The sequence below is a fragment of the Dendrobates tinctorius genome, unplaced genomic scaffold, assembly GCF_039654945.1.
Source record: "Dendrobates tinctorius isolate UK_male_01 unplaced genomic scaffold, ASM3965494v1 ptg000157l, whole genome shotgun sequence".
Lineage (NCBI taxonomy): Eukaryota > Metazoa > Chordata > Amphibia > Anura > Dendrobatidae > Dendrobates > Dendrobates tinctorius.
Genome location: NW_027361824.1, coordinates 9,696,096 through 9,768,184, shown reverse-complemented (window position 1 = coordinate 9,768,184; position 72,089 = coordinate 9,696,096). Strand labels below are relative to the sequence as shown.

General features: G+C 46.5%; 1 protein-coding gene across 1 annotated transcript; it reads right to left on the bottom strand.

The window, feature by feature from the left end:
* Window positions 1-33,635: 33,635 nt before the first annotated feature.
* Window positions 33,636-50,048, bottom strand: LOC141051468 (odorant receptor 131-2-like). The gene is made up of 3 exons (XM_073548392.1): window positions 49,956-50,048; window positions 40,300-41,168; window positions 33,636-33,714 (listed from the first exon to the last, which is right to left on the bottom strand). Exons 1-3 carry the CDS (start codon window positions 50,046-50,048, stop codon window positions 33,636-33,638), a joined length of 1,041 nt encoding a protein of 346 aa, XP_073404493.1.
* Window positions 50,049-72,089: the final 22,041 nt, after the last annotated feature.

Genomic DNA, 72,089 nt, shown 5'->3' with positions numbered 1-72,089 from the left:
TACCCGAACAGTATTAACTACAGAGCTTTTCATACACAAGGTAGGAGTGGCAGGAGAGGTACACCGGGTATTTATGTTTGCTGTTAGTCTGCACATACGCCAGTCTGGTATGTGGGTACACCCCATTGCGAGGTCAGTCTACTGCGTGGCTACACCCCATTGCGTGGTTCGTAATCCACGCGTAATCACTCGTTGTGATGTACAATGTCTGTGAGGTATGGGGTTTTGTCCACAAAATATGATGTTTTCTGTTGGAATGTGGTAGAAATCTCCCCTTCCCTTCTGAGTTACATGGCACACTGAAGCTATAGCAGTGCCTACCCTCCCCCAAGTGTTATCACCTCTCCAGCTAGCAATAGGATACTTCCTGCTATCACCATTTGGCTCCTCTTCAGAGTGGGAAAAACTTCTTTGTTTGAAACGAATAAAACTATGAGAGACTATACCATAAGAACCAAATACCCTAGAGATATGAAAATCACATTTTTGTAATCCGGGCGGTCACAGCGTCGCTGCCGTGGTTCTTGCGAAGCCTAATCCTTTCAGAACCTGAGATATGTGTTCCAGCTAAACGGTGTATCAGAACTACTGCATATTTGGTCTTGAATTATTGTACTCAACAAATCACAACCAATGATGCCCTATATATGTCTGTGCGGGCTGCCCCCACGGAGTTATGATAAGTATAAGTTTTCTAGTGTAATTCTAAATCCAAAAGGGAGAGGTGGGATTAACCCAGCATGCATCTCTCCGTGATGTCACATAGCAAGTCTATAAAGCATTTCCTGGACAAAACCAGGGCAGAACAGCTCAAGTCGTCGTGCTAGAAAGACCCAGATGAGCGGAGAAGTGCAGCTCCGCCTCCACCCACCTTAGCCGCATGGTCTGCCTAAGGAACAGTATGGAACTGTGAGTGTAATCTTTGTTTTCTCCACTTTTATTTTATACCTGTACTGTACATATTTTATGTCTCAATTTTATAGCAACTTTGATCTGTAAGCACTGTCCTCTTTCGGAAAATAAATGATATAATTATTTAGATCTGTCTCTATGCTCTAAGAATCGAACTGTACGCCTTTGTTAGATAATCGCTACTAATTCAAGGGGTTTGCCACGGACCCTCTTAATTTAACACTGTGAATTAAGTAACCGTGACTGGTGGCAGCGCGTTGTGTACGGCTATTGCGGCTTGCTGGCAGTCTAGAAGGGTCTTATATAGCTGAATAAGGGTCTGCGGCACCAGCATTCATAATTCCCTTACTGCAGAAGCCTAATTGCCGGTTCACAACAGGCAGCCCGTCCGGCGACCAATTATCCTAGGTGCAGTTCCCTGACTAACCTGAGGGTAAGGGGGCGCCGGAGAGCTGCAAGTTCCAAAGTGGAACTGAGAAAGTGGGATATACATAAATCCCCGCAGTACTTGGAAGATTGATAGCAGTGGTGGGGCATCCAAATTAAACTCCCCCTGTGGCAAATTGTAGAGCGAGATTAGCTTGCTGGATATTTTTGGTCACATGGTGCCAGTGTTGGGATAACTAAGATAAGCCCCACTGCGCCTGTGATAGCCGTGTGCCGGCATTGTGTCTCGTCCCTCCGTCCGCTGATACACCCGTGTCAGTGGTGGGACTGTGACATAGTGGTGACACAGGGTCCGCTGTCCATCACGTTTTGGTGGCAGCGGGACCCCCGTTAGTCGCCCCCGTTTTTGGACGAACGGCCGTGGGCTGTTCATCACATATTGGTGGCAGAGCGGTGGGATAATCCTAGAGCATTAGTGATTTGGTTTGAGCAATCATTCCTCTCACTAAAAACCTGCACGGTTCCTGCGGGAATCCTGCATCATAGGTTTTGGAGAACAGACTCAGTGGTTACTAGTCCTGAGACATTTGTGTGTACTTGCAAGTATCCCCCTCCCGTTTCTTCATTTTTCTTTTTCTATCTTTTATTTGGCAACCATGGCGGCAAAAGGAGAACCTTGGTGCAACCGGCAGACAAAGGAAGTTCTTGCTGGGTTATGCACGTACCAAGGCATTGACGCCACGAACAAAAACAGAGCTCAAATGATCGCGGCTCTAGTGCAGCTGGACAACGACCAGAATCCAGCGAGCGCAGAAGTTGGCCCAAGTGGCAATGGGGCTGCAGCAGAGGCTCCACTCCTGAGCGCTGGCCCCACATTCAACCAGAACGGGGTGGACCCCTATCTGCAAATGGCCTTGGACGCACTCCCCGCCGAAGACAGTGATGGGCGGGTGAGGCTGATCCAGCAATATCGGCAGGAGGCCCAAGCCGAGCGTCAAGCCCAGGCTGAGAGAGCTGAGCGCCGAGCAGAGGCTGAGAGAGCCGAGCGCCAGGCGCAGAGGGCCCATGAACTGGAGGTACTCCAGCGGGGTGGGAATGCCCCCACAGCCCGAAGTGGTGAGCCCAGCAGCCTCCAGACTCCTAAACCCCGGCCAGAGCATTTTCCCGTGATGGAAAAGGACGGGGACTTGGACACGTTCCTGCGAGCCTTTGAGAAAGCCTGCAGACAGTACCAGCTGCCTAGAGACCAATGGGCAAGGTACTTGACCCCAGGGCTAAAAGGCAAAGCCCTGGAGGCATTTGCTTCTCTTCCGCCAGAAGCCGATGACGACTATGTCGCCATAAAGCAGGCGCTGATCGCCAAATACCGGCTGACACCTGAGGTATACCGAAAGAAGTTCCGGCACCTCCAACGTGGCCCACATGATAGCTACAGTGATGTGGTGCAAGGACTCAGGACCCACTTTGACCAGTGGATCCATGGACTGTCCGTTGAAACCTTTGAGCAGCTACGGGACCTGATGATCAAAGACCAGTTCCTGCATCTCTGCCCAGCTGAGGTCCGACAGTTCATCCTGGACCGCGAACCAACGAACGCGGACAAAGCGGCGCAGATCGCCGACAACCACGAGGCCAACCGGAAGCCCGAGACGCGGAGGCCAGTCGCCACCAGCTGGAAAGGGGGTAAGCCAGCAACCAACCCCAATGCCCCAGCTAGCCGTCCCTCCGGAGGCCCAGTCCCTGTTGCCAACAACAGGCCGGCTACTGACAGTCGCCTGTGTCACCACTGCCAGCGGCCTGGTCACTTCTTTTACGCCTGTCCGAACAGGCCGAAGAACCCCCCAGCCAAGGCCCCCGGGCCCAACGCCTCTGTTCTTTTGGTGGGAGGTGTGGTTGGGAGGGCTGACAACAACGTTCAACCTGTTCAGGTGGGGGCCCGTCTTGCTACAGGCCTCAAGGACACCGGGGCTGAACGAACCCTCATCCGTCCTGGACTGGCGGCCCCTGAAGAGTTTGTTGAGGGGAAAACCCTGACTGTCACCGGGATTGGAGGCACCCGTTGTCCCTTGCCAGTGGCACGAGTTTATCTCGATTGGGGTGCTGGGATCGGGTTGAGGGAGGTGGGAGTGTCTGAAAACCTGCCCACTGATGTTTTATTGGGGACTGACTTGGGGCGGATGGTTGCATACTACGTCCCTGACACCCTTCACCAAACTGATAATAAGGGTAACGTTAACCTGATGATGATGATGATGACGGGAAACTGAATGTGTTACCTGTTAATGCCTTGATGAGTAATGATGCAACTAACAACCATTCTTTCCCCAGGTATGATGCTGATGCTGATGTATCTGTGCCGACTGAACCCGTTAACCCTTTCTTTGAAGCGGTAGATGTGTCCACAGGTACCGAAGTGCTCAGCCCCGTCACTCTGCGGAGTGAGACGGCTGAGGAACCCCTGGCAGGAGTAAGCAACGATGCTCAAGGAAATGGGGAGGTGCATGGGGACCATGCAGCTGACCAGTGCCACCGAGGAAGGTAACTGGCCCATAAGTAGCCCTGCTCCTGAAGTGTTGGGGGTGGATGGGGAGGTAGAGCCCAAGCCAGCACCGGCTGGTGGGTCTGTAGAAATCCCCAGGGTGACAGCATACATAGCAGCTGTCACACGCAGTCAGAGTGCCCAGATCGCAGGTAACGCACTGGACCCTCTGCTGCTACAGGAGAGACTGAACCAGAGGTGAACCCAGAGCCGGTTCCAGAGGGTCCCAGTAAAGAGGGGACCCTGACGTCACTTCTGGCAGCCTCCAGCATGGAGTTCCAGGCTGCTCTGCACTCAGATGCCAGCCTGGAGAAATTGAGAGGTCTCGCCGAGACGCCCACCTCCAAGTCTGATAAGGAGAGGGTGTTCTGGGAACGAGGAAGGTTGTAACGGGAGACAGTACCCGGAGATCCTAAAAAGGAGTGGTTGAGGGAAAGACAGCTGGTCGTCCCCTATCAGTTCAGAACCGAGTTGTTGCAGATTGCCCATGAGATTCCACTCGCTGGACACTTGGGGATCAGCAAAACAAAGGCACGGCTGTCTCAACACTTCTATTGGCCCAAGATGGGGACAGAGGTAACACACTACTGCCGCTCCTGTGCCACCTGTCAAAAAGTGGGTAAGGCGGGGCCTGCTCTTAAGGCTCCCCTTATTCCTTTGCCGGTGATAGAGGAGCCTTTCCAGAGAATCGCGGTGGACATTGTAGGACCGCTGTCCGTCCCCAGCAGCTCCGGAAAGCGATACATTCTCACCGTGGTAGACTACGCTACCCGGTACCCAGAGGCAGTAGCTCTGTCTTCAACCAGGGCAGATAAGGTGGCTGACGCACTGGTGACCATCTTTTCAAGGGTAGGATTTCCCAGGGAGATGCTTACCGATCAAGGGCCCCAATTCATGTCTCGCCTAATGGAGGCTCTCTGTGAGAAAATGCAGGTGACGCACCTGGTATCGAGTCCGTATCACCCACAGACTAATGGTTTGTGTGAACGCTTCAACGGTACCCTCAAACAGATGCTCCGCATACTGGTTGAGACCCAAGGGCGCGACTGGGAGCGGTACCTCCCACACCTGCTGTTCGCTTACAGAGAAGTTCCGCAGGCCTCGACCGGGTTCTCCCCCTTCGAGCTCCTGTATGGCAGGCGAGTCCGGGGACCCCTTGGGTTGATAAGAGAATCCTGGGAAGATGAGCCAAACCCCACAGAAGTGTCCATCGTGGATTATGTCATGCGCTTCCGTGACAAGATGCAGACCTTGACGCAGTTGGTGCATGACAACATGACGCAGGCTCAGGCTGACCAGAAGCGCTGGTACGACCAGAACGCCCGGGAGCGGACCTACCAGGTGGGTCAAAAGGTCTGGGTGCTGGTCCCCGTACCAACGGATAAGCTTCAGGCAGCCTGGGAAGGCCCATACGTCGTCCACCAACAGCTCAACCCGGTCACCTACGTGGTCACGCTTGACCATGCTCGGGCTAGGCGCAAGGCCTTTCACGTCAACATGCTTAAGGCGCACTACGAACGTGAAGCTTGCGTCCTACCGGTCTGCAATCTGCCAGAGGATGGGGAGGAAGATTCCCTCCTGGACATGCTGGCCCAGGCCAAGGCCAATGGGTCCATTGAGGACATGGAGATAAGTGGTTCGCTCACCGTGTCCCAGCGGTTGCAGTTGATGGCCACCCTGGAACTCTTCCGGCCCGTGTTCACCAACCAACCGGGGAGGACGGAGTTAGCGGTTCATGAGGTGGACACCGGGAATCACGCCCCATTACGGCGAACACCCTATCGGATCTCTGAGACGGTGCAACAAGTCATGCGCCAAGAGATCGATGAGATGTTAAGGCTGGGGGTGATTCGACGGTCAAAAAGCGCGTGGGCTTCACCTGTAGTCCTCGTGCCTAAAAAGGATCGAACCACCAGGTTCTGCGTGGACTACAGGGGGCTCAACGCCATCACAACCTCTGATGCCCACCCGATGCCGCGCATCGAGGATCTGCTCGAGCGGTTGACAAACGCCAACTACATATCCATCATGGATTTGAGTCGGGGATACTGGCAGATTCCCCTGAGCCCAGAGGCACAGGAGAAATCCATCTTTATCACCCCCTTTGGACTGTACGAGTCCACGGTCATGCCCTTCGGCATGAAGAATGCCCCTGCCACTTTCCAGCGGATGGTCAACCACCTGATTCGGGGACTGGAGGAGTACGCGGTGGCGTACTTAGACGATATTGCCGTCTTCAGTTCCACCTGGGAGGAACACCTTCAGCACCTCCAGGAGGTGCTCAAGCGTCTTCACCAGGCAGGCCTGACCATCAAGCCGGGGAAGTGCCAGATAGGCATGCGCGAGGTCCACTACCTGGGGCACCGGGTAGGCGGGGGTTCCATGAGTCCGGAGCCAGAAAAAGTGGACGCAATCGTGTCCTGGCCCACCCCCAGGACCAAGAAACAGGTGAAGTCCTTCTTGGGCACTGCAGGGTACTATAGGCGGTTCGTACAGGACTATAGCGCCCTTGCCAAACCCTTGACTGACCTCACCAAGCAGAGGCTACCCCAAACAGTCAACTGGACAGATGACTGTGAAACGGCTTTCCAAGCTTTGAAAACAGCCCTGTGCAACTCTCCAGTGTTGAGAGCAGTCGACAGCAGTCGCCCGTTTCTGGTACAGACCGACGCCAGCGAGTTCGGCCTTGGTGCTGTGCTTAGCCAGGTCGACTCGGGGGACCAAGAACACCCCGTGTTGTACCTGAGCCGGAAACTTTTGCCGAGGGAAGTGGCATACTCGACCATCAAGAAGGAGTGTCTGGCCATGGTGTGGGCACTGCAACGTTTGCAGCCCTACCTGTACGGGCGCGCCTTCACGGTGGTAACTGACCACAACCCTCTGAGCTGGTTGCACACAGTGTCCGGAACCAATGGAAGGTTGCTCCGCTGGAGCCTTGCCCTTCAACAGTACGACTTCACTGTAAAACACAGGAAGGGCAGTGAAAACGGCAATGCCGATGGGTTGTCCCGCCGGGGCGAACCCGCTGAGGTGCGCATGGCTGATTACCAAGAGGTAATGCCTCCTTAGCGCCCTCTTAAGGGGGGAGGTGTGATGTACAATGTCTGTGAGGTATGGGGTTTTGTCCACAAAATATGATGTTTTCTGTTGGAATGTGGTAGAAATCTCCCCTTCCCTTCTGAGTTACATGGCACACTGAAGCTATAGCAGTGCCTACCCTCCCCCAAGTGTTATCACCTCTCCAGCTAGCAATAGGATACTTCCTGCTATCACCATTTGGCTACTCTTCAGAGCGGGAAAAACTTCTTTGTTTGAAACGAATAAAACTATGAGAGACTATACCATAAGAACCAAATACCCTAGAGATATGAAAATCACATTTTTGTAATCCGGGCGGTCACAGCGTCGCTGCCGTGGTTCTTGCGAAGCCTAATCCTTTCAGAACCTGAGATATGTGTTCCAGCTAAACGGTGTATCAGAACTACTGCATATTTGGTCTTGAATTATTGTACTCAACAAATCACAACCAATGATGCCCTATATATGTCTGTGCGGGCTGCCCCCACGGAGTTATGATTAGTATAAGTTTTCTAGTGTAATTCTAAATCCAAAAGGGAGAGGTGGGATTAACCCAGCATGCATCTCTCCGTGATGTCACATAGCAAGTCTATAAAGCATTTCCTGGACAAAACCAGGGCAGAACAGCTCAAGTCGTCATGCTAGAAAGACCCAGATGAGCGGAGAAGTGCAGCTCCGCCTCCACCCACCTTAGCCGTATGGTCTGCCTAAGGAACAATATGGAACTGTGAGTGTAATCTCTTTGTTTTCTCCACTTTTATTTTATACCTGTACTGTACATATTTTATGTCTCAATTTTATAGCAACTTTGATCTGTAAGCACTGTCCTCTTTCGGAAAATAAATGATATAATTATTTAGATCTGTCTCTATGCTCTAAGAATCGAACTGTACGCCTTTGTTAGATAATCGCTACTAATTCAAGGGGTTTGCCACGGACCCTCTTAATTTAACACTGTGAATTAAGTAACCGTGACTGGTGGCAGCGCGTTGTGTACGGCTATTGCGGCTTGCTGGCAGTCTAGAAGGGTCTTATATAGCTGAATAAGGGTCTGCGGCACCAGCATTCATAATTCCCTTACTGCAGAAGCCTAATTGCCGGTTCACAACAGGCAGCCCGTCCGGCAACCAATTATCCTAGGTGCAGTTCCCTGACTAACCTGAGGGTAAGGGGGGCGCCGGAGAGCTGCAAGTTCCAAAGTGGAACTGAGAAAGTGGGATATACATAAATCCCCGCAGTACTTGGAAGATTGATAGCAGTGGTGGGGCATCCAAATTAAACTCCCCCTGCGGCAAATTGTAGAGCGAGATTAGCTTGCTGGATATTTTTGGTCACATGGTGCCAGTGTTGGGATAACTAAGATAAGCCCCACTGCGCCTGTGATAGCCGTGTGCCGGCATTGTGTCTCGTCCCTCCGTCCGCTGATACACCCGTGTCAGTGGTGGGACTGTGACATAGTGGTGACACAGGGTCCGCTGTCCGTCACGTTTTGGTGGCAGCGGGACCCCCGTTAGTCGCCCCCGTTTTTGGATGAACGGCCGTGGGCTGTTCATCACACTCGTGTCCACTAATAATACAAATCCCTGCACACAACTGTGGTCACATCATGACTGCCTGCAGCCACCACTAGGGGAAGCTCAGACAGCAAAGGATTCAGAGTGGTGTATCAGGAGAACTTACCTCCAGCTCCTATAAATATGTACTAAGAGATTAATCAGAATAGGATTATAAGGTGTTGTGTTATTGTATATAAAAAGGTATGAACCAGAACAAGAAAGACCCCCCCAAGATGCAGATATATGAAATGTCGCTGTTTCTGCTATCACCATGGACCAAATATAATCCAGGAAAGAGGAGTGTAATGAGCGGCAGGGATTGGGAGTAAATCTTCTGCACTTCTATGATATGTAATATTTGGTTGTTTATAATGAGTTCTGTTTCCTCTTTCTACAGATCACTGTTCCGGAGCATGGATCTCTATGCACCCCTTTATTGAATATGGGTTACGGGTGGAAGTGACCGCTATGACAAGCCAATGATGTGGCGGTCTCCATGGAAGTAGAATATGAGCTGCACTTCAGTACGAGGCAGATTCCGGGCTCGGTCTCTGTTCTCATTACTTTCTGCAATCAGATGTAATCACAGAATAAGTGAATGTTCTGCTGTATCAACCCCAATCAACGGCACATGCTGCCATGATCCAGCATTGCCCAGGGGAAGGGCAGACTGTCAGCCATGGTTCCTTAGAGGTTTCCTCCACTGGGGGTTTTTCTCTCCTGAGCGCTGATGTACGACTCTCCATGAGTCCATGGCCCATCATCATCAGGGCTGCATGACTATTGTCCCACATGACTGGCAGGAACTTCTACATGTGACGCCTTGTATAAAAGTAATAAAGAATTCAATTAATATCTAGCAGCCGTGTATCCGAGCTTGTATCTGAGACTTATTGCACATCATCACAGTATATTCAGTACTGAAGGTGGTGAACCCCAGGAGGGACATACAGGGGTACAGTATTGTAATAGTGTTCTAATACTGTCATTCATCTACAGTATTTAACCTCAGCTTGTCCCCAGCTGTAATATACCGGTCTGTTCTGTATGTACAGGATATGACCAGAGGCATAACTACTGTAGAGTCCGATTTCAACTGATGCAATATTTGGGCCTGCCTTCCCTCACCCCACTCTAGCACATTGATCAGTTGTATGGGCCCTTGTAGCATTCTAAATCCTATGAGGACATACGAGTTGCCCTGCCCCCGTTGTATAGTAATGTATTAATAACCACCATCCTTGTATATCTGTTCCCCTTCCTGGTATAATGTCCCTCATCCTGGCCCCCTTCATGGTATAATGTGCCACATCCTGGGTCTCTTGAAATAATAATGTTCCTATCATGGTCTGTTCTGAATCCGAAGCCCAAATTCCTTAGACCCATTGAGAACTGATCTCCAAGGAAGTGAAGCCTATGCCGAACCTTGGAGTCATTGAAGATCTAAGAGCAGGTAATCTAACCCGATTGTTCTTGTTCTACAACCCAATGGAGACTCATTAGTGATTATCAGAAGCTGAATGAAGTCTCCAAGTTTGAGGCATATCCGATGCCGCATGTCAATGAGCTGATCGAGAGACTTGGGCTGGCAAGGTATATAAACACCTTGGGTCTAACTAGGAAATATTAAATTCCCATGTCACAAGAAGCCAAGGAGAAGACAGCTTTCTCTGCACCCTACAGTTAGTTCCAATATGTTTGGATGCCGTTTGGACTGCAGGGGGTCCTGTCACTTCCAGAGGGTCATGGATTGGATCATGCGGAAGGTGGCTGGATCATTATACACTTCCGCATCTGCGCACGCGGTGGAACACAGAGGCAATGCAAGATACCTCACCGGCTGTGCGCAATGAACTTCCGGCATTTGGGACGCAATGGATCCAATTGCTTCTCTCCCCCAGGAAAAACGCCATCCTTTGACCATAGGATAAGTCTGGTATTGCTGTGGAGCGCCATTGAATCACCAAACACAACCTGTAGATAAGGGTGGTGCTGTTTCGGAAATAAGCTTCCACTTTCTTCTAATCCCAAAGGAGCCTTTCATATGATTGTGTAGCCAAAGACTATAGATGTATATATGTATCATTTCTGAGGGACATGAACATTTTAGGTCTCTAACCTTTAAGCAAGTCCTTGGCTGCGGGTTCAGTGTTGACACTGGGTTGACACGAAGACCCATCCTCTGTAGTAGGTATGACAGCCATCTTGTCCTTAGAGGGGACGTAGTGTGACGTGTGCACTTTCCTAGAAGTATAGATGGTCTCTGCCCCTAAAGAGCCATAAATATATTTACAGCAGGTGAGTACAGAATTAAATAATATCAAGTCGTAAAGGGATATTCCCTAAATGAGCACTGAGGACTACTAGTATAGGGATTCCTGTAATTCGGCAGGTCGCATGCTCAACGTCCTGAATGCTAGTGACCATGGGGGTCCCAATGAGCCCAAATCACCTGGGGGTGGAAACCCTGCTGCTCCCAGACTCCCTGTGATCTGCAGACAGTTTGAGGCTCTTTACCGACTCTACTTTTGGTTAGTGTCCTACATCCTGGCTGATATTGGGGTGTAGGATGGAGCTGCTGTCTTTGTGAAGAGGTTCCAGAGAGACAATCACTTGGAAAAAAAATGAAAAAAGATACCGCTGCAGCATTAATGTACGGCTAACAGAGTCCAACGTTATTTACGGCAAGTATATTGCATTTACCTGTAGTTTTCCCAGTTTTTCCACACTGTCAGTTCACGTCAGATCAGCCAGAGACTCCACACAGCCTCACTGACATCAGCGGTAGACACTGAGGCTGCGCACACTCCCCGCCTAATCGGCGGTGAACTGACAGCGTGGGAAAAAGTTCATAAACTTTCCCACGCTTATTAGTTCATCCCCGGTCAGCCAGGGCACCTGGCAGAGATGAATTCATTCATTCTGCAGTGGTTTACAGCGGGGCTGGTAGCATTAGCACCGGTCCCTGTTGTAAACTAGTTAACCCCTTGTGATGGATTGCAGTGGGGGACCTGACTGAACGGCGTAGAGGTATGCATATGGTTGTTTTTTTTGTTTTTATGACAACACAAGGGCTTTTTTTTGGATTAGAAGAATAATAAGTTTGGTCAAAAACGTGTATTTATTTCATTAAAAGAATTTTTAATTAATGTGTGTGTGTGTCTTTCTTTTAACTCTTTACTATTCTAGGGTTGACAATGGATAGGTGTCTTCTTGACACCTCTCCATTATTAGCCCAGCTTAATGTCACCTTTCAATAGCAAGGTGACATTAATCCCTTTATTACCCCATATGCCACCACTACATGGCAGTGGGAAGAGAGGGGCTAAGTGCAAGAAATGGCGCATCTTGTTGATGCGCCATTTCTGGGGTGGCCGCAGGCTGGTATTTGTAGCCATTGTGGTCAATATCCATGGTCCCTTCCTAGGCTATACCCCTTCCTATGATAATTGCCAGTCAGGCTACCTCTGGCGAGCACATGCAGAGCTGTGCTGCCCTCTAAAGAAATGCCACCCCACACCATTACTTTGTCACTACCAAACTGGTCATGCTTAAGGATGCTGCAGGCAGCAGATCGCTCTCCACAGCGTCTCCAGACTCTGTCATGTCTGTCACATGTGCTCAGTGTAAACCTGCTTTCATCTGTGAAGAGCACAGGGCTCCAGTGGCAAATTTGCCCATCCTGGTGTTCTGTGGCAAATGCTAAGCGTCCTGCACGGTGTTGGGCTGTGAGCACATCCCCCATCTGTGGATGTCGGGCACTCAGACCATCCTCATGGAGTCGGTTTCTAACCGTTTGAGCAAACACATGAACATTTGTGGCCTGCTGGAGGTTATTTTGCAGGGCTCTGGCAGTGCTCCTCCTGTTCCTCCTTGCACAAAGGCGGAGGTAGCGGTCCCGCTGCTGGGTTGTTGCCCTCCTACATACCCCTCCACATCTCCTGGTGTACTGGCCTGTCTCCTGGTAGCGCCTCTCGACACTGTGCTGACAGACACAGCAAACCTTCTTGCCACAGCTCGCATTGATGTGCCATCCTGGATGAGCTGCACTACCTGAGCCACTTATGTGGGTTGTAGAGTCCGTCTCATGCTACCACGAGTGTGAAAGCACAACCAACATTCAAAAGTGACCAATACATCAGCCAGAAAGCATTGGTACTGAGATGTGCCACTCCTTTATTGAGGGTGTCTTGATAATTGCTAATAATTTCCATCTGTTGTGCATTCCATTTGCACAACAGCATGTGACATTGATTGTCAGTCAGTGTTGCTTCCTAAGTGGACAGTTTGATTTCACAGAAGTTTGATTTACTTGGAGTTATATTCTGTTGTTTAAGTGTTCCCTTCATTTTTTTTGAGCAGTGTATATAAAACATTTAACAGGTAGACGGGGAAGAAAAGGAATGGGAAAGGCAGGGAAAGAAAAGGGAAAGGAAGGACACCTGTATAACAGGTGGAGAGAGAAGCGTAGAGATAAATACTAACTTTTAAATTATGTAAAATCTTTTTAGTTGAGTTCTAATAGCGGGCGCAGTTTTCATGAAATCACATCCACTTTGCTTGGACAGTTAAACGCAGCAGAATTTATATAAAAAAGAAAGCAGCACAAAATCTACAGCATTTATGACCCATGTGAACACGGTCTTCATTTCAAAAAGCAAAGTGGATGTGATTCCATGAAATCTCCACTCTCTGTGGTCTGAAGACGCTGCTGAACTCTGCAGTTTTGTAGCATTTTTTCTCTATAGGCTTCGTTGGAAAAAAAAAGGTATGAAGAAAATCCCGCCATTGCATATTTATGTGCAGTATCAAAAACTTTTCTGTACTAGTAATAAAGCAATAAAAACGCAGCTTCATATCTGCCCAAAAGCTGCATCAAATAAAGAGGAAAACGCATAAGAGAAATACAGCAAACACGTAATGATCAGAGAGGATTGGTGCAGAAATCAGCAGAAAGAACGCAGCATTTACTCTACATGTGAACAGGGTCTCAGGATTACTTTTTATTACATTTTTTTATAGGTTTAAAGGCTCAGAACAATCACAGTTTAAAAAAAACGGTCCGATTTCAGTCCAAAAAAGTGGATCAAGCGATTTTCATGCCAGTAATAAGTGATTTTTAACATCTAGCATCTGATTTACATCCAATTTGCATATGAATACTATTCGATTGCAATGGGATTTTAACATGAGCTTTCACATGGAGCAATGCTCTATGTAATTTACCCAGCAATTTTTTTTTTTCAAAAGGAATTTATTTGCTAAAAAACATGTAACTAAATTACACACACAAAGCACTCATTATATATCTCACCCACATATTTATAGCGATTTTTTATATAAAGGGATTGAAGCTTGAGGAAGATCATTTGCTTATTCCAGGTGCATTCTGGGAAAATCGAAGAGTCTCCCTCAGTAAGAAGATCGTTGAGTACAGCCGGGACCAGCTGCTTGGAAAGCATCGCCGAATTTTTGCCTCTAGGACATTATTGCAAGAAAGCTTGGCAGATTGAGTAGATTACAGAAGAAGGAAAAACACAGTAGATTACACAAGAAGGAAGACACACAGCAAGTCAGCAGGATCTAGGAGCAACATGGCAGATGTGACAACCTACTGTACATGGTGAGCTGCAACATGTGCTACATGTTCACGGACCGACCAGAAGAAGAATCCAACTTCACCTGTCAGAAGTGTAGACTATTGGCCCTTTTAGAAGAAAAGGTGCGGGATTTGGAAGAAAGAATTGCTACTTTGAAACTCAAAGAAAATGAAGACTTCCTAGACAGAACAGAAGCATCTCTACTGGTCACTGAAGGTGAAGAAAGTGTCAGAGAACCTCCAAAAGCAGACGAGTGGAAGCATGTGACCAAAAGAAGCAAGAAGACCATGGAGATATCACCAACCACACAACTGAAAAACCGATACCAAGGCCTTGTGGAGGACGAAGATGGCACACCTAAGGATGAGGCACTACCCACAAGTAAAGAAGAAAAGGGCACACAGCAACAGCCAGAAGTGACAACAAAAAGTACAGCGAAGAAGCGTGGTAGTGGTGGGAGACTCACTACTGAGAGGCACAGAAGCAGCCATCTGCAGACCGGATATAACCGCAAGATAAGTATGCTGCCTCCGAGGTGCGAAGATCAAGGATGTGACCGATAGGATACCACAGCTTATCCGTTCCAAGGACGTCCACCCATTTCTTCTGATACATGTTGGCACCAATGACATGGCAAGGAACAACCTACAGACAATCTGCAAGGACTTGGAAGAGTTGGGAAAGAAAGTAAAGGAACTGGAAGCACAGGTCATTTTTTCTTCTATCCTTCCAGTAGTCGGGCATGGGAACAGGATCCTTGATGCGAACAACTGGCTTAGACAATGGTGCAGACAAGGATTCAGATTCCTGGACCACGGTAAGATGGACTACACCTCAACAAACCTGGGAAACACACATTCGCCAGAAGACTCGCGACACTCATCAGGAGAGCGTTAAATTAGAAGAAGAGGGGATGGGAAGAAAAGCATTAGACACGAACATGAAGCCACAAAATATACTGATGAAGGATATGAGGTGCGCAAAGAAGACCCAAGACAACATACTCTGAAGGAAGGTAAGAACATTTCTAAAACAATCCACAAGGAGGAGATTGGAACAAAACAAAATTCTCTAACCTGCATGCTCGCAAATGCCAGAAGCCTGACAAACAAGATGGAAGAACTAGAAGCAGAAATATCTACAGGTAGCTATGACATAGTGGGAATAATCGAGACATGGTTAGATGAAAGCTATGACTGGGCAGTTACCTTACAGGGTTACAGTCTGTTTAGAAAGAATCGTAAAAAGCGGAGAGGAGGAGGGGTTTGTCTTTATGTAAAGTCTTGTATAAAGTCCACTATAAGGGAGGATATTAGCGAAGGGAATGAGGATGTCGAGTCCATATGGTCGAAATACATGGAGGGAAAAATAGTAACAAAATTCTCATTGGGGTCTGTTACACCGCCCCCAAATACTACAGAAATCATGGAAAGTCTACTACTAAGGCAGATAGATGAAGCTGCAACCCATAATGAGGTCCTTGTTATGGGGGACTTTAACTAACCGGATATTAACTGGGAAACAGAGACCTGCGAAACCTATAAAGGCCACAGGTTTCTGCTAATAACCAAGAAAAATTATCTTTCACAATTGGTGCAGAATCCAACCAGAGGAGCAGCACTTTTAGACCTAATACTATCTAACAGACCTGACAGAATAACAAATCTGCAGGTTGTTGGACATCTAGGAAATAGCAACCACAATATTGTACAGTGTCACTTGTCTTTCGCTAGGGGGACTTGTCAGGGAGTCACAAAAACACTGAACTTTAGGAAGGCAAAGTCTGACCAGCTGAGAGATGCCCTTAATCTGGTGACTGGGACAATGTCCTCAGACATAAGAATACAGATAATAAATGGGAAATGTTTAAGAACATCCTAAATAGGCGCTGTAAGCGGTTTATACCTTGTGGGAATAACTCAATAAGAATAAGTGTGTAACGCCATATCAGCATGGGTTTATGAGGAATCGCTCCTGTCACACCAATCTAATCAGTTTTATGAAGAGGTAAGCTATAGACTGGACCAAGGTGAGTCATTGGACGCGGTATATCTTGATTTTTCCAAAGCATTTGATACCGTGCCACACAAGAGGATGGTACACAAAATGAGAATGCTGGTGTCAGGAACACCGCACTGCACTTGCTCACTGAGCCAGTGCGGGTGTCCTGAGTACAAAGACAGTACTCAAAGATACCTGTGGAGCAGGGCAGCAGCGGTGACGATGCGTGCTTCAGAGTATCAGGACCTGAAGCACATGACTGCTGGGGGCGTGGCCTAAGCTCCACAGATCTAGGAGCTGCAGGGAAACTCCTAGAAAGGTAACTACGGGACAATGTTACCAAGGGGCATAGACAGAGACAGAAACCAGACGAAGCCAGGGTCAAAGAACAAGATAGAAATACAGTACCACAGGGTTTAGACAGACAGGATAGTCAGGACGTAGCAATAGGTCAGAAAACCAGAACGGGCAATAGACGGTACAATAGGGACAAACTATATCGGAGTAACGATAGCCATGCCAGGAGGTCAGAACCGGAGAAGACAATAGTACCAAAGCGAGAGACGGAGTACAGAGTGAGGCAACAGGCCGGGTCATTCACGGGAAGCAAACAAGCAATGCAGAATACACGCACACCAGGGGTCAGACAGACCAGAACAACAGTATAGCTGACAGAGAACCTTGGTAAAGAGTGAGTATAAATACCCCTCCCAGATCCAGAAAGAGGCCACGAACACTTATCCCTGTGAGTGCAGGGCAAGAACCCTGTTCAAACCATGACAGTACCCCCCTCTTAATGGGGGGCCACTGGACCCCCAGGCTTGTCTGGGTATCTGGCGTGGAAAGCCCGCACCAGACGATCGGCATGCACCGAACTGGCCGGAACCCATGACCGATCCTCCAGAGAGTACCCCTTCCAGGGTATCAGATACTGGAGTCTCCGGCGCACCCACCGGGAGTCAACAATGCGCCCTACTTCATACTCCAGCTGCCCCTCTACCAGCACTGGCGGAGCATTTGATGAGGGATCCTCTCTCACTGTCCCCACAGGCTTTAACAGGGACCTGTGGAAGACATTAGAAATTTTAAAGGAGGTGGGCAGCTGCAGTCGGTAGGCTACTGGGTTAACAACCTCCACAACTTTGTATGGGCCAATAAACTTGGGGCCCAGCTTTATAGAAGGTATCTTAAGCTTGATATTGCGGGTGGATAGCCACACCTTCTCCCCTACTGCAAATGCTGGACCTGGCCCCCTCCTCCTGTCAGCAAACCGCTTATAGTTTTCCTGGGCCTTGGAAATATTCCTCTGAACCTCCCTCCAAAGAATTCTAAGACGTTGTGTCACATCCTCAGCACCAGGACAACCTGAATCCATACAGGAAAACTCTCCAAAATGTGGGTTAAACCCATAGTTGACCTGAAAAGGAGACTTCCCAGTAGACTGACTCACACGACTGTTGAATGCAAACTCTGCCATGGGCAATACCTCACACCAGTCCTCCTGCCTGGAAGAGGCCAAGCATCTCAGAATCTGCTCCAACGATTGGTTCGTGCGCTCCGTCTGTCCTTTAGACTCTGGGTGGTAGGCAGAGGAGAAGGACAACGAAATCCCCAGCTTTTTGCAAAAAGCTCTCCAGAACCTGGCAACAAACTGTACCCCTCTGTCTGACACCACATTCATAGGCACTCCATGTAACCTAATTATATGCTGCATAAATAAGCGGGCCAGGGTTTCAGCAGATGGTAACGCGGGGAGAGGTACAAAGTGAGCTTGTTTTGAAAACCTATCCACCACCACCCATATCACCGAGTTGCCCCTGGAAGGAGGAAGATTTGTGATAAAATCCATGGACAAATGTGTCCATGGTCTATCCAGAATTGGCAAAGGCACCAATTCCCCGGCCGGCCGGACCTGAGAACTTTTGGAACGAGCGCACACCCCACATGCAGTCACAAACTTTTTAATATCTGTTACCATAGAGGGCCACCAGAAATCCCTCGCAATTGCCCCCCGGGTAGCTGCAATCCCAGGATGAGCACTCAACACCGAATTGTGAAATTCCTGCATAAGTCCGAGACGGAAACGTTCCGGTACAAACAATTTACCTGGGGGTTTACCACCTGGAGCCCGAGCCTGGGCCTCCAAAATCCCTCTCTGTAACTCAGATGAGATTTCGGCCACCACTACTCCTGGCTGAAGAATGGAGGAGGGAGGTTCTGAAGGGGACACCGAATCAAAGCTTCGGGATAAGGCATCAGCCTTGATGTTTTTAGATCCCGGGCGGAATGTGATGGTAAACTGAAATCGAGAAAAAAAAAGTGCCCACCGAGCCTGTCTGGGGGTCAATCTCTTGGCAGACTCGATATAGGCCAAATTTTTGTGATCAGTGATGACTGTAATGGGATGAACAGACCCCTCCAAGAAATGCCTCCATTCTTCAAAAGCCAACTTTACCGCCAACAACTCTCTATTGCCGACATCGTAATTTCTCTCGGCAGAGGAAAATTTTTTAGAGAAGAAGGCGCAAGGCCTCAGGTTAGTAAGGGTAGGAGGGCCCTGAGACAAAACTGCCCCCACCCCCACTTCCGAGGCGTCAACCTCCACGACAAAAGGTCTTGACGGGTCGGGTTGTACCAATACAGGGGCTGAAGAAAAGCACTTTTTTAATGTCATGAAAGAGTTTTTTGCAGCTACAGACCAATTTTTTACATCAGCTCACTTGAGAGTGATGTCTGTTAGTGGCTTTACCACCTGCGAGAAGCCCTTAATAAATTTCCTATAAAAGTTCGCAAAGCCCAAAAATCGTTGCAACCCTTTCAAGTCATGAGGTTGCACCCACTCCGTAACAGCCTGGACTTTCTTAGGATCCATGCGGAACCCCTCCCCTGACACAATCAACCCCAGAAAGGATACTTCTTGCATGAAAAATGAGCATTTTTCCAGCTTGGCATACAAATGATTCTCCCTCAGTCTCATGAGAACCATCCGCAAATGGTGCAAGTGAGATTGACTGTCCACCGAGTACACCAGAATGTCATCCAAATAGATAACCACAAAACGACCGATTAAATCAGAGAAAATTACATTAATAAAATTCTGAAAAACAGCAGGAGCATTGGTGAGACCAAAGGGCATAACCAAGTTTTCGAACAGCCCTTCAGTCGTCAGGAATGCTGTTTTCCATTCGTCCCCTTCACGGACTCTTATAAGGTTATATGCCCCACGTAAATCCAGTTTAGAGAACCACTTGGCCCCGGTGAGTTGGTTACATAGATCAGGAATTAGGGGGAGAGGGTATGTATTTTTCACAGTAATTTTCTTTAATTCCCGAAAGTCGAGGCATGGCCGCAAACCACCATCTTTTTTCTTAACAAAAAAGAAGCCCGCTGCCACAGGTGAAACAGAAGGCCTAATATGCCCTTTGCGGAGACTCTCAGTAATGTACTCCTTCATGGCTAGACGTTCGGGCCCGGATAAATTGAACAGGCGAGCCTTGGGTAACTTGGCTCCAGGGACTAGATTAATGGCACAATCAAAGGGTCTATGTGGTGGTAGCGCCTCAGCCTCACTTTCAGAAAATACGTCTTCAAAATCTTTCAGGCACTCCGGAATACCTTCCAGATCGACAGACGACACTGACACAGATTTTACTGGGGTGACAAGGGTTGTCAAGTTACAACATAGACCGTTAGCCATACAACCCCACTGAATGATCTCCCCTGTGACCCAGTCAATAGTAGGATTGTGACGTTGAAGCCAAGGCATACCCAGTATCAGTCCAGCCGGCAGATTATTTATGACAAAACATCTTAATTTTTCCACGTGAGTGGAACCCACTTTCAGAGAAAAGGTATCAGTCATGAAACAAATTACCTCCTGGGTGATAGGAGAAGAATCAATTGCCACGATTTTAACAGGATTTTTTAACCTGACTGTCCCTATCTTATGAAAAGTCACAACTTTGGCATCGATCAGATTAATAGAAGAACCACAGTCAACAAAGGCGGTAGTCCCAACCGGACCGCCTGTAAGTTCCAGTTCCACCGGAAGCAGAATTTTAGTAAGTGAGTAAAAGGGTACCTGGGAGTCTGGGCAACCTCCTCGATTGTTACCCAGACTCAGTCGTTTTCCTGACGGCTTCACTGAAGAAGGGCAAGAAGGACAGTTCCTTCTCCAATGTCCAGCGGATCCACAGTAAAAGCACAATTGGTTGTTTCTTCGGTGTCTCCTCTCTTTTTCCTCCAATGACGTGGCACCAACCTCCATGGGCTCAGGACTAGATGCAGAGTCTCTCAGATAGGAGAATAAAGGGGTCTCCTGCAGCATGACCCCTCTTGCCCGCAGCCTACGGTCCATGCGGACAGCCTGGATCATAAGATTGTAAACTTGGGCCGAAAGGTGGCAGATGGGGTATAACCATGATAAATGTAAGGTGATACACATGGGAAGAAGGAATCAATATCACCATTACACACTGAACGGGAAACCACGGGGTAAATCTGACATGGAGAAGGACTTGGGGATCCTAGTTAATGATAAACTTACCTGGAGCAGCCAGTACCAGGCAGCTGCTGCCAAGGCAAACAGGATCATGGGGTGCATTAAAAGAGGTCTGGATACACATGATGAGAGCATTATACTGCCTCTGTACAAATCTCTGGTTAGACCGCACATGGAGTACTGTGTACAGTTTTGGGCACCGGTGCTCAGGAAGGAAATAATGGAACTTGAGCGGGTACAAAGGAGGGCAACAAAATTAATAAAGGGGATGGGGGAACTACAATACCCAGAGAGATTAGCAAAATTAGGATTATTTAGTCTAGAAAAAAGACGACTGAGGGGCGATCCAATAACCATGTATAAGTATATAAGACAATACAAATATCTCTCCGAGGATCTGTTTATACCAAGGAAGGTGACGGTCACAAGGGGGCATTCTCTGCGCCTGGAGGAGAAAAGGTTTTTAAACCAACATAGAAGAGGATTCTTTACTGTTAGGGCAGTGAGAATCTGGAATTCCCTGCCTGAGGAGGTGGTGATCTCGAACTCAGTCGAAGGGTTCAAGAGAGGCCTGGATGTCTTCCTGGAGAGCAACAATATTGTATCTTACAGTTATTTTAGGTTCTTTAGAAGGACGTAGATCTGGGGATTTATTCTGACAGAATATAGGCTGAACTGGATGGATTAATGGCTTTTTTCAGCCTTGCTAACTATGTTACTATGTATTATGTGTCCAGAGTAGGCAAGTCATAGCTTGGTTTTACTTATTGTGAGTGGCATGTCTGGCTTGATTTGTTCCAAAATTGATGGTTGTTCTTCTTGCCATCCTTGGTACTGATAACATCCTTCTCCAGAACATTTCATGTCTCTAGGAATCAAAAAAAATGTAGACTTGTCCTTGTTATTATGACCAATACATAGAAGTTTTACAATTGTCCTTTGTTCTGTTCGGTAGAGCAAGACGGAGCCGTGGTACTTTCTGTGACTTTTTATGGTGGTAATCGATAATAAATTGTTGCATGCACACTGTTGGGAAAGAGAAGAAAATAATCTGATCCTTCTCCAAATGATGAAAACTTCTTACTTAGACACAATATTAAAAATAACATTAATTTAGAAAATATCATGAGAAATGGTGGTAAGTGAAGGTTATAACTCTACTTTGAGGAGTTAAAAGGAATTGCTCTCCCAGTAGCCCTGATAAAGGACAACCTCTTTAAGAAATCTGATACAATAAAAACGAGATTCAGAGGTCAGTGATTATCCGTCAGTCTGTGTATCGGAACACACGACCTCCGCTCATCAGCACTTGTCTTTATATCTTCTCAGCACCATTGAGTAATTGGCATAATTAGTTCATATTTTCCTTATTGTCCCATCGGGTGCTGTTCTTCATGACCTCTGCTCATCATCACTTTGTATCCCTTGATACCGTACTTAAAATTGTACATACCGGTACGCGAATTAGCACCGTGGTGATACATGGCTGCCGTCATTTGCTTTGCCTTAGTTTCCATTTATTTACTGCAATTCTAGAACTACAGTAAAAAGAGTTTATCCACCAAACTTTAGAACATGATATCAATCGATTGGTAAAAAAATGTTTTCTGCTGCTCATAAATTGTTTTGCAAAAATGGAAAGAGGTGGTGGAGATCAAGACAACCAACATCTCTAATGACAACCTCAGCCACGACTGGTTCCATAGGGTTTATGAGTGACCTCTAGCTTTTCCTTATTGAGCGGAGACTTTGTTTCCATCTTTATTTTGAACAGAAAAAAAAACAGAAGTTTAGTTTTAGTCTTTGTTTCCCTGAAGTGCTGCTTTGATTAAGACCCCAATTTTTTTTAAAAATGTGTACATTTCTAAGAGAAGGTAAAAAAGTAATGGTTGGAATGAGGTCATTACACAAGATTTGTACAACTTTCTTTTGCTTATTCTGTAGACATCATTTATACTGCCTTAACTTGTAGAGTAAAAAATCTTCACTTTAAAAAATTTGTACCTTTGAATGGTCAATGGAAACCAAAAATGATCAACTAACGGAGAGTTGGATTCTAAATCACCCCCCAAAAAATCAAAGTGAAAAATGGATATCACGGGAGGATTCAGTTTTTGTGACTTTGATCATGTAAACTCACAATGTGGCTCAAAAATGTTTGTGGCCCCACATGTCTGTGTGCGCTCCGGACAACATCTGGACATGCTTCTGATGAGAAATCGAATAGTGTCTTGGGAGATTTGATCCCCGACCTGGATCTGGAAATGTGGTGCTACTTATTCAAAGTGGATGCGATGATATATGATGTACCCGAGGTTCTCAATCTTATTCAGGTCTGGGGGCCACTCAATGGCATCAGTGACTTCATCATTGAAATACTGCCTGCATGTTCTCGCCTTGAGGCACCATGAGAAACTCGCTGCCCACTGCACCAGCATAATGTCTGCCTATGGCTCTGAAGGTTTCATATCGGTACCTAGCAGCAGTCAGGGTACCATTGCCATGACATGGAGGTATGTGTAACCCTACAAGGATACTCCTTCCAGACTCCAAAATCCAAACTGGTCATAAAAGCATTTTCTCAACCGGAACCTGCTCTTTTCTGCAAATCCAGAGGCAGACCTGCCAATTTTGGGGATCTCTAGCAAACACCAACTGAGCGGTATTATGCTGGGCCCTCATGACAGCCTTGAGCAGGGTCGATTGTACACAAAGTGGGGCCCTGGGCGAAAAGGTAAAAGTGTGACCCCCCCAAATGCATACATTTTACCTCATCATACAGAAACATTTTGGCTGCCTTTACATGAGTTAAAGTCAGACAGTTAAATGAGCGCGATCGGTTATATTAAAGTCGTCTGGTGCTTATTTATCAGCCTCTTTACACCGACTAAGGAAGAAAGATGGAGACAGAAAGATCTCCAATACATCCATTCATATCATGTTATCAGCAGCACATATCCTGAAGACACTGGTGATGTGCTGTCAGGAATGACGACTTTTGTTCTGGCATGAACAATCCAATCACACGAATGAATGAGCAGCACTTTATTTGTTGGGTGTTTGTCGATATTATTTCCCCACTAAATGCTTATAGACACTGACGGTATTTATATATGTGAATGCTACACAAACATACACACTATATATACACACATAATACATGTGAAATCAGGTTGCGGGATGCAGTGACGCACGAGAGGCAGAGCAATTTTAATTTAACAATGGGATACTGGTCGCAGAGAGACAAACAGTTAACTGAGGGAATAAACAGTGAAATTGTAAGAAGTATGCAGAGTTAATGAACAATGAACTTGGTAACGGCATTTCTTTGAAACACTTATCACATCAGTGGTGTCTCAGGCTGTAGTTGATGCTGGGAAGTCAGTAGCGCCAACAACGGCGGGCGCGATGCTTGTCCAGAGAGATCCTGCAGGCAAAGGTGGTCCGTTTTCTGGTGGCAGTGGCAGGTCTCCGATACCTTCCTCTGAGCCCCTAGTCCTTAAGTGGATGCGGCCAAAGCAAACAAGGCTGAAGAACTGTCACAGTCCTGGTAGAGCGGCATGGCAATGTCCGGCAAGGAGGGCAGCAGTAAACAGTCCTGCACCCTGCCCTGGCTCTTAGGCTCACGTGTGGTACTCAGCTGAACAGGGCTCCTGGCTGTCTCCGTTACTGCGGTGGGCTCTGGCGGCAGCCTGGCATTGGGTTGGCCACGTTTTGTTACAGTCCCTGCAGAGCATGCTGCGCAAACACCTTGCCACTGTCACTGCCGGTGGAAAACTGTCTAACTCTGCGAACGCTTTTGCTTTTAACCACGTCCGGGCCTTTTTGCCTTCCTTCAGGCAACATGGGATGCAACCTTGACAGTTCCAGACCCGGTTTAATACAGGTACCCGCGGTCCGGTCTTCCCCCTTACACATGCATACACACATACAGTATGCATACATAGAGAACATACAGAAATGACTACATATATAAACAGAGCACATGCATACACACATTTACACACACACAGCAGGGATTTTGGCCCCCTCCCCCATACAGATCTTCTCCAGATCTTTTAGGTTTCAGGGCTGTCGTTGGGAAACATTGAGTTTCATTTCCCTCCAAACATTTTCTATTGGGTTCAAGGTAAGGCCGGAGTGGAGCCGCCCCCTCCCCACTGCGTGGGCGGAGGCCGGCATGACGGGGGTTTGGAGGAGTTGGGGGATATTTAATTAAGGGGTGGATTCTAGTGGGGTCGTATATAGGGACGGTTGTGGGGTGGGGCCCGTTCAGTTCCCACTCTCTGGGGTTAACATTGGTCAGCCCCACTCACCATGTAGGGCATGGATCAGATCCTTGAATAGCTTGAGGGCTGCAGCGTTGTCACAGCCCCAGGGCTGGCTTGAGAGACAGGTGGCCGGGATCATCGGTGGGAGCACAGGGCCGGCTGATGAATCTTCACCGCGGGAGCGGCGTCCCCGGTGGGTGAGGCTTTCTCCTGACTCAGCTTCCCGGACCTCGCAGAGGCACAGGAGCCCCTCAAGGGACCCTCCAGGCCGGGCACCAGTAAGATCACATGCCAGTAGGCCCTGGCCTGGGAGGAATCCAACTGCCAGGTGGGATCCTGAGGTGGCGACTAGGCTGTTGCCTTGTTCTGATTTAGCGGCTGAGCCAGTGCACGTCGGGCAACTAGGGAGGCCTAGCAGTACGGGGGGGTCGCCGCAGCGATGCTCCAGCCGGACGACCTCCCTCTTTGGCACGGAGTGTCAGCGGGACCTCATCAGGCAAGGTGACAGCGGGCGGCATGCACGCGAGGCAGGGCGGACAGGCCCCTTCATCCTCAATGGCAGGGTGCTCTCCTGCACCTGGGGGAACTTTTATGGCGGCCTCTTCTGGGCAGTATGCTGCGGATGGGGGCCTGTGTGCGACTGGGACATCAGCGCAGGCACATTAAGCCAGCGTGGACCAGCTGTCGGGATCCCCTTTCCCTTCTTTGGATCAGCCCCCTGGGACTCCGTCAGTCTTGGGGGTGCCTGGACTCCATCATCGGGCATCTGAGGATTGGGCATACAGAGGCTGCGTGATGGAGGGGCGTCTGGAACCAAGATTTCCATCTGGAGGACCCCCAGCTCCCTCGCAGCCTGGTGAGTAGGTCTCTATGTCTGATATGTGTCCTCAGTTTTTGTCTTCTCCTGTTTTGAGTGGCAGTCAGGTTGGAGAAGTTAGCGCTAATGATGGGGTGGGGGTTTCGGGGGATTTAGTGTGGGTGTTAGGGATGTACTGTTTAATGTGCGGGATTTGCTCACACGGTTGGAACGTGGGGTGGCGGCACTGGGACATCTAGCGGCGTGGGTGGGTCCACAGGTTAGTGGGTACATTTGGCCAAGCAGACCTGTAGAGGCATCGGGTAGGCTTGCTGATCCCGTGTCGGTGTCGACAGAGAAAGAATTGGAGTGTAGAGTTCATTTGGATGATAGGGCACATGGGAGGTGTACGTGTGTTTTGAAGGTCCATTAGGGGCGCATCTTAAAAATGAGGTCAGGGAAAGGATTTGGAAAGATGAATATGTCGAGATTTTTTTTCCTGCTTCCTTTAGAGAAATTTAATTTAGATAAGGGCAAAAAGGATGACAGTAAGAAGGAGGAGGAAGAGAAGCGGAGGTGGTGTTTTATCCGTCCGACGTTTGTCAATTGGCTTCAATTGTTTGCCATTTTGTCAAGCGTCATAGGGGAGAATGTGCCTGAGAATTGCTCTGCATTATTTTGTTACATGGACTCTATCAGTGAGGCTCATAGGATTTATGGGGGGCAGGCGTGGCTCAGGTACGATGAGCTGTTTCATCAGAGGAAGGCCATACGGCCTGCGAGTCGGTGGGATCAAAAAGATATAGGTCTCTGGTTGGGACAAAATAAGCTGGGTCACTCCTTTCATGGGGGTCTGGAAGCACCAGCCAGGTCAATAATCAGCCCAGCTCATCAGGGTTGGGGGGTCAGGCCGGACAGTCACGGGGACACAAATTGGGCCTATGCTGGCAATTTAACGATGGGCAGTATAAGTTCAGAGCCAACTGCAAATTTAAGCACCTCTGCTCGCATTGCAGCGGCTCATCACATGGGGCTGTCAAGAGTTTCAAGAAAGGCAAGCCCAAAGTGGGAGGTGGTAATACCCAAGGGGGAGACACCAATGAAGTTGGAAAAGATGGTCCCTTATATTAATAGATATCCAGACAGGGGCAAAGCGGACTTTCTGTTTTCAGGTTTTAAGGAAGGTTTTGTAATCCGGGCCCCTCCTTTTGCCATACCGCGAGTCCTTAAGAACTTGCGGTATCACATGGGGCCGCCAAGTGTTTCAAGAAAGGCAAGCCCAAAGTGGGAGGTAGTAATACCCATGGGGGAGACACCAATGAAGCTGGAAAAGATGGTCCCTTATCTAAATAGATATCCAGACAGGGGCAAAGCGGACTTTCTGTTTTCAGGTTTTAAGGAAGGTCTTGTAAGCCGGGCCCCTCCTTTTGCCATATCGTGAGTTCTTAAGAATCTACAGTCAGCGGTGTTGTATGGAGATGTTGTTTCAGAGAAATTAAGCAAAGAAGTTGCTTTGGGTCGCATGGTGGGCCCCTTTACTGATCCTCCTTTTGAGGATTTGGTAGTTTCCCCTCTGGGGATTGTGCCTAAGAAGGAGCCGGATAAATTTCGGCTGATTCATCATTTGTTCCACTGTCTGGTAAGCTTCCTGTGTGCTGCCCAGCCCCGCTCATCTGGGACATACCGGGACACGTGTACTGAGTGAGCTTTATCAGTCATGGTGTTCCTGATATTATAACTGGCCAACTCAGTCTCCTGGCGCTTGGTGTAGAATGGAGCCAATGCACACCCTTTCAGAGCAGGTGAAGCACCTGACTCAGATGATGCAGAAATTGACTATGGAGTAACAAGCTCTTGCTCAGACTCAGCAGCAGGTATCTGATGCGGTTCAAGGAGCTTTGTCATCGGGGGTTCAGGGGGCAGGGGCTAGAGATGTTACTCTAATTCCTCCTGAACCTCCGGTTAAATTGCCGGATACCTTTTCTGGGGACAAAGTGAAGTTTAGAGCCTTCAAGGAGGGCTGTAAGCTTTTTTTTCTTTAAGACCCCGCTCTACTGGGGATGAAAGTCAGAGGGTGGGGGTCATAATATCTCTACTAAGAGGAGCTCCGCAGGTTGGGCTTTTTCTCTCCCTTCCACAGCCCCTGAGAGAATATCGGTGGATGCATTTTTTAAGCCCTTGGGCATATCTACAATGACCCCGATTTTGTGCATCTGGCCGAGGACATGGTGATGAGTGTTTGTCAGAAGAAGCACTCGGCCGAGTGGTTCAGTACTGAGTTTAGACGCTGGACCGCTGAGGTTTCCTGGGACGATGCCTCCCTTCAGGGCTTGTTCTGCAGGGGCCTGTCTGAACGCCTGAAAGATGCCTTGGCCCTGCCTTCACTCTCCACAAGATTCTTTGGAGGACGCCATGACCCATGGTGTCCGTATGGACCATAGGTTGCGGGTGAGAGGAGGAATGCAATTAGAAACCCTGTTGTTCCCCAGTGGGACTGAAGCTGCGTCCACATCTGAGGCCATGGAGGTGGGCGCTGTCACCCTCAAGGAGAAAGAGGAGATGTCATCACAAGAAGCAGCTGTGCTTTTTTTGCGCGCAGTCTGGACACTGGAAGAAGGACTGTCCCTCCTGCCCTTTGTCGACCAAGGTGTCGGGAAACGACTAGGTCTGGGTAGTTGCCGAGGAGATTACCCAGACCCTCAGGTACACTTTTCCTCATTCTCTAAAGTTTTGCTGCAAGTGGAACTGCTGGTGGATGGTTGTCATTCTTTTTCTACAGCATTGGTTGACTGCGGTTCATTCATCAACTTGGTCAACTCTCGTTTGCTTTCTCAATGCAAGATAGGGACCTTCAGGTTTAAGACTCCAATTAAAGTGGTGGCTATTGACTCTTCTCCCCTCAACAAAGAAGGGATTCTCTATGTGTGGGGAGGTTTTTTCACTCAAGGTGGGCTCTGTTCATGTTGAAAAAATAAGTTGTTTTGTCTTGGAAAATCTGCCTGCTGGGTTGGTGTTTGGGATGCCTTGGTTGCAACGTCACAACCCTGTCATCAATTGGGAGACCGGGGAAATTGTTCAATGGGGGCCTAACTGTGTAAATCAATTTTATAAATCTGCATTTTTATCTGAACCTGTCAGATCTGTCTGTGTCGTCTGTCGGTCTGGAGGGTATTCCGGAGTACCTGAAGTACTTTGAAAATCTGCTCTCTGAAAGCGAGGCCAAGGTTTTACCCCCACATAGACCCTTTGATTGTGTCATTGAATTGGTTCCTGGGGCTAAGTTGTCTAAAGCCCGTCTGTTCAATTTGTCTGGTCCTGAGCATTTAGTCATGAAGGAGTATATTGCAGAAAGCCTCCGCAAGGAGCATATACGTCCTTCCGTCTCTCCAGTGGCTGCCGAATTCTTTTTCATTAAAAAAGAAAAGATGTCAGTCTACGTCCTTTCCTCGACTTTCAAGAATTTACCTAAATAGCCATGAAAAACATGTATCCTCTTCCCCTTATCCAAGATCTATGTAATCAGTTGTCTGGGGCTAAATGGTTCTCCAAACTTGATCTCTGGGGAGCCTATAATCTGATAAGGGTTCGGGAGGGGGATGAGTGGAAAACTGCATTCCTCACATCTGAGGAACTCTTTGAAAACCTGGTTATGCTGCTTGGTCTTACTAATGCTCTTGCCATATTTCAGAATTTCATTAATGTAGTGTTTACTGATCTTATAGGGCATTTTGTTGTTATCTATCGTGATGACATTTTGGTGTATTTGAAGAGGTGTGGGCCGAGCTGGGGGGTGGTCCTTCATCATACTGCGCAGAGACGAACAGAGACAAGTAGAGGCCGTTTTCGGGTACAACAGGTCCAAGTTTATTCGCTCGCTGTCCGCCTGACAGCCTCACAGCACTCCGCAATTCCCTTCGAGGCTCACCGGTTACAATACTCCACAGAACACCGTATTTTCACCAGGGACGTATATATATGTCCCGTCCCTTCACTCTTGTTGACGCTTTTGACAGGTCCGTCACTGTGGCCGCCTTAGGCCCGTACCAACAGTAATTTCACTGGTCGCAACGTCTTCCTTAAAACGGTATCCGTAACCTCTGTGCCTCGCCTAAATAACTTCTGTGTCTCGTCTATATTGTGGTATTCCTGTCAGGACCACCCCCCCTGACGTTCTCTCTCCTCAGTCCCCCTGGTTTGGATTTCCTCAGAGTGCCCAAACTGTCGCAGTTCTCCTATCACTTGAGCTTCCCATGGGGACTGGAGCCTTCTGGAACCCTCCCTCAGTATTTATACCAAACCCGGTTCCCTGTAACTCCGCCCCCATGACCAACGGTTTCCTAAGCCCTAAGCTGCCATCAAGTCCTTTGCTCACACTCCTCCCTGCCCTCTAATGGTCAACCCAGGTATTGCACGTCCACTACACTTTCCTAGCTGTTTCCCACTTTAATAACTGACACCTACCTACACTGTGCAAACCTTTCCTTCTTCTCTCTGCCTAGTCCATCCGTCCGTCAGGTCCCCTTCCCTACACTCCACCTTCCTTTGTCCATTGTCGTCCTCGACAATCGTGTCATCCCTGCCTTCGTCGTTCTGAAGCTTCACCTACATTCTGTTGTCGGACCAGCTGTTGGGCCAAACCCACTTCCTGCGGGGGCCAAACCATACTGGGAGCACCATGCTCTGAGCAGCCTACTGCTACTCACCAGCGCGCATGCCACATGACAACGTCTTTCAAATTGGGCTAGGTACACCCATATTCTCTCTATGGCGTGTACCTTCCCCTACTCTCCCCTACTGTCACCTTCCACTATTCGGTACGCCATGATCGAGGTCTCACACCTACCTGATCATTACCAGCGCCCGCCTTCCTCCTTCAGGGGTGTCCATGGTGTTGGGGACCTGACCTAGGACGGCTGTCTCTCTCACGTCTTACATCTCTTTTACCTTTCTTTCAATTACATGTCTTGGTCGGCGTCTTGGTCTCCCAGACCTTCTCAACTCATAGACCCCTTCCGGATCTCACACTTTCCTTTGGTCCCACAGACCTTCCCTTACCCGGACCTGTTGCATTTACTTGTGCTTATTGTATAACAAAACAACTTTACAATACCACAAGTACCCCATTTTTATATTTTTTTTCTTTTTACTAATGCTTTAAAACCAACAGATTGTAACAAAACACCACATATCTTCTTCCCCCCCTTCATTGGACATGGACCCTCTCTCTCTTCTACGTTTCCCCGCTCTGTCAGGCTAACAAGTAAACGTAGACTATCCTGTAAAAGGAACATAGAAAAACAAAAATAGAAACCACAGATAAACATTTTTTTTTTTTTAAATCTGACCGCGAACTGTCCTTATGACCTGCACAACGGTGCAACGAACTCCTGACAGTTCAATCCACCTTCTGGTGGTCAGTAGTAAGGGCCCCACAGCCGTGGAACTCCTGGGGAAACCAAGAGTATCCATACAAGTCCTTTTCACGGGGGTTCGCTTTCCTCAGGCTCCGCCAGTACTGCCACCGCATAATATCCGCGGGGGCAGTATTCTTTATAGTAGGAGACGGAGTCCCCTTCTTTCAGGGCCCGGCCGTGACGTATGGAGGCTACATTCACATACACTTTTTGGCCAGACTGGTCATGAATAAAACCGTCCATGCTGGTGTACACCAGCCGTCCCCGGGATCTTTCCACCACCATGCCAGCCTCCCCCTTTGAGTGAAGCAGGCTCCATACCTCCCGCTCCCGGATCTTCTTCTGTTTTATCACCTCCGCAACCCATATGGAGGGTGTTGCGCCAGTCCCAGAGTCCAGTGGGCGGGACCTTGCTGAGAAAGGGCGTGGGGCAGAGGCGGCCGATGGTTTCTGCTGCCCAGCAGCCGCTGGGGCCGGGTGGCAGATGGGAGCAGCCGTGTTTCCGGAGGGCTGGTCCACAGGGCCTGTCAAACAGGCCGCAGCCGGTTCTAACGCTGGCATAACCGCGGCCGCAGGGTAGGCCGCATCCAAAACTTCCAGCAGAGCCGGAGTGACGGCCGGTTCTGGTGATGGAGCTTTTTCCAGCCGAGGGAGCGCAGCCGCGTCTTCTGCAAACGAGCTCCGCCCTGGTGACTCCGGGCGGGATGGCTCAGGGACGGGGCCAGGGGCCTCACTCAACTCCGCGTATACCATAGGGCCCTCTGCAGCCAGACCTTCCGGTATGCTGGAGACTGCGCGCTGTGGCAGAATGATAGGGGCCGCTTGTGAAGCCGCCGGCAGAGCCGGGGGAACTCTCACCTTCCCCGGCGCCATGGCCTCCGTCACGTCACCACTCGGCTCCTCCCGCAGTCTCCGCTCTCCAACTCGGTGTTCAGCGGGCCTAGCCTCCAGGCTCAGGAGCTCCATGGGGAAGTTCTCCGCCGGTATCAATGGCGGCTGCTCCTTCTGGCTCCGCACGGGCTCCACACCAGCTCCGCTTCTTGCCCAGGGACCCGAGGATGGCGTTTTCTGGCACAGTTCATTCTCTCGCCGTCATTGCCACTCCAGGCGGCCGATGGCCCGATACCCGCAGCGTCTCATACCGACCAGTGGGCAGCAATCAAATGGCGCCAAGAAGCCACAGCCCAGCTTTTCCTTGTTGTCACTCCCTTTGTGGGGTGGGACGTCGGCAGGCCTCTCCACCCACCTGTCAGGGTCCAATACATGGAAGCATCGGTCTCTGGGCACAGACTGCTTCCCTTTGGGGTACGTTGGAGGGGGTCCCAGTCCATTCTGAACAGCTGCAAACACCTGGACCTCTCCTCTGCGCTGAAGCAACACCGCCATACTGCACAGTACCTGGTACCGCCCCGGATCCTCTGCTGACCACACAGATCTGTCACAGAGCTTCCAATCCATATTCCACAGGTCAGTTATTTGTAATCCACAGGTGTCTTTATTCCAAGCAGCACAGTCCGAGTTCCTTTCCATTATTTGAGGCAGGCCTGCCGCAGAAGATGGGGTATTAGCGGCGGCGATCCTGCCGACTACGCCAAATGTAGAGGTGCGGGCCGAGCTGGGGGGGGGTGGTCCCTCATCATACCGCGCAGAGACGAACAGAGACAAGTAGAGGCCGTTTTCGGGTACAACAGGTCCAAGTTTATTCGCTCGCTGTCTGCCTGACAGCCTCACAGCACTCCGCAATTCCCTTCGAGGCTCTCCGGTTACAATACTCCACAGAACACCGTACTTTCGCCGGGGATGTATATATACGTCCCGTCCCTTCACTCTTGTTGACGCTTTTGACAGGTCCGTCACTGTGGCCGCCTTAGGCCCGTACCAACAGTAATTTCAATGGTCGCAACGTCTTCCTTAAAACGGTATCCGTAACCTCTGTGCCTCGCCTAAATAACTTCTGTGTCTCTTCTATATTGCGGTATTCCTGTCAGGACCACCCCCCCTGACGTTCTCTCTCCTCAGTCCCCCTGGTTTGGTTTTCCTCAGAGTGCCCAAACTGTCGCAGTTCTCCTATCACTTGAGCTTCCCATGGGGACTGGAGCCTTCTGGAACCCTCCCTCAGTATTTATACCAAACCCGGTTCCCTGTAACTCCGGGTTCCACTACACTTTCCTAGCTGTTTCCCACTTTAATAACTGACACCTACCTACACTGTGCAAACCTTTCCTTCTTCTCTCTGCCTAGTCCATCCGTCCGTCAGGTCCCCTTCCCCCTGGGGAAGGAACTTTATGGAACCCTCCCTCAGTATTTATACCAAACCCGGTTCCCTGTAACTCCGCCCCCCATGACCAACGGTTTCCTAAGCCCTAAGCTGCTGTCCTTTGCTCACACTCCTCCCTGCCCTCTAATGGTCAACCCAGGTATTGCACATCCACTACACTTTCCTAGCTGTTTCCCACTGTAATAACTGACACCTACCTACACTGTGCAAACCTTTCCTTCTTCTCTCTGACTAGTCCGTCCGTCCGTCAGGTCACCTTCCCTACATATTACTCAGACAGTCATACTCATTTGCAATATTTATCAACTGTTCTCCAAAGACTCAGGGAAAATCAGTTGTTCGCTAAATTGGAGAAATGTTCGTTTTTCGTACAGGAACTGTCTTTTTTTGAGCCTGATTGTGTCCTGTGAGGGGTTTTGTATGGATCCTAAGAAGGTACAGGCAATTAGTGACTGGGTCCAACCCCGAGATCTTAAGAGATGCCAGAGCTTAGGTAAAAAATTGGTCTGTATCTGCTAAAAATTCCTCTTTGACTCTGAAAAAATGTTTCATGTCCGCTCCGATTTTGGTGCAGCCAGACCAGTCTAAACCTTTTGTTGTGGAGGTGGATGCCTCTGAGGTGGGGGTGAGAGCAGTGTTGTCCCACGGACCAGCCACTTTGACCAATCTTAAGCCATGTGCCTTCTTTTCCAGGAAGTTCTCTTCACCCGAAAGAAATTACGATGTGGGCAATAGAGCACTTCTTGTGGTCAAATTGGTATTTGAAGAATGGAGACACTTTTTGGAAGGGGCGGCTCATCCGATCACTGTTATTACTGATCATAAAAATTTATCCCATATTAATTCTGCTAAAAGACTGACTCCCAGATAGGCCCGCTGGTCGCTTTTTTTTTCTCAGTTTCAGTTTTTTATTACTTTCTGTCCTGGGTCCAAGAATGTTAAAGCTGATGCTTTGTCCCAAAGTTTTGATTCTGTGTCTCCCCCCGAGCCGCTGTCCTCCATTCTTCATCCTGAGGTGGTGGTGGCTGGGGTCTTGTCAGAGTTAGAGCAAGAGATTGTGGGGGCTCAGTCTCTTGCCCCTGCCTCCAAACTGGGGGGGTAAATTGTTAGTCCCGGAGAGATTTCGGCTTAGGCTTCTTCAGGAGTTACATGAGTCTAGGCTGAGTGAGTGCTCATCCTGGCATTTCGGCCACACGGAAGAAGGTGAAAAGAGTTTTTTGATGGCCCTCACTGGGTACGGATATCAAAAAATTTGTATCTGCGTGTGGGGTTTGTGCCCGTTTTAAGAGCTCTGATTGCCGTTACATGTGGTTCGTTTGCGTGAGGTACCCTTGAATGTGGTGTCTGACAAAGGTGTGCAGTTCGTGGCCAAGTTTTGGAGGGCATTCTGTAAGAAACTGGGTATTTGTCTGTCTCTTCTGCGTACCATTCTGAGAGTAGTGGTCAAACGGAAAGCGCCAATCAGTCCCTAGAACAGATTTTTAGGTGTGTGGCTTCAGTTAGGCAGGATGACTGGTCTGGTGTACTGTCTTTGGAGGAGTTCGCCTTTAACAATCGTGTGAGTAGGTCCACCGGTATGTCCCCATTTCTGGTCAACTATGGGTTTAGCCCACATTTTGGGGAGTTTTCCCATCTGGATTCGGGTTGCCATGGGGCAGAGGGGTCTGTAGAGCGTTCAAAAAAATCTGTGGGCTGAGGTCCGTCGTGCCTCCAAGGCTCAGGGGAGGTATTCTTCGCTGACAAGAAAAGAGTTTCGGGTCATGCGTTTTGGGTTCGGGAGAAGGTTTGGCTTTCCAATAAATAATAATAATCTTTATATAGCGCTAACATATTCCACAGCGCTTTACAGTTTGCACACATTATCATCACTGTCCCCGATGGGGCTCACAATCTAAATTCCTTATCAGTATGTCTTTGGAGTGTGGGAGGAAACCGGAGTACCCAGAGGAAACCCACGCAAACACGGGGAGAACATAAAAACTCCTTGCAGATGTTGTCCTTGGTGGGATTTGAACCCAGGACTCCATCACTGCAAGGCTGCAGTGCTATCCACTGAGCCACCGTGCTGCTCTATGTATTCCACACGGAATATCAATCTTAAGCTTCCATCGTCCAAGTTGGGTCCTACATTTATTAGGCCATATGAAATTGTGGAGGAGGTCAATCCTGTAGCATATAGGTTACGTCTTCCAGCCTATTTTAAGATGGCTAATGTATTTCATAAATCTCTTCTGAAACCCTTGGGGGCAGTTGAGGAGGACTCCAGGTTAGCAGTCCCTCCAGTGTTGGTTGAGGGTCATATGGAGTATGAGGTTGGACACATTGTGGATTCTCGTCTGGTACGTCATGCCTTGCAATATCTTGTTCATTGGAAGGGGTATGGTTCAGAGGATCGGTCATGGGTTTCTGTACACGGTGACCGTCTGGTTTGGGCCTTTCATGTCAGACACCCTGAGAAGCCTGGGGGTCCAGTGGCCCCCCGTTGAGGGGGTGGTACTGTCATCGTTTGTTTGGAAGTTTTGGCTGGTACCTCAGGGGTTAAAGCTTTTTGGCCTCTCTCTGGCTATGAGAGGGCTTTAAATAGCCTCAGCTGGGCTCCGGTCTTTCGGAGCCCAGCTGAGGCATCTCAGACTCAATCGACACGTCCAGCTTTCAGGAGGCCTTGGAGTGATCTGCACAAGTTGTCGTAAGGTCACGGGATCATGTGCTCCCGATGCGCGCCGTAGCCCTCCGTGCACAACTGTAGAGTTCTATTAGAAGGTGACGGGGTGCTCACTGCTCCAGTCTGGTGCTCAGAGGAAAAATTAGAACATATTATAGAAAAAACCTCGGCACACAGTATTGCATGAATCCAATATTTATTCTTCCAGAAAAACACGTCCAGGTGGTTTCCACAAATCCTTGTGGATCTTCGGAAGAGTATAAAATACTGGTACCGAAGGGCTAAGATTAATCAGAAACTCCCCAAATTTCAGATCAATGGTGCCCAACTGACAATAATAGTCAACAAGGTTTTTAATCCTCTTAGCTATTTCAAAAGTGGGATTACAAGAAACCGGGGTATAAGTGTCGGTATCATTTAGCTGTGATTGAATTTCCATCATGTAGTAGGAACGATCCATTACGACAATGGCCCCACCTTTATCGACTGGTTTAATAACTTTTTTGTTCTGCTTTAAACTATTCAAAGACCTCTTTTCCTCTAATGTAAGGTTATTCTTAATACGTACAGTGCCCCTACCAAACCCTTGTAGGTACACTATTAGTGCGTACGTCTTATAGATATTTTTCTATATATAATTTTTGTTTTGTCCTTTACTCATTTATATAAGTAATTATCCCTTTTTTGGATGTAATAATATCTTATTTAGTAAGCTTTATTAATTTGTTTATTAATATCACAGGTATATTAATATTCTTACCAAAATCACAACATGTGAGGATTGACCGGACAGTTTCAGATCCTGTGACTAGAGAACTTAGACATCAGGAGATGGACACACGTTTCGGTCATAGGGGTTATCCGACTCACATATTGAGACAACACAGCAATCCCTCTATACATATGAAGAACACCAATAGAGTGGCCTTTGTGAGCACGTTTCACCCTTTCAACAATCTCATAAATCGTTGTATACTTAAACATTGGGATGTCTTGAGAAATTCGTATCCTTCTATCCCGGAATTTCTCCCCAAACCCTTGATGTGCTTTAGGAGATCTAATAATATTAGGAACCTGGTTGTGAGAGCTGATGTTGGCTCTAGTAAAAGGGAACTGATACAGAAAACATTGACCACATCTCGAAAAGGGACGTTTCGCTGTTTGGGGTGTTTACAATGTTCTAACATTACGAAGGGTGATTCTTTTTCGCATCCCCGTACCGGACGACGATATCCGATCAATGGATATTTGACCTGCGATTCATCTATCGTAGTGTATCTTGTGAAGTGTCCTTGCGGTCTCGGGTATGTTGGGGAAACCACCCAACATATCCGGGATCGCATCTCACAACATAAATCTACTATTAGGTGTGGCCGTACATTATTACCCATTCCAGCTCACTTTTTGTCTTGTGGTCATTCAGTGGCACAATTGAGATATCAGGTGATAGATCAGGTACCGTTGGCCAGGAGAGGTGCAGATAGAATTAAGAGATTAAAGGAGCGAGAATCGTTTTGGATACACACACTTCAGACTTTGACACCGTTAGGGTTAAATAGAGAACATGATATTTCCAGCTAATTTGTATTGCTATCAATAATATGGAATGTTTCCTTTAATCATTATGGATCCACATTACTCATTGTGGGATTTCCTTGTTTGTATATGACTAATAGGTATTGCCCGTTATATAAATAATTATAGTAGTTATATATGTTTTTTTGTCTCGTTTTTTTATAGGTACACTATTAGTGCGTGCGTCTTATAGATATTTTTCTATATATAATTTTTGTTTTGTCCTTTACGCATTTATATAAGTAATTATCCCTTTTTTGGATGTAATAATATCTTATTTAGTAAGCTTTATTAATTGGTTTATTAATATCACAGGTATATTAATATTCTTTCCTTCTTTTTTCCTCTTTCCCTCAGCTGCAGTCTGATTACACCCGTGATAAACCAGTCACTTGATTGTTATATGGACCTCTGTGTCCATGCACTACGGTAATGGTGTTATTGTCTTCGGGACTTTCCAGCTTTCTTCGGGCACTCAGAGGGATTCGGGTCTTTTCGTCATACTTAGTCGGCGCATGCGCGCTATGCTGCCCTAAACGCTGACACAAACCCGGAAGTAATTATTCCCCATGATATTTAAGGAACGCCGCTGTATTCAGCGTTCACTGCAACTCACACTGGCGTCTGCCGTTATGCCTCAAGGACGGACAGTGTGGTGGTGTGTTATAACGAGTGTTAACCCCTTGCCTCACTGGTTAATCTTGTGCTTCCTTGTGATATTTATTTTTGGTTTCTTGTTAATAGAAGGATTTTTTCACTGATCACCCATATGAAATGAATGTGAAGGGATTCTTCATCATGATATATGTGGACCTCTGTTTATGCAGATACTTTTTCCTTATTTTTGCGACACCTCTGCAGTTCCTATATGATGGTTGTATCTATTTACTACACGTTAAAGTGGTTTCTGATGGATAGCAATTCTTTCTCATTTGAATTTTTTTCAAATATGTTTTACACCATGTGATAATACCATGATATGCTATGTTATATAACGTGACTGAAATATGCTGCAAGAATGTTTATCATTTATATGGAATGTATATATATATATTTTAAAGGACCTGATACTGCATGAGATTCAGGCAGGGTTCACATGTAGCGGAAATTACAGCGAGAATTCCGGAATTCCATTCCGCGGGAAAATCGCATTTTAAATTCCCACGATTTTCCCACGGAAAAACTAGCATTTTGCAAGCGTAATTAGCTTGCAGAATTGCTAGCATTTTCCAAGCGATCTGGAGCATCGCTTGGAGAACTGATTGACAGGTTGGTCACACTCGTCAAACATAGTGTTTGATGAGTGTGACCAACTTTTTACTATTGAGGCCACCTATGCAGCATCAGTAGTAAAAGATCGAATGTAAACAATAATAATAAAAAAATATTGTTATTCTCACCTTGCGACGTCCCGCGCAGCCTTCCCGCCTCTCTCCACGCTCCCGGTCTCAGTAATCCTTTGCGACAATTACCGCGATGACGTCTGTTCTCGCAGGATCGCGACGTCTCACGGTCATTCGCGATGATGTCGTGCGAATGACCGCGAGATTTCGCGATCCTGCGAGAACGGACGTCATCGCTCGCAAAGGCTTACTGGGACCGGGAGCGTGGAAAGAGGCGGGAAGGCTGCCCGGGACGCCGGAAGGTGGGAATAACAATATTTTTTATTTTAAATTCTATTTTTTACAGGGATATGGTACCCACAGCCCGGAGGACAGTCTCTTCTCCTCCGGACCATGGGTACCATCCGCAAATGTTCTGCTTACTTTTCGCATGGTGTGCACAGCCACATGCGGGAAGTAAGCAGAACAATGCATTCCTATGGGTGCGGGATCGCCGCGATTCCGCGAAATTAATGAGCATGCTGCGGTTTTTACCGCGAAGCGATTCCGCCGCGGTAAAAACCGCAGCATTAGCACAGCATTGCGGAATCCCATAGGAATGCATAGGATGCTTATTTTTCGCTTTTTCACCGCAAAATCACGCGGTTAAAACCGCCGCAGAAACGCAAAAAAAAGCCACGTGTGAACTCAGCCTCACACATGTCTTGCTATTTACTTTGTTTGTTTGTTTTTCAATTTTAGGATGTACTGGAAAATTTCCCCTCCCCTTTTTTTCCTTTTGTTTATGTGTTGTTTTTTCTGATTGTCTTGAATCAGATAAAATCTTGAGAAAGGCTGAATAGCCAAAACGTCGATATTTTTTTGTCTGTATTATCTTGGTCCAACGATACGTGTTTTTCTGGAAGAATAAATATTGGATTCATGCAATATTGTGTGCCGAGGTTTTTTCTACAACTGTAGAGTTCTATCAGCACCAGGGGATCAGAAGATGTGGCGAGGACTGGACGGGTGACGGTGAAGAAAGGAGAAGCCAGGGAGATGAGTGGTGAGGTGAGTATATGGAGTTTTACTTTTGATGACCCTTTATGGTTCAGTGCTGGGGTCGGACTGCCTGAAACCCGTTTCTCCCTGATATCCATTTCTTGATCTTCGTAAGACTCTAAAGCAGTAAGCTCCACATCTTACATGTCCAAGTGAGTTTCCGGAATAAAGCCCAAACACTTCTCAACTTTTATTTAAATTAAAAGAAGACGCAGCCTTCACTTTATTCTGACCTGATGATATTATACCAGGACACTGAGAATCTACAGCTTTTAGTTTTAACCCACTCTTGAAGATTGCTTTCGGCAGTTGCACAGAATATACTTTTTCATCTTCTTAGAGTACAGCTCATCCCTTATACCGTATATCAAAGGGCTAATAAGCCTCGGAAGACACATGAAAAGGCAGAAATTAATGTTGGTCAGAAGTATTAATTTATCTGGAAAGTGCATTTCCACAATTCTATGGGCGAGAGACGTCATGCACAGCAGGAGCTGAAACGCGTGGAGCATGATGGTTTTCCCAGCTTTGGAGGCTGAGGCTTTGCCGGAGTTCATCTTCACAGCCACCATCATGATCTTGGCATAGGTGTATATGATGATTAGTCCGGCCAAGGCAAAAGGAAATGCGTTGGAAAAAACTCTTATTATGTCCTGCGCGGGGTTGTGTTTGAGATTGAAGCGGCTGCATTTTACATAGAGTACGAAATAATTCTTCTCAACTGACAAGATGACAATCATGAAATCTGCCATGTTGGGAATGAGTCCAATAATCCACATGACCAAAATAGCGATACTGCACCTGTGCACTGTGCTGAACTCTCCGTGTCTTAGCGGGTAACATATGGCTATGTAGCGCTCCAAGGACATGGCCGCCAGGTTGTATGGTGTGACCTTCAGAGTCGTTGAGGTCACAGTGACTATTAGGTAACAGAACGAAATGGGAAAGGTAATGGGAAAAAAGTAAAGCACAGAAAGAAAAAGTGAGAACGTGAGATACACAGTATCGTTAATAATCATGTGGGCGAAGAAGACATGGCGGACACTTTCCATAGTGCCCGGACTCCTGAAGAAGATCCTCAACATAACAGCGATGAAATACAAGAAGATAAAGTAGAAGAAGAATGTCGGAATAAAGACTGTCATTCTGATCACCTGGTCTGAGAGCGGGGAAGACATTTTGGTTGTATTTTCTTGACCACCTGTGATATTCATCTGAAATATAGAAATAAATATTAAAAAAAGCAAAAAAATAAAAAGCATTCATAGAATTAAACATTTTAAAGAAATACAGTAATTTATGGACAATTTATCCTCAGTTTTTGGATAAAACCTAGTTCACTTGCCAAAAACTGTTTCTAAGCCCTTTAGAGTGTTTTTTGGTTGCTTATGTGAAAAATAGTCCTTTATGTACATATGGGTCATTAGTGGAGACTGATGGAAAAATTGTGTTGGTACATGGCAATAAACATGCATGCCTGACCAACTATTCTCGCTGCTGGGAGTGTCTGCAAATTTCTAGCCAATTTCTAACCAAAGATGAGCGACATCAAACTTGTAAGCGGCCATTGAGTGATGTCATTTGTCTTTTTTCCTTAACCCTTTAAACAGTGAATGAAATGGGGTTGAGCATGTGCCCCCCCAGTCCATTCAAAACAGGGCTCTGCAGAGCCTAGTTTCCGGAATCCAAAGTCCTGTTCCCTTGATCGCCTACATTATAGTGCTGAAACCCCTAACAATCAGTAATGGAATAGGTGATAACTTTCAATTCGGAGAATGAAAACCCTTTAAATGTATATATTTGGAGTAAAAATAATTTTTACAATAGGGTTTTTTCAAAAAGTGTTGGAGCATTTGTCTTCTGCAGCCTCTACGTAGCACTGTACATAGATGGCTGCAGAATGAGTTGCCAATGTTCCATTAGTAAGTTTGTCCTAAAGGCATAATTCCATTTTCCTGAAGTGTTCTCGTATGATTTATGATCACATTAAACTTTGATGTGGTCACAAATCTGTTACTAAAATTCAGTATTGTTACTATGTGTATAAAACGTATAAAACCCATACTCAGGGACAAAAAAATTCACACTGTTCCTTGCGTATCTAGTAGAGATGGGCGAACCCGAACTGTAAAGTTCGGGGCCGTACCAAATACCTACTGTTCGGTCATGGACACCGAACACGGACTTCTCCAGAAGTTTTTCTCACGGTGCTAGCGAGGGTCTCACCGAGGTCACGGCAGTTCTGTCCGGCTGGGAATTGAGCTTCAGTGACCGGACATAACCTCAATTACGTCATTGCCATTATTTTATTTTTATTACAGGAGAACGAGGGCATTGTTGGAATTAGGCATTTGGTCAGTATAACTGTGTTTGTTGTTTTTAAATTTATTTTTAAATAAAAAAGTAAAAATGTGTTTTGTTTTATTTTTAATAAAGGACTTCATTCTGGCTGTGTCTTTATTTACCATATAACTATAGGATAAGTAATAGAGAGGTTTCTTACAGACGGCTCTCCATAACTAAGCCTTGGGTTTGATGTCACCTGATAATACAAAGATGACATCAACCCCACAAATATGAACCCCACTTACCACCGCTACAGGACAAGTGGAAAGAGGCGGGCAAGGTGCCAGAATTGGTGCATCTAATAGATGTGCCTTTTCTGGGCAGCTGCAGGCTGCTTTTTTTTTAGGCTGGAGGGGGGGCCAGTTTCCGTGGCCCCTTACCAGCCTGAGAATACCAGCCCCCAGCTGTCTGCTTTAGCAAGGCAGGTTGTAAAAAATGCGGGAATGACACGGCTTTTTTAAATTATTTATTTAAATAATTAAAAAAACAGCATGGGGACCTCTCTATTTTTGATAACCAGCCTTATTGAAGATGACAGCTGAGGGCTTCAGCCCCCAGCTGTGAGTTTTGCCCGGCTGGTTATCAAAAATACAGTAGAACCCACACTGGTTTTTTTTAATTATTTATTTACAGCCCAGGAGTGGCTGATGAAAACTCCCATCCAGCCTCAGTGACGTCAGCGGGAGTCCCCGGCTGACCTGAAGTGAACTAATGAGCGTGGGAAAAAAGTCAGAAAGTTTCCCACCGTCATTAGTTCATCTCTAGGCAGCCAGTGAGGCTGTGCAGAGCTGAAATAAGTCATTCTGCAATAGTTTACAGTGGGGCTGGTTGCATTAGCACAGGTCCTCATTTAAACTATTTAACCCCTTGTGAAGGATTGCAGCATGGGACAGGACTGAGCAGCGGAGAGGTAAGGATATTGTTGCTTTTTTATGTTATTTTTTTTGCAGGTCATGGTTTTATTTTGGATTACCAGAGGATTAAAAAATTGTCAAAACCTAGGTGTCTTTCTTTCATTAAAATACTTTTTAATTAATGTCTGTGTGTGTTTTTTAACACTTTCATAGTCTAGGGTTAATAATGGATCGGTGTCTTATTGACACCTCTCCATTATTAATCGGCTTAATGTCAACTTACAATCGAATGGTGACATTAACCCTTTCTTATTTGCCATTCGCCACCGCTACAAGGCAATGGGAATAGAGAGGATAAGTGCCAAAATAGGCACATCTTATAGATGCGCCTTATCTAGGGTGTCTGGGGGCAGATTTTTGTAGCCGAGGGGGCCAAACAAAATGGTCCCTCTCAAGGCTATAAAAATCTGCCCTCACTCACCTGCTTTACCTCTCTGGTTGCGATTTTACCGTGGGAGCCCACGCATTTTTTTACAACGAATTAACCCCTTAAATTAACACCTAGACATCCCAAATTTTGCACACAAACCCTCATCTAATTATTTGTCAGGGACATATAAAAAAAACATGAAATGAAATGGTTTACTGTATGTAACCATGTGTCATTTCATTTCGGGTTGGGGAATGATTTTACAGAAGCCAGCAATTGAATTAGTGGCTATTCTGCTATGAAGAACTGTATAAAATATAAATATATATATATGTGTCTCTATGACATGTGTATATATATATATATATATATATATTTATATATGTATTCTATGTGTATATATCTATTCTTTCGTTTCTTTATTAAACCTGTCAGTGTGATTTTACTGTATTGCAAAATGAATTGCTGGCTTTTCTAAAGGACACCGGGTGCGATTTTCTCGCAAGTCACACTTGTGGTCCATTTGTAATCCGGTTTTTAATCACACCCATAGACTTGTATTGGCGAGTCTAATCCGAAAATCTGTGACAATCGCAGCATGCTGCATTTGTCTCGGTCCGAGGAAACATTAAAAAAAAAAATCGGATGATGGGAGCTGCCCCATAGAATAACATTGGGACGATTGCAATGCGACTTTTTATGGCATTGCATTTGTCCGATTTATTCGCTAGTGTGACGTCGGCCTTAGGCAGAGGGTGATACATCTCCTGGCATAAAAAATATACTCGGCGCCAGTAAGCCCAGGTGCAGAGTGAAGTTGTCCTGACAGGACTTCATTCTCAGTAAGAAAGAAGAGACTGGACAGAATGGCTGAGGTGGTGAGACAAGTCAGCAATAGAGATGAGCAAACGTGCTCAGTGATACTCGGATGTACTCATTACTCGGTGAGTAATGGGTGGTGCTGTATGTAAAACTCGAATGCCCCGCCCTAATTTTTTGGCACCTATTGCACAGCCAATAAGCATGCGAGGATTGCCTGTCCATCACTGTCAAAAATCTAACACTTCAAATCAGTGTTAAAAAAATTAACTGGACTACATTTCTCCCTCATAGACTATTCCATAGTCTGGACTAAATTTCTGTGATATTATCTAACACAACAAAAAAAGTGAAAAAATATTGGCTGGATTACAGTTCTCAGCCATACATTATTATGTGGTCTGCAGGACATTTCTGTGATCTATAAAACTTAAAAAAAGCATTTAAAAGTATTTGCAGGCTTAAATCTCTCAGCCATACAGTTTCACATGTTCTGTGGTACATTTCTGTGATATCTAACACTCAAAAAAAGCATTAAAAATTAGCTGGGTTATATTTCTCACCCATACACTGTTCTGTGGTCTGAGGTAAATTTCTTTGACATTATCTAACATTACAAAAAATAACAGTTAAAAAAATTGGCTGGATTACAGTTCTCATCCATACACTATTTTGTAGTCTGGGTGACATTTTCTGTGATATATAAAACTGAAAAAGAGTGTTAAAACTTTTTGCAAGTTTACATTTCTCAGTCGTACAGTATTACGTGATATGAAATACATTTCTGTGATATATAACCCTCCAAAATAGTGTTTCAAAATTTTACTGGGTTACATTTCTCAATATTAAATTATTACTTGCTTTGTGATACATTTCTGTGGCTTTTAACACTCAAAAAAGATTTGACATATTTTTTCTGGATTGAATTTGATTATCGCCCATACACTTTTGCGTTCTTTCTGTTACATTACAATGGTATTAAGCTCCCCAAAAATGGTTTGACTGCTGCAGGTGACCAATTTTTTCTCTTTTTATTAAAAATAAACTTTGTTTCAAGAGACCTAGCAATTACAAAATGTGTAAGGGATGAGGAAGTGGAAGTGCTGATGATGGTGAACATATGGCCAGTTAGATAGCAGATAATGCTTCCAACAGGTTTGGGAGCACAACCCAGGCTTCCAATTGGTCCAGTCTCACCAGCCTACAGTCTGGATCTCTTAATCCTCACCCTAATCTTCCTTCCTCTCACCATTTTGAGTCCCTGAACACCAGTGATCCCACACTATGATACTCCGTGGAGCTCTTTACCATAGCATTTCTTGATTGTGGCCTCTCAACCTGCTTGCTCCAAGAGAGACAGGAAAACATGCTGCTAAGTGGTGCACAAAATTTAGAGCAGCCATGTCCCCAAGTAAACGGTGGGGAACAGGACATTTTGGCTAAGGAGGAAGATGACGATGAGACACAGTTGCTGCTAAGTCTTTTTGTTAAGTTACAAAGTCAGAAAACCAGTGTGCGGGGATGGAAGATGAAGAGGTGGATGAGGAAGTCACTGACCAAACCTGGGAAGATGGCATTCAGAGCAAGGCCAGCAGGGCTGATGGGGAGAGATTGGCAAAAAGACAGGAAGAAGCAGTGGGGAGACCAAAAGGAGAAGGTGGGAAACTGTTCTGGAGAGCATCAATTTCTCCATCAAAGAGTTTAGTGATCCCCAGTCTGGGACTGTTTTAAAGAGAGTTCTGAGACAAACAAAATGGCCATTGCAACCTGTGCCATGCCAAGATCACCGGGGGCCTGACCACTAAGAACCTAACCAACAGCAGCCCAGAAAGTGTTTTTAATATTCAATATTTGAATGAGGCCTGCCATTTGTGGCCTTTCAGGGGTCTATGGATGAGGCTCCTTATAATTTTTGCCCTGCTTTGCACTTCCTGCAAAGCCTTAATGTCTGCATAAGTGCATCAATTACACTTCTAAAATATTTACATTTTAAATTTTTTATGGATTCAATGAGTCATCCATACAGTTTAACATGGTTATTATTGCATTAGGGTGGTATGTAAAACTCACAAAAAGCATTGAAAAATATTTCTAGATTAGATTACTCATCTATAGATTATTATGAGCTTTCTGTCACAAGTTGGTTGTATATAATAGTGCAAAAAAACATAAAAATTTGGGTTGGATACATTTCTTACCCATTCATTTTTCTGTGATCTGGGTTACATTTAAAAATTTTGCTGAGTTACATTTTTTACCCATACACCATTTTGTGGTCTGGGGTACATTTTTCTCATGTATAAACTCAAAAAAAAGTGTTAACAAATTTTGCTGGGTTAAATTTTGGAGGGATAAAGTATTAAATAGCATTATGTACATTTCTATGATCTATAACACTTCCAAAAAGTGTTAACAAAATAATTGAGTTACATTTCTCACCAAAACACTATTCCGCGTTATGGGGTACATTTTTTATGAAATATAACACTCCAAAAAAGGGTTCAAAATTTTTGCTGTGTTAAATTTATCACCCATACACGCTTCTGTAGTCTGGACTACATTTCGTTGTTATATAACTCAAAAAACTTGTTAAAAATTTTATTGTGATTATATTGTTCATCCATAGACTATTTCATGGTCTGGAGTACATTTCCTTGGTATAAAACTCTCAAAAAATTTGTTCAAACATGTATTGGTATTATATTGCTCATCCATAGACTTTTACGTATTCTTGGGTAGTTCGTTGCTATATAAGCCTCAAAAACGTGTTCAAAAATTTATCAGTAAATTTTGCTTATCCATAGACTGTTCAATGGTCTTGAGTCCATTTTGTTGGTCTATAACCATGTCTCCCAGCTTTTTAGTGAAGCAAAGAGGGACAAAGCGTGCTAAGTGCGCCGTGGCAAATGTTTAAACCATGCCCCCATCAACACCCCCAAACATACCCCTTCAGCGCTGTTGATCACATTGTTAATAATAATCAAAATCATTAAAAAAATGTATTTCCAAGAAAATGTGCTAAATCACAAAAGCCACTCTTAGCACTGCACATAATTCATTACAGTTTCATTCATTCATTCATTAGCTTATCATCTTTATGTCTGTTTGGTTACTGCCTATGCAGAGTGCAGCAGGCGAGGACAAACTTTTCTCGACTACTGTGCACTGGCAGCACCTACACAAGTCTTTTTATGATTCTAATGTTGAGGTTCGCTCTATCATCCGATACTACATTGGGTGTACAGAGACACAACTGAACACCGGGCATAGAGTTAAAGGAATTGTCTACTACTCAGACGACCCCTTCTCAATTACTATATTCCACCCTGTAAACTAATAACAGTCCATACTCACCTCCGCTGCTGGCAATGTTCCAGCATTGTTGGCGCAAGGTCTCACATGATGTTATGTCACATGTGACTTACAGCCAATCAGTGGCTGCGATTAGGCTGCTGCACTCTTACTTGCTTTGTCCAAACCTTGGACAAATTGAAGCAGTGCGCGTGCAGCAGTCTAAGGCAATGTTCACATGGTGCGCTTTTGCTGTAGTTTTTTAATGCAAATTTTAAGCTGTGCTTTACAGAACCGTCAAAAGCTATGAGATTTCAGAAACCTCATGCACACAAATTGTTATTTTTAACCGATTTGTAAAACTGCTGAAAGAAGCAGCATGTCACTTCTTTCAGTGTTTTCTCAATGTTTTTTCAGCGTTTTTTTCACCCATAGAAAGCAATGAGTAAGTGCAAAAATAGCGGCGTATGAAAACCTTGGTCCCATTCTCATCCAGAAAAGTGGGACGATTCTTTTCTCACGTGTCACCCGTGTGCTGTCTGGATGCAATCCGTTTTTTTAATGTTTTACAGGACTGTTTACATTTTCCTATGCAACAAAGTTGTAATATATCTGTAAATATCGGATGCTATACCGACGGGCCGAGCGGCACGCGCATTGTTACTCACACTGCGTCATGCTGAATACAGCTGAGAAAAATACCCAGATCTGCACGGCCTCATTCAGTAACATCGGTCAGAGTGCACTCAGCCGAGTTATACACCAGTGTGAACGAGCTCTAATAGCAGAAGCTGAATGGCTGCAGGGCTCACGTGGCATAATGTCATGTAAGCCTCGGGAGACCAGGCGCCGACATCACTGGACCTGCACCAGGAAGAGAGGAGAGTGTTATATAGGGTATTTTTATTTTACAATGGAACTACTTTACTTTGTAGGCGATGCTCAGGTAATGGACAAACACTTTAATATATTGAATATGTAGTAAAATTTACTTTTTGTATTGAAGGGGATGTCCAGGCTTGAGGTTAATGTCAGACTTTTCAATCCTAACAGCAACAGCACTGTGCGCTGTGAAGATTCTCCAGGGTCGACAGCGGGCGGGCGGACGGTCAGGTGCTGACTAGATGACCGCGGCCTTACTCAATGTAAGCATATTGAGCAAGATCAAACACGTCTAGTTGGAATGTTGCTGGGAGTATACAAATCGCATACTGGAAGTCACATGACCGCCCGACTGCCGAATCATCACAGCCCCCTCCACCCTGATATATATATGGTGTGTGTATATATATATATATGTACACTGCTCAAAAAAATAAAGGGAGCACTTAAACAACAGAATATAATTCCAAGTAAATCAAACTTCTGTGAAATCAAACTGTCCACTTAGGAAGCAACACTGATTGACAATCAATTTCACATGCTGTTGTGCAAATGGAATAGACAACAGATGGAAATTATTGGCAATTATCAAGACACCCTCAATAACGGAGTGGTTCTACAGGTGGGGACCACAGACCACATCTCAGTACCAATGCTTTCTGGCTGACGTTTTGGTCACTTTTGAATGTTGGTTGTGCTTTCTCACTCGTGGTAGCATGAGACGGACTCTACAACTCACAGAAGTGGCTCAGGTAGTGCAGCTCATCCAGGATGGCACATCAATGCAAGCTCTGGCAAGAAGGCTTGCTGTGTCTGTCAGCGTAGTGTTCACAGGCTGGAGGCGCTACCAGGAGACAGGCCAGTACACCAGGAGACGTGGAGGGGGTCATAGGAGGGCAATAACCCAGCAGCAGGACCACTACCTCAGCCTTTGTGCAAGGAGGAACAGAAGGAGCACTGCCAGAGACCTGCAAAATGACCTCCAGCAGGCCACAAATGTGTATGTGTCTGCACAAACGTTTAGAAACCGACTCCATGAGGGTGGTCTGAGTGCCCGACGTCCACAGATGGTGGTTGTGCTCACAGCCCAACACCGTGCTGCCCTCCAAAGAAAGGCCACCCCACACCATTACTGACCCACTGCAAAACCGGTCAGCAGATCACTCTCCATGGCGTCTCCAGACTCTGTCACGTCTGTCACATGTGCTCAGTGTGATCCTGCTTTCATCTGTGAAGAGCACAGGGTGCCAGTGGCGAATTTGCCAATCTTGGTTTTCTGTGGCAAATGGCAAATGTCCTGCACGGTGTTGGGCTGTGAGCACAACCCCCATCTGTGGACGTCGGGCCCTCAGATCATCCTCATGGAGATGGTTTCTAACCATTTTTTTTTCCTTTTTATCTGATTTGGGCAAGTATTGGATGCTTTGCTGTGGAGGCTTCTGCACCCGCTTATTGGATATGTCCTGTTCCATTTCTTCATATATATATATATATATATATATATATATATATAAATATATATATATACTGTATATATATGCCCTCATCCTGGTATATGTCCCTCATCCTGTCCCCATCCTGGCATATACTGTATATCCCCCATCCTGGTATATCAGGATGAGGGCATATATGTACCAGGATGGGGGATATATATACCAGGATGGGGGGACATATATACCAGGATGGGGGACATATATACCAGGATGGGGGGACATATATACCAGGATGGGGGACATATATACCAGGATGAGGGACATTTATACCAGGATGAGGGACATATATACCAGGATGGAGGACATATATACCAGGATAGGAGACATATATACCAGGATGGGGGATATATATACCAGGATGGGGGATATATATACCAGGATGGGGGATATATATACCAGGATGGGGGACATATATACCAGGATGGAGGACATATATACCAGGATGGGGGACATATATACCAGGATGGAGGACATATATACCAGGATGGGGGACATATATACCAGGATGAGGGACATATATACCAGGATGAGGGACATATATACCAGGATGGGGGACATATATACCAGGATGGGGGATATATATACCAGGATGGGGGCATATATACCAGGATGGAGGACATATATACCAGGATGGGGGACATATATACCAGGATGGAGGATATATATACCAGGATGGGGGCATATATACCAGGATGGAGGACATATATACCAGGATGGGGGACATATATACCAGGATGGAGGACATATATACCAGGATGGGAGACATATATACCAGGATGAGGGATATACAGTGGGTACGGAAAGTATTCAGATCACTTTCCATTTTTCACTCTTTGTTTCATTGCAGCCATTTGGTAAATTCAAGAAAGTTCCTTTTTCCTCATTAATGGACACTCTGCACCCCATCGTGACTGAAAAAACACAAATGCAGAAATTTTTGCTAATTTATTAAAAAAGGAAAAGCTGAAATCTCCCATGGTCATAAGTATTCAGCCCCTTTGCTCAGTGTTGAGTAGAAGCACCCTTTGAGCTAGTACAGCCATGAGTCTTCTTAGGAATGATGCCACAAGTTTTTCACCCCTGGATTTGGGGATCCTCGGCCACTCTTCCTGGCAGATCCTCTCCTGTTCGGTCAGGTTGGATGGTGAATGTTGGTGGACAGCCATTTTCAGGTCTCTCCAGAGATGCTCAATTGGGTTTAGTGGTGGGAGACAACGGGCACTGGCCTGCACGCTGTGGCGCTCTCAGGACGGAGCACTTCTCTCCCTGGCTGCTGCTGAACACCCGGCTTCCCTAAGCGCAGGAGTCCCTCTCTCTCTGAACTTCTCCTTCTCTGGTGCGGTGTCTTTGCAGCTGATGGAGGCTGTCGTAGCGCCGGTACTCGTTGAGGGAAGGGGAAGCAGAGCGTGCCGCACACCTCTCTGCGTGCTGCTCTGGGTTGGCGCCAAACTGCGCTGCTGCGCGGGCTTTTCCCTTTTATTCCCCCGTCCCCCTCGGTCAGGAGGAAGGTTCCGCTGGCTAAAGTTTCCCCCCAGGAACAGAAGATGCAGCCTTGACAGTTCTGGTCCCGGCAAGCAGGTACCCGCGGAGCAGTCGTCCCCCTTACATAGTTACGCCCCTGACTGCAGACTTTTAACTCAAGCCCGGAGAACCCCTTTAATAAACTTAATTAAAATTATGCAAAAAAAATTATACTCATATATACAGTACACAGATTTTTCAGAGGATTTGTCACCCACCAGAAAGCTCATTAAAAAGATCTTTATGTTAGATATTTTCCACTGCTCCCTGTACCGGAGTGTCCCTAGGAGCTGAAGTCTCAGGGAAAAGTCACTCTCAGAGGTGCGCAGCTAGGACCCCGCAGCTATCTGCAGAGCGATGCTTCTTTCATGTCACAGACCCAGTGCTGTGCCTGCAAAACAGGAGACAATCCTGTCTTCTTCCCAAGTCCCCATGTGCCTGCAGCAGACACAGCCATGAAGAAGCAGCAGACACAAGGGGCCTCAGAGGAAGCAGCCAGGACAGAGCACATGGGAACTGCGGCTGCTGCTGCTGGGGGTGATTTCATTTTTGCTCTGGCTGCTGAAATTACCTGAATTTAGCAGGAGAACAGAAGGATATGATAAGACCCGCTCTCTGCAATACAAGAAGAGGGGTACACAGAGAGGGAATAGCCTGATACAAGAGGGGCGCGCCAGCTGCTTATCACAGCAGTGCGGGAGAAGTAGATCCCAGCCGGGACTGCGGGACAAAGTGTCAAAATCAAGACTGTCTCACTGTATAGCGGGACGGTTGGGAGCTATAATATAACCCTTAAAACACTTGTGAAAAATTTTAGGCTGTGTGCACACATTGCAGATATGGTGCGTTTTTGCCACTTTTTTTTTCGGGGCGGATTTGTCACAAAACCTGATGCCATCAAAGTGAATTATAAACCTGATGTGTAACGCGCATGTTATGTATTTTTGACTTGCAAATTTGGTGCAGAAAATAATCTGCTGCATGTCAACTCTCTGTGCATTTTTACTTCACTCAAATCAATCAAAAAGGCACCAAAAATGTGGTAAAAATGCGCTTTTTGCAGCTGCATTTTTCTTGCCAAGAGATGCAGAAATTTTCCTCCACGGGTGCACATTCCCTTATGGGTATTATATTGCTCCCCTATAGACTATTCCGTGGTCTGGAGGACGTCTCCTTGGTATATAACCCTCAATGGGGCATAGTCTTTAGGTCTACTACAGGGGGTAACTGAGGCCCTTATTTTTGGCAGTTCTTGTTTCTGACATAAATTAAACTGAAATTTCCTATTTTTTAATATAAAAAAAATTTGGTTACTGAAATTATATTTTTCTTTAATCCTTTTTAAATTTTCCTTATATGCAAGTCATTATACAGGAGAGAATGCTTCTTAACATTTTTTATTTCTCGTACGTTTGCAATGTTTTATCGTCGGTGCTTAAAGTGGAGTCAAAGTGTGACCCCCATTGATCACAGCAGCGATCTGGGGGTCAGAGATGCTTCCAGGGGTCTTCTCCTTTCATTCAGCGCGTTTTCCATCCATTTGAAGATTTTCGCTGCCCCCAGACCTCTTACTGGAAACGAGCCTCCGAGTATTAGGCGTTGCCCCGTCCGAGCACCCGAGCATTTTACTGCTCAGCAATAAACTTACTATCAAACTTTTTAAAATTCCTTTTCCAGTTACATTTTACAGGGTCGGAAAAGGGTCAGAAAGAGGCACAAACTAAAACTCCAAAAATTGGATTAAGGTGAATGTCAAGTGTTTGCAATATTTGCTGTGAATTCAAATCAAATTTGCCAAAACCCAGAATTGGTGGAAGTGGAAAAGTAAGAAATGTGAACGACTCGGGTATAAACACAATCACACTCAATTCTATTCTTGTGCTTTAGCCACATAGAACATTAGAATAAATTCTCCTATCACTAAATTGGGGCGGTGCGGTCACTGGTATCCAGAAGCCAGAGAGCCCCCCCCCGAAAAACATAAGGAAAAACTGTCATCCCCATCCATGTACTCCTCCAGATCAGTCTGTAGGTGAAGATGAAGAAATGGGGAGAACATTTTACTGTGATCAATACCCCCTTAGTCAATAAAGTCAAATGACGTCCTCACAGAGAATCCACCTAATCTGGAGGAGAGCTAAAGGGGCTGTCCACGAGAAACGATCACTTTTAGTTAGTAGGGTCCTCCATAATACACCGAATCAAGGGTCTCTTGCTACTAGGACTCTGGTCAGCTCTAGACAGAGATCTGACACGTGTTTGATTTCCCTGCAGCGCCTCCACAGGGGAAATAGAGTATTGCATGGTGGGCATTAACATCAATAAGCTGTCTATGGAATATACATATTTTTGGGGTCCTCAGTTTTTTTAAAGAAATGAGTAGAATCGAACAGTTTTAGCCAACAAATACTGTATAGAAATGAAGGAATCTGCAGATATTTTCCATTCTCTACCAACACCTCCCACTTACCATGCGGCCAGTGCTGTAGTTCTCTTTCCATCTGATGATAATCACTGCCGGACTCAGTATATTTATACCCCCCCGGCTCTCAGGAGCGATCTGAATCCTTCACACCCAAATAATCACACTGCACAGTATCAAGTCCAAAGGGATCTGAGCTACGGTCATAATAAAGTCTGGATATCTCCTGTATATAATTATATATGTACAGCCGGTATAACCTGGGTATCTCCTGTATATAATTATATATGTACAGGTGGTATAACCTGGGTATCTCCTGTATATAATTATATATGTACAGCTGGTATAACCTGGGCATCTCCTGTATATAATTATACATGTACAGCTGGTATAACCTGGGCATCTCCTGTATATAATTATATATGTACAGGTGGTATAACCTGGGCATCTCCTGTATATAATTATATATGTACAGCTGGTATAACCTGGGCATCTCCTGTATATAATTATACATGTACAGCTGGTATAACCTGGGCATCTCCTGTATATAATTATATATGTACAGGTGGTATAACCTGGGCATCTCCTGTATATAATTATATATGTACAGCCGGTATAACCTGGGCATCTCCTGTATATAATTATACATGTACAGCTGGTATAACCTGGGCATCTCCTGTATATAACTATATATGTACAGCCGGTATAACCTGGGTATCTCCTGTATATAATTATATATGTACAGGTGGTATAACCTGGGCATCTCCTGTATATAATTATATATGTACAGCCGGTATAACCTGGGCATCTCCTGTATATAATTATATGTACAGCTGGTATAACCTGGGCATCTCCTGTATATAATTATACATGTACAGCTGGTATAACCTGGGTATCTCCTGTATATAATTATATATGTACAGCTGGTATAACCTGGGCATCTCCTGTATATAATTATATATGTACAGCTGGTATAACCTGGGCATCTCCTGTATATAATTATACATATACAGCTGGTATAACCTGGGCATCTCCTGTATATAATTATATATGTACAGCCGGTATAACCTGGGTATCTCCTGTATATAATTATATATGTACAGCCGGTATAACCTGGGCATCTCCTGCATATAATTATATATGTACAGCTGGTATAACCTGGGCATCTCCTGTATATAATTATATATGTACAGCTGGTATAACCTGGACATCTCCTGTGTATAATTATATATGCACAGCTGGTATAACCTGGCCATCTCCTGTATATAATTATATATGTACAGCTGGTATAACCTGGGCATCTCCTGTATGTAATTATATATGTACAGCTGGTATAACCTGGGCATCTCCTGTATATAATTATATATGTACAGCTGGTATAACCTGGGCATCTTCTGCATATAATTATATATGTACAGCTGGTATAACCTGGGCATCTCCTGTATATAATTATATATGTACAGCTGGTATAACCTGGGCATCTCCTGCATATAATTATATATGTACAGCTGGTATAACCTGGGCATCTCCTGTATATAATTATATATGTACAGCTGGTATAACCTGGGCATCTCCTGTATATAATTATATATGTACAGCTGGTATAACCTGGGCATCTCCTGTATATACTGTAATTATATATGTACAGCCAAAATAACCTGTGAATTTCCAGTATATAATTATATATGAACAGCTGATATAACCTGGGTATCTCATGTATTTTTTTATATATGTACAGCTGATATAACCTGGGCATCTCCTGTATATAATTTATTATGAACAGCTGGTAAACCTGGGCATCATCTGTATACAATTATATACAGCTCTGGCAAAAATTATGAGAGCACTGCACAGTTTTATAAAAATCGGCTTCCCTCCATGTCTGTCAGCCATTCCTTTCCAGTGTCACTTGAATTCCAACCAGAGGACACCTCATTCTACTTAATGTGCTTCTGATTAGGTGATCACCTGAACCAAATCTTATCTAATGAAGGAAAGTATAAAAACCCTGCTGTGGTGATCACAATCCTCTTGTAATACGACAAGCTGGATGGCAAAACAAGTGCTAGTAATATCCCAAAAGTAATAGGAATGAAAAAATAACTTTTAGCCATGCCAAAGGAGTTGAAAAGAAAAGTCCTGAGTGAGGAAAAGAAGGGCTCAATTCTGGCTTTACTAGCAAAGGGATACAGTGAGTGTCATGTTGCCTCCATCCTTAAAATTTTCAGTCCAATACAACAAGGTCAAGCAGCAGACATTGGAGACAACAAAGCTACAGACCGGCAGAGGGCGAAAATGACTCTCCACTGACCGGGATGACTGTCATCTTATTCGAATGTCACTCAGCAACCGCAGGATGACATCAAGTGACCTACAAAAGGAATGGCAAATGGCAGCTGGGGTGAAGTGCATGGCAAGAACAGTTTGTAACAGGCTCCAAGAGGCAGGGCTCAAGTCATGTAAAGCTAGAAAAAAGCCTTTCATCAATGAGAAACAAAGGAGAGCCAGGCTGAAGTTTGCCAAAGACAATAAGGATTGGACCATAGAGGACTGGAGTAAGGTAATCTTCTCTGATGAGTCTAATTTTCTGCTTTGCCCAACACCTGGCCATCTAATGGTTAGACGGAGACCTGGAGAGGCGTACAAGCCACAGTGTCTTGCACCCACTGTGAAATTTGGTGGAGGATCGGTGATGATCTGGGGATGCTTTAACATGGCTGGAATTGAGCAGGTTAATCTTTGCGAAGGACGTATGAATCAAGCCGCATACAAGGTTATCCTGGAAAAACAGTTGATTCCTTCTGCTCAGGCAATGTTCCCCAACTCTGAGGACTGGTTTTTCCAGCAGGACAATGTGCCAAGCCACACAGCTAGGTCAATCAATGTGTGGATGAAGGACCACCACATCAAAACCCTATCATGGGCAGCCCAATCTCCAGACCTGAACCCCACTGAAAACCTCTGGAATGTAATCAAGAGGAAGATGGAGAGTCACAAGCCATCAAACAAAGAAGAACGGCTTAAATTTTTGGACCAGGAGTGGCAAAAGCACCCAAAAGCAGCGTGAGAGACTGGTGGAAAGCAGTCAAGACGCATGAAAGCTGGGATTAAAAATCATGGTTATTCCACAAAATATTGATTTCTGAACTCGTCCTGAGATAAAACATTAGTATATTGTTGTTTCTAAATGATTATGAACTTGTTTTCCGTTCAGTGTGTAATGGTGATATTGATTCCTTCTTCCCATGTGTATAACCTTACATTTATCATTGGTAAACCGCATCTGCCACCTTTCGGCCCAAGTTCCCAACTTATCCAGATCCATCTGTAGCAGAATACTATCTCCTCTTGTATTGACTGCTTTACATAGTTTTGTATCATCTGCAAATATCGATATTTTACTGCGTACATCTTCTACCAGATCGTTAATAAATATGTTGAAAAGAAGAGGTCCCAACACCGACCCCTGCGGTCCCCACTGGTCACAGCGACCCAGTTAGAGAATATACCATTTATAGCCACTCTCTGCTTTCTAACACTAAGCCAGTTACTTACTCATTGACAAGGCATCTGGTGGCCGTTGCCTTGTCAGGTTGTGTGAGTTTTTCAATGGAACCTCAAGCAGCTCAATAGTAGGTAAGTGGAGTCCGAGGTGGGGTAATGGGAGAAAAACCTGCAGCAGCTCCCGATCGCCTACCGGAAGGTACTGCAGGATTCTACCGGTTTCTCTCCCTCTCAATTGCTTTACAGCCGGAAAGTACAAGGGCCATTGGAGCTAGTAAGAGAGAGTTGGGAGGGCACTTTTTCCACAGAAGAGGTTACCATTCTGGAGTATGTCCAAAAGTTTAGGGAGAAGATGAGGTACCTCATGGCCTTAGCCCATGGGAATTTAAAAGTAGCCCAGGAAAGGCAATGACGGTGTTACAACCATACTGCCAGATTCCGAGAATTAACCTGTGGACAGAAGGTTCTAGTACTAGTACCAGTACTTAGACACCAAAAAAGAAGGAGCAATAATACCACAATAAATAATATCAAAATAATTATTTTTATTATTATTCAATATTATGAAGTAAAATATTCATCATATAGACAAAGATAAAAATTGTAGAAGGAATACGGACAGTGCAAACTGAGGCAACGGAATTCTATATACGGACCTGGTAAAAAGACACCCACTTTTTTAAAAATATATCTCCCAGCTATAGAAACCGTTAAATACAGCAATGTATCTATTGCCTATGGTAGCCAGTGCACTTTCTTATGTAAGATGTCCTACACACTAGTTCTGCTAATAGATTCCAATAAATGGTCAAACAGTCAGTAAATATAAACCAGGTTAAACAGACAAGAAGTAAGGGGGTCATACCACAACAAGTCCACCGTGCCGTCAGTTATCGCAGCCCCAACACGCGTTTCGCATGGGCTTCCTCCTGGGGCAGTACACAAGAACAAGCTGCAAGCCATGTGGGCACTTCCGTTTGTGGGAGACTGACTACAAAGTGGCCTTGGATCAAGCAGGTGTTCCTGAATGGACCTACCATGTTAACAGGCTAAAAGCTTATGAGAAAAGTGAAGCTACAAACCTAGCAGTCTGTTGTCCCCCTTTAGTTGACCCACTAGTCTTTCTAAAGACCGCCTGGCCAGCAGACGAGAGTGCTCACTGACCCCCGTGTCTCCACAGGGGGTACTGTAATGATTCTAGTTTTCCGTGGTTCTGGATGCAGTAAATTACTGTCAATAGTGGAAATTAGAGCTTGGGCATGCTGAGCTGTCAGTATTTGTTGGACAGCTCAGTTGACAGTGATTGACAGTTTAGCCATCTAATTGGAATTTGGGTGTTGCTTGAGCTTCATCCAGGTGTCTTCTGTTCAGGTTATTACCTGGCTATTTAGCCAGCTCTCTGCCCAAGACCAGTGCCAATTGTAGCGTCTTGCTCACTGGTATATGTTTGCCTTTTTGCTCTGTGCTCTGATCTACTGGTGCAAGACCTTGAACCTCATTTGGACCATCCATTTGATTTGGATCTTTGATTGATCCGCTGTGTTCCTGGAAATTAGACCTCAAGACCATGACCTATTTTTTGTCTCATCCCTCTGTTTATGATATGCGAAGAGGAAAATGGCTAATTAAATCAATTATTAAACCTTATATAATTCAGTTCAGATATAGTGTTAGGCGTCGAGATCCTGCCTGTGCACTTAAAGCTGCACTTAAAACTGCTAACTACTTTTCCACCTTGGATCTCACCAGTGGGTATTGGCAGGTTCCCGTGGCAGAGGCAGACAAGGAGAAAATCGCATTTACCACTCCAATGGGTCTCTGTGAGTTCAACTATATGCCATTTGGGCTCTGCACTGCCCCAGGAAAATTTCAACGGTTGATGGAGTGCTGCCTGGGACACATGAACTTTGAGACAGTCCTCCTGTACCTGGATGATGTCATTGTTTTCTCCAAGACCTATGAGGATCATCTGGAACACCTGGCTGAAGTGGTTGAAGGTCTGTCCAATTTTGGCCTGAAGGTGAAGCCCTCTAAGTGTCACCTGCTGAAGCCCAAGGTACAGTACCTCGGTCATGTCGTGAGTGCATAAGGTGTGGCACCAGATCCTGACAAGGTCACAGTCATAGGGGACTGTCCGAAGCCCAGCAACCTCCATGAAGTCCGCCAATTCCTTGGACTGGTAGGCTACTACAGAAGATTCATCAAAGGTTTTACTGAAATCGCCTACCTTATGCAAAATCTCCTGGTGGGGCAGTCCAAGAAGGCCAAACAGAAGAACTCCACATTTGAACGGACTGAGGAGTTGGAGAGATCCTTCACCAGATTGAAGATGGCTCTCTCAGGTGACGAAGTTCTGGCCTACCCAGATTATGACAAACCCTTTGTGTTGTATACGGATGCCAGCAATTTGGGGCTAGGAGCAGTACTGTCGCAGGTACAGAATGGAAAGGAAAGAGTGATCTCCTACGCCAGCAGGAAGTTGCGTCCCACTGATAGGAACCATGACAATTACAGTTCTTTCAAGCTGGAGTTCCTTGCCATAGTCTGGTCAGTGACTGAGAGTTTCAAGCATTACCTGGCTTCAGTCAAGTTTACCATCTTCACGGACAATAATCCGTTGACCCACTTGGACACTGCAAAACTGGGTGCACTGGAGCAGCGATGGCTGGCCCGGCTGTCTAACTATGAGTTTACTATCAAGTACCGGGCAGGACACAAGAATGCCAATGCTGATGCGCTGTCCAGGATGCCTAATCTGCCAGATGCAGGAGAAGACCCTGAGGCTCTTGAGGAAATAGAGCTGCCTCCCTTCCACCGGCCCCTGGCGGCCCAGCATGCTCAAGGAGTGAGAAACAGGCGGTCTGGCTTGAAAGAAGTCACCCTGAACCCATTGCCTTACCATGACTGGGAAGAAGCGCAAGATAGTGACCCTGCAGTCCGCCTAGTGAAGGAGCTACTGTCCCAACCAGACTCAAGCCCTGAGTCGAATGCTCCTGAGGAAACCCAGCAGTTGTGGAAGGAAAGAGGTCGGCTGTTCATTTATGAAGGGAAGCTGTGTAGGAGGAGTATCAATGCCCGCACACATGAGCTGGTCTGGCAGGTGGTAGTCCCAAGGAGAGAGGCATCGATGGTCCTGGAAGCCTATCACAATGGAGCTGGACACTTCGGATGGAAGAAGTTGGAAGTATTGCTCCGAGAGAGGTTCTACTGGGCTGGTATGAGGAAAGCCATTGAGAAGTGGTGCCGGGAGTGTGGACAATGTAACCTGCGCAGAAAGGATCGAAGCAGCCAGAGGGCTCCCTTGCAGCCAATCATCACCAAACAGCCGCTTGAGCTGGTAGCACTGGACCATGTGAAGCTGGTTCCAAGCCAGTCAGGCTACCTCTATGCTCTTACCATCGTGGATCACTACTCCAGGTTCCTGGTGGTTGTGCCTGTCAAAGATCTAACAGCCAGGACCGCAGCCAGAGCATTCCAACAGCACTTTTGTAGACCACATGGTTACCCAGAGAGAGTTCTTACTGATCAAGGTCCAGCTTTTGAGGCAGAAGTGTTCCATGAATTCTGCAACTTATATGGTTGTAAGAAGATCCGGACAACGCCTTATCACCCACAGACCAATGGCATGTGCGAGAAGATGAACCAGGTAGTGATTGGTCTACTGAAGACGCTGCCCTTGGAGCAGAGAAATCTGTGGCCAGAAAAGTTGCCAGATCTGGTAGACCTCTACAACCATATTCCAGTGAACTCTACCAACTGTACTCCAGCGTACCTGATGAGAGCGAGACCGGGTAAACTGCCCATTGATTTGGACATGGGAGTCCTGACGCCTGAAGTAATGTCACCAGAAGCTAACTGGGACAAAGAGAGGCAGCAGCAGTACAGAAGAGTACAAGAGTGTGTGGAGAAGAGTCTGGCCCTGGCAAGGCAGAAGCAGGAGAAGCTTTACAACCAAAATGTACCTGCCGTTCCTTTTTCGCCGGTAGAACAAGTTCTCAAGAGGAAAAGAAGACTGCATAAGCTGAATGATCAATGGGAAGCTAAACCTTACACCATTCTTCCCTCAAACTTTAATAATGCAAAAGTGTGCCTTGTTAGCAAAGATGGAGGAGAGACCTCAGCAGCGGTATCCAGGGACCATTTGAAATTATATCCTGACCAGTTGAAAGAGAGGGTGGAAGAGCAAGACAACATCCAACCCGTGGAGAAAGAAATGAAGGTCAGTACAGTGCTTGGAGAGTTCCCTGCGAATTGGACTAAAGTGAATGATGCTGTGGTGGTGCCAGTGTTAATATTTCCCCAAGAGGTAGCACAGGAAGACGAGACTCAAGAAAATCCTGAAGAGCAGGAAAATCAGGCAGCAGATGCCACACCAGCAGTGGAGCCAGAGAACCCTCGCCCTGCCAGTGGTGAACCTGTTATGCCCCTGGTGAGTCCAAGACTCCACAGATTGTCTAGGGTCCCTGTGTTACTTAGAATTCCCAGTACATTACGCAGGTCTACCCGCACCACACAAGGCACACAACCCATCAGATACCGTATCTAAAATAGTAAAGTAAATGTGATTGCTGAAATTGCTGAAATGTATATATGTAACTGTTTTTCAGGTTTTGTGCCTACAGGTAACCTGTAAGAGTTTCCTTTGGAGTTTTACCTTGTTTTATGGACACTGAACCACAGGACTTGTGTGTGGTCAAAAACTTTATTTGTAAATAATTAGCCATTTACCAGGAATGGACCATGGACATTAATGCTGGACTTATCATCATAGGACCATTTTTGGAAACACTTGTTTTTTGTACATTTTTCCCCTTTTTCAAATCTTGTACAATTATTATTGTTGTGTGTTTATATTGCATTCATGTGTTTCATATTTTGTTCAGCCCAGGAGTGCTGACTTGCACTAGGGGGGAATGTGGCTCCCCCAGGAGTACGGTCGCCACACTGGCTTTGCCTTCCTCCAGGGGAGGGTAATGCCAGGCTTGGAGGCAATGAAGGGTCTCTACAGCAGTTTACCTAAACATGCAAAACATTTCCTCTCCAGGCCAGCAGGGGGAACTCTGAACCTGATTTGAGGGGAGGGGTGCTCCCTGAGGGCCAAATGAGAGGAGTAGTCAGTTAGTCTGCGGAGGGTGAAGTGTGCAGACGTGTAGAGAGAAGCGTGGAGGTTGAGCTGCAAAAGGAGAGCTCCCTCACGGCTAGAGCGCAAGAACTGGAGCCTGGTCTCCATGGTTGTACGGATCCTTAATATCCTGCAACAGATATCAGAGGAGTAGGAGGCTGTAAATGCCCTACTCCCAGCTAAGACTTGAGGGCACAACAGCAGCTTGGATAGAGAGCCGAGACTCAGGAGTGAGGAGTCCCCGAGATAGGCTACAGCTGTCTGCCATGCAAGTAAGGTTCTCGGGAACAACTGACAGGAGGAACTTCAGAGTAACTTAGGACTGGAGTACTTCACACTTAAGTCGCTAGGAAAGGAGACTGCACAGCCCGTCTGCTGAGAGAGATACCTGAGTTGCTTCCAGGCTAGCCTGCTCCATTACCATCTGTAATCAGGACCCTGGACTGCAGTTATCAAGTAAAGGTAAAGAAATTGCACCCGCTGTGTCTTGTCTGCTTCCTACCCTTCCGGCACTGCTACATCCCCGTGCCAACTACATCTACACTGCCGTGGGACTACAGCTTCACCTGTGGGAATCTTTTACATCTCTGCTGCACCATACCATCAGTCCCAGCGGATCTGCATGCAGCGTCGGCTTAACACCTCCCTTGCCGAACACCGCAGGTGGCATCATGAACTATATCTATAAACTATCAGCACCAAACACGCCATTTCACATGGGTGCCCAGGGTCACGGTCCGGGTCACCGCTGCTGTGACATGTCCCGCTGATACCGGCCCAGCACCGAGTACCCCACAGCCCTGAGAGGGCGACCAATGTGGGTGCTTGTCTTTGGCGCTGTGTGGGGGCTTGTCTTTGGTGCTGTGTATGACTTGTCTTTGGCGCTGTGTGGGGCTTGTCTTTGGGGCTCTGTGGGGGCTTGTCTTTGGCACTGTGTGGGGGCTTGTCTTTGGCCCTGTGCGGGGCTTGTCTTTGGTGCTCTGTGGGGCTTGTCTTTGGCACTGTGTGGGGCTTGTCTTTGGCACTGTGTGGGGCTTGTCTTTGGCACTGTGTGGGGCTTGTCTTTGGCGCTGTTTGGGGCTTGTCTTTGGTGCTGTGTGGGGCTTGTCTTTGGCGCTGAGTGGGGCTTGTCTTTGGCGCTGAGTGGGGCTTGTCTTTGGTACTGTGTGGGGCTTGTCTTTGGCGCTGTGTGGGGGCTTGTCTTTGGCGCTGTGTGGGGCTTGTCTTTGGCGCTGTGTAGGACTTGTCTTTGGCACTGTGTGGGGCTTGTCTTTGGCGCTCTGTGGGGGCTTGTCTTTGGCCCTGTGTGGGGCTTGTCTTTGGTGCTGTGTATGACTTGTCTTTGGCGCTGTGTGGGGCTTGTCTTTGGGGCTCTGTGGGGGCTTGTCTTTGGCACTGTGTAGGGGCTTGTCTTTGGCCCTGTGTGGGGCTTGTCTTTGGCGCTGTGTGGGGCTTGCCTTTGGCACTGTGTGGGGCTTGTCTTTGGCACTGTGTGGGGCTTGTCTTTGGCACTGTGTGGGGCTTGTCTTTGGCACTGTGGGGGGCTTGTCTTTGGCGCTGTTTGGGGCTTGTCTTTGGTGCTGTGTGGGGCTTGTCTTTGGCGCTGAGTGGGGCTTGTCTTTGGTACTGTGTGGGGCTTGTCTTTGGCGCTGTGTGGGGGCTTGTCTTTGGCGCTGTGTGGGGATTGTCTTTGGCGCTGTGTATGACTTGTCTTTGGCGCTGTGTGGGGCTTGACTTTGGGGCTCTGTGGGGGCTTGTCTTTGGCACTGTGTGGGGGCTTGTCTTTGGCCCTGTGTGGGGCTTGTCTTTGGCGCTGTGTGGGGCTTGCCTTTGGCACTGTGTGGGGCTTGTCTTTGGCACTGTGGGGGGCTTGTCTTTGGCGCTGTTTGGGGCTTGTCTTTGGTGCTGTGTGGGGCTTGTCTTTGGCGCTGAGTGGGGCTTGTCTTTGGTACTGTGTGGGGCTTGTCTTTGGCGCTGTGTGGGGGCTTGTCTTTGGCGCTGTGTGGGGCTTGTCTTTGGCGCTGTGTAGGACTTGTCTTTGGCGCTGTGTGGGGCTTGTCTTTGGAGCTCTGTGGGGGCTTGTCTTTGGCCCTGTGTGGGGCTTGTCTTTGGCACTGTGTGGGGCTTGTCTTTGGTACTGTGGGGGGCTTGTCTTTGGCGCTGTTTGGGACTTGTCTTTGGTGCTATGTGGGGCTTGTCTTTGGCGCTGAGTGGGGCTTGTCTTTGGTACTGTGTGGGGCTTGTCTTTGGCGCTGTGTGGGGGCTTGTCTTTGGCGCTGTGTGGGGCTTGTCTTTGGCGCTGTGTAGGACTTGTCTTTGGCACTGTGTGGGGCTTGTCTTTGGCGCTCTGTGGGGGCTTGTCTTTGGCCCTGTGTGGGGCTTGTCTTTGGCGCTGTGTGAGGCTTGTCTTTGGCACTGTGTGGGGCTTGTCTTTGGCACTGTGTGTGGCTTGTCTTTGGCACTGTGTGGGGCTTGTCTTTGATGCTGTGTGGGGCTTGTCTTTGGTGCTGAGTGGGGCTTGTCTTTGGTACTGTGTGGGGCTTGTATTTGGCACTGTGTTTGGCGTGTCTTTGGCACTGTGTGGGGCTTGTCTTTGGCGCTCAATTTGTCCCAATTTTTTTATTTTCCCTAGGGTAACAGTAGAAATTGGACTCCAAAAGTTGTTGTGCAATTTGTCCCGAAGAGGCTTATACCCCATATGTGGGAGAAAACTAGTGTATGGGCACCCGTCGGGTCTTGGAAGGGATGTAGTGACGTTTTGGAATGCAGACTTTGATGGAATGGTCTGCGGGTGTCATATCGCGTTTGGAGAGCCTCTGATGTGCCTAACCTGTTGAAACCCTCCACAACTGACCCCATTTTGGAGACTACACCCCCAAAGGAACTTATCTAGATGCATGGTGAGCACTTTGAACCCCCAAGTGCTTCATAGAAGTTTATAATGCCCGGGCGTGAAAATAAAAAAATCATATTTTTTCCACAAGCATGATCTTTTAGTCCCCATTTTTTATTTTCCCAATTGTAACAGGAGAAATTGGACCCCAAAAGTTGTTGTCCAATTTGTCCTGAGTACGCTGATACCCATTTGTTGGAGAAAACTACTGTATGGGCACAGTTCGGGGCTTGGAAGGGAAGTAGTGACGTTTTGGAATGCAGACTTTGATGGAATGTTCTGCAGTTGTCATGTCGTGTTTGGAGAGCCTCTGATGTGCCTAAAGTGTTGAAACACCCCACAAGTGACCCCATTTGGGAAACTAGACCCCCCAAAGAACTTATCTAGATGTGTGGTGAGCACTTTGAACTCCCAAGTGCTTCACAGAAGTTTATAAGGTAGAGCCATAAAAATAAAAAAATCATATTTTTTTTCCACGAAAATGATATTTTTGCCCCCAATTTTTTATTTTCCCAAGGGTAACAGGAGATATTTGACCCCAAGCTTTGTTGTGCAATTTGTCCTGAGTAGGCTGATACCCCATATATGGGGGTAAACCACTGTTTGGGCACATGGCAGAGCTTGGAAAGGTAAGAGCACCGTTTGACTTTTTCTACGCAGAATTGGATGAAATTGAGATCAGACGCCATGTTGTGTTTGGAGAGCACCTGTTGTGCCTAAACAGTGGAAACCCCCCAATTCTAACTCCAACCATAACCCAACACACCCCTAAACCTAATCTCAGCCCTAACCCTAGCCCTAACCTTAGCCCTAACTCTTAACCTAGCCCTAGCCCTAACTGTTATGATTAGGTAACCGAGGAGGATAACCGGGGAATAGGCTAGGCAACCAGATAACCAGAAAGGTTGGTAACTTAGCAGATTGCAGACCCCTAAAACTGACAACACAGCTAGAATTAGCCATGGGATGTACCTACAATGCCCTAGACGCCTCGGCACAGCCACAGAATTAACTAAGCCTAAAGCAAGAAAGGGGAACGCTAAACTGCCCCGGAGTAGAACCCCAAAGGCATAAATAACCCCCAAACATATATTTTGTCGATGAGACAAGATGAGTTTAGGAAGTCTTCCGTCACCAATGCCATCAGTAGGTTTTGCAACCATAAGGTTGTGAAGGTCTTGAGACAGCTCACTTGTTTTACCCATTATGAGCTATTTCTTGTGTCGCACCTTGGTAATGAGACACCTTTTTTTAGGCAATCAGTTGAACCAGCTGATATTATTTTTCACTAGCAGGACTGCTTTTTAATTACCAATAGATTTTAGCTGGTTTAAATAAGAGAGTGACACACTGGCGATAGTCCACTTGGCCCAGAAGAAAAAATTGGGTGTTCCCAGATGCTGCTGGTGATTGACAGGTTCTGTGCTAATACCTGCTAAAAAGAGACAAGCTTAAAATAGTAATTACACCATGCTATACTGGGAAAGACAAGGGTTAATATTAGACTACTCACTTGATAATGTATAGAAAAAACAAGATGTCCAGGAGGCTGGTTGCCTGGTCTTGGAAATATGGATAGCTGGCACAAAAAGTGGGATGAATAAATGAATGAATGAATAAATAAATAAAGCCTATTTTTGTTTTTTTTTGTTTTGTTTTACAAAATAAGCTACTCACTTGTTAGTGTATAGAAAAAACACAATGTCCTTAAGGCTGATCGCTTTGTCTTGAAAATGTAAGTAGCTGCCAATAAAGTGAATGAATAAATAAACAAGTAGAGTACGCTTATCTTACAAAAAAGGGGGGGGGGCAACCCCTTAAGGGTTAAAAGAGATTCTGCTAGACTTACTTATTAATGAATCCGACCATAAGTGCATCCAACCTTGGAACTGTTACTGGGATATTGGCTGGCACATGTCCCCTAATCCTGGTTTAAATATAATTACAAGAGTTGAGCGAAACGGGTCGAAAAATTTCAAAAGTCGCCGACTTTTAGCAAAGTCGGGTTTCATGAAACGAAACCCGACCCTAGGATGAGGTCGGCCACGAGGTCGGCGACTTACGCGCCAAAGTCGCGTTTCAAAAGTTTGTTTTGCGCTCTTTTTCAGCCAATCAGGATCCACGGACACTGTGGGCAACGTGATGACATAGGCACGGGTCACCACCATCTTTCAGAAGGGCATGCAAGTGATTGGCTTGCTTTGGTGGGCGTCACAGGGGGTATAAAAGGGCGTGCACGCCGACCGCCATCTTACTTCTGCCGATCTCAGTATAGGGAGAGGTTGCTGCTTATTCTGTAGGGAGATCGTTAGGCAGGGAAGAAGACAAAAAAACTGCTTCTGCTGCTAGCGATTTGGCCTGCACAACACACCAGTCACTGTGTGTGCAGTGCAAGGGGAGGCTATATTGTGGTGTATCAGTGGTGTTGGTTGTTGGGCTGCCTTTTAAGGCTTCCTGACAGGCTGGCATTGCTGTTTACCCACTGCTCTGCAAACTGCTTTTTTAAAAGCAATCCAATCTCCCTTATCCTCTAGTCACTTTTGTCACAGCTGTGCCATCGAGCCTGTGACATAGCGCTCAGATATCAGTGGGCCTCACACAATCCAAAAGTGTCCAGTGTCCACAAGTGTCTGCAGAAATTCAAAATCTCCCTTATCCTCTAGTCACTTTGGTCACAGCTGTGCCATCGAGCCTGTCACATAGCCCTCAGATATTCATTGGGCCTCACACAATCCAAAAGTGTCCAGTGTCCACTAGTGTGAGAAGAAATTCAAAATCTCACTTATCCTCTAGTCACTTTGCTCACAGCAGTGCCATCGAGCCTGTCACATAGCGCTCAGATATTCATTGGGCCTCACAAAATCAAAAAGTGTCCAGTGTCCACAAGTGTGAGAAGAAATTCAAAATCTCACTTATCCTCTAGTCACTTTGGTCACAGCAGTGCCATCGAGCCTGTCACATAGCGCTCAGATATTCATTGGGCCTCACACAATCCAAAAGTGTCCAGTGTCCACTAGTGTGAGAAGAAATTCAAAATCTCACTTATCCTCTAGTCACTTTGGTCACAGCAGTGCCATCGAGCCTGTCACATAGCGCTCAGATATTCATTGGGCCTCACACAATCCAAAAGTGTCCAGTGTCCACAAGTGTGAGAAGAAATTCAAAATCTCACTTATCCTCTAGTTTTTTTGGTCACAGCAGTGCCATCGAGCCTGTCACATAGCGCTCAGATATTCATTGGGCCTCACACAATCCAAAAGTGTCCAGTGTCCACTAGTGTGAGAAGAAATTCAAAATCTCACTTATCCTCTAGTCACTTTGGTCACAGCAGTGCCATCGAGCCTGTCACATAGCGCTCAGATATTCATTGGGCCTCACACAATCCAAAAGTGTCCAGTGTCCACAAGTGTCTGCTGAATTTCAAAATCTCACTTATCCTCTAGTCACTTTGGTCACAGCTGTGCCATCGAGCCTGTCACATAGCGCTCAGATATTCATTGGGCCTCACACAATCCAAAAGTGTCCAGTGTCCACTAGTGTGAGAAGAAATTCAAAATCTCACTTATCCTCTAGTCACTTTGGTCACAGCAGTGCCATCGAGCCTGTCACATAGCGCTCAGATATTCATTGGGCCTCACACAATCCAAAAGTGTCCAGTGTCCACAAGTGTCTGCAGAAATTCAAAATCTCCCCTGTCCTATAGACAGCTTGTACCTTGTTTTACATTACTATATAGTTTGTTGGATTTTGTCTACATTTTTACCAAAAATGAGGAAGGCTGGTGAAAGAGGCCGTGGAATTGGGCGGGGGTTGCCAGATGGTAATGATGGTGTTGGTGGTGGATCTGATGGTAGTGGCAAGACAAAATAGGACCGAATGCAGGAGGTGTTGAGCCTGCGTCATCGTCTGGCTCCATAAGGCCTCGAAGGCTTAGTTTTCTAGGAGTTGGCAAACCGCTTTTAAAGCCAGAGCATCAGGAAAAAGTTTTGTCTTACATTGCTGACTCAGCCTCCAGCTCTATCGCCTCCTCTTCTTCAGTTGTAAAAAGTAAAAGCACTGAGTCGTCATTGGAGGCTCATGTTCATGAACCACACCTTTCCTTGTGTCCTTCACCCCAACCAAGATTGAAGGATGACGCAGGCCATACTACTGATTACTCCATGGAGCTGTTTCCACATACCATGCCTGGATTATCAAGTGAAATGGTGAATTACCCAGGCCAAGATGAATCTGACATGGAGTGCACTGATGCACAGCCGCTGATGGATGATTCTGCTGGTACATTCACTCAGAGCACTACATTGTCCTCGCAGTGTACAGAGCCAGATTCTGACCCTGATGAGACTCAGGTGCCCCTTCCCGCACACTATACCACCATACACGGTGACACAGAGGAAGGTGCACATGACATTGAAGAGGAGGTGATGGATGACCCAGTTGTTGACCCAGCTTGGCATCCATTGGGGGAAGAGGGTGCTGCTTCCAATAGCTCAGATGAGGAGCATCCACAGCAGACATCGACATCGCAACAGCTGTTATCCGGCAGGCCCGGAGCACTCCAAAGAGGTTCCAAAAATCAAAAGAGTTGCTGGACAGCTTGTCTAGAGGGTCAAAACATCACAGCGTGCTAGGCCGCAAAATGTCTGCCAAAGTAGGAAGAGTGCAGTGTGGCACTTTTTTGAACAAAATCCTCATGATCAGGCCAAGGTTATCTGTAAGAAGTGCGCAAAGACCTTTAGCCGAGGGAAAAATCTGAAAAATTTGAATACCAGTTGCATGCTTAGACATTTAACCAGCATGCACTTGCTAGCGTGGACACAACACCAAACCTCAAGTGCCACATGTGCAACTGATCACAACGAAGGTAGTCAGCAACGCTACACTGTTTCCCCCACTGTAAGCCCACCGGTTAGCACAGCAGCAAATGTTGAGGTGTCGTTGCAAGGCCACAGCAGTCAGGGAATCCCACTGTTATATCAACGAAAGACTGATTCTAGGCCATCAGAAAGAACACCAACTCCATCACCATCATCAACCCTCTCTCAGTCCGCCCTGTCCACCGCTACTTCCACCATATGCAGCTCTCAAGTCCAGCTCACCCTCCCAGACACTATGAGTAGGTTAAGAAAGTACTCAGTCTCTCATCCGCGTACACTGGGTTTGAACGCCCACATTGCCAAACTAATCTTTCCGCGAACTCATGGCCTATGCAGTACCACGCTATGACCTACCCAGTCGCCACTTCTTCTCTCGCAAAGCCATCCCAGCCCTCCACCATCATGTGAAAGACCGCATTGTCCATGCACTCAAGCAGTCAGTGAGCGGAAAGGTGCACCTCACAACTGATGCATGGTCCAGTCGCCATGGCCAGGGCCGTTACGTGTCCATCACTGCGCACTGGGTTAATGTGGTGGATGCAGGGTCCACAGGGGACAGCAGTGGTGGGACAGTGCTGCCTAGCCCACGGTATAGTAAACAGTTGGCTGTAGGCGTTCGACCCTCCTCCTCCTCCTCCTCCAGAAGCGAAAGCTCGTCCACAGAGCGCAGTCGTACGAGCACTCCATCTGCAGCTGCCACTGTTGCACACGAGGTGTCCCCCTATCGAGCAGCTAGTGGAAAGCGTCAGCAGGCTGTGTTGCAGATGATGTGTTTGGGCGACAGACACACCGCCGAGGTGCTGGCCGAGTACTTTCAGCGACAAACTGAGTCATGGCTGGGCAGTGTACATCTTGAGGCAGGCAAGGTAGTTAGTGATAACGGCCATAATTTTGTGGCAACCATAGCCCTTTCAAAACTCAGACACATACCTTGCTTGGCTCACACCTTGAACCTGGTGGTGCAGTGCTTCCTCAAAAATTATCCGGAGTTAACAGCCCTGCTCCAGAAGGTGCGAAGACTGTGCGCGCACATCCGCTGGTCGCCTGTACACTCCGTTCGTATGCAGAACCTGCAGCGATTGCTCCACCTTCCCAACCACCGCCTCATTATCGACATTGCAACAAGGTGGAACTCCACCCTGCACATGGTGGAGCGGCTGTGCGAGCAGAGGCAGGCCATAATGCATTTGTGGGAGGATACACGGCCAGGCACTTTGAGAGCAGACATGGAGTTGACCGGTGTGCAGTGGTCAAAGCTGAAAGACCTCTGTAAAGTCCTTCAGTGTTTTGAGGAATGCACACGGCTGGTAAGTGCAGACGACGCCATCCTAAGCATGAGCATCCCACTTATGCGTCTGCTCATGCAAACTTTGACGCACCTTAAGGAGCAGGCTTCTGCAGCCAATGTTGATGAGGAGGAAGAGGAGGAGGGAATCCTTGATGACATTCAGCCATTGTCTGCTCAGGGACCTCTCCTGGACGAGGTGGAGGAAGAAGAGGAGGAGGAGGAGGAGGATGATGGGGATGATTACTTAGGGGAGGAGGATGCATCTCGTGGGGCAAGTGAAAATGTTGGCGTGGCAAGGTCTCGTACAGGGTTTGTGCGTGACTGGAGGGATGTGGATTTGCCAGAAAGTGCTCCTCCAACCAGCACTCGCAGTGCATCATTGACACCGGGAAC

Bases quoted from the DNA above. Each gene is read 5' to 3' on its own strand.
- LOC141051468 (XM_073548392.1), bottom strand. From the start codon at position 50,048: ATGGAACAGGACATATCCAATAAGCGGGTGCAGAAGCCTCCACAGCAA. The intron at 41,169-49,955 runs GTTAGAAACCAT...TCTATATTTCAG, and splicing joins ATAAAAAGGAAAAAAAAATG to ATGAATATCACAGGTGGTCA. The intron at 33,715-40,299 runs GTACTCTAAGAA...GCTCAAAAAAAG, and splicing joins TACGGTATAAGGGATGAGCT to ACAGTTCCTGTACGAAAAAC.